Below are 72089 nucleotides of genomic sequence, written 5' to 3'. Positions count from 1 at the left end.
CACGGAGTTCTCGCATTCCGTCTGTGCGTTTGTGCTCCTTTGCGAGCCCCACCCTGCTCCGAGCCAGCGCTGGGCTGTGGGGTTGCACGCTCAGGGTCCACGCACAGTTGCTGTTGGGGCTGTGCATTAACTGTTTAACCCCTTGGATTGGGGCACAGATGCTCTCTGGAAGGCTGCGAGACTCCCTGCTACCTTGTGTTTTGTATCTGGCCGCTTCCCACAGCCAGTCTACCTGGTCCGGATTCTGAAAGCGCTGAGAGTGAGGACCCCGCTTTTTCTCACGTATTTCATGCTTCCGTCTGCCCGTGTCTTCGACAATGTCACCGTCAGGCTTTGTGTGACTGTAGCCCCGGCATCCAAGAACATTTGCCTGGCAGGCCTTACCAGAAATGTTCGCTTCGTCGGGCCGGGTAGCTGTTTTCTTATTCTTTATCAAAACTCACTTCTTTGAAATGTCGCTTAGACTCTGTTGGACGGACTAACTCTCTCCATTGAGAGGGGTGTCCAAGGGGGAAACTTGCAGAGGAGAGTCATTAACGTGGAGACAGACGCAGTTCTGTCACAGCAGGATGAGCCGCCCTCGGTCCCCCTGAATGCTTATGTGTCTCATTTAGATTATGGGTGCATGGACTGAGTGGGCCTGGACCCATTTACCCAATTCTGTGTGATGCCCACGTAGAACAAATCACCGTGAAGTACATTTTTCTCCAGTGATGGTAACCCTGTATGGAAACTGTTTGGAGAAGTTAGAGTGAACTCGTCCTTATGGCTTACAAATTTTTGAAAATTGAACCGTAAAATCAGAACAGACCCTGGCCCCTACTCTTAACCTTTGAATAAAAGAACCATGTGCCCGAAACCTAGACATTTGTGCAAAAGTACAGTTGTGCGGGCAAGGCAAACCCAAATATTGGTTTTGTTTTGAAATGAGAGCCCCTTCTGCATTTTGATGCTATGTGATGTTTCTCATTCCATTCTTCGTTCTGCACACATGGGTGACTTTAAGTCGGCCTTCGTGGAAACAGTTTAAAAAGGTCTTGAAACTGAGAAGTGGATTATGTCAAGGACTAAAATTACTTGAGAACTTTTTGATCATAGAGATTTTGGAGTGTGATCAATTTGACACATGTGTCCATAATGATATGAGTATGTTGGCATTCTGTAGTTCTGTGATAACACAAAAGATGTGGGCGGGATGAAGTTGCTTTTTCCAAATGCTTCCATAGAATGTTCTATTTAGTTTAGAACAGGTGTTGCAAATAGTGTCTCAAATATTGCTAGAAATGCTCTATCACGCTCACATTCTTAGCAAATCCTTTGCCTTCCTTCCAAAAGCTTATTGACAGCTGATTTTGCTCCTTGAATTTCTAAGAAAATACCTTTCCATCTCTATGTGAATGTATCATTTTTTATTTTCAAGAAAAAGTATCAGATAATGTGGCTCTATGTGACAAATGGGAGTTGGAACACAAGACTTACTGAAAAAGAAAAAAAGATGTACATAAATCTTTCCTCAGCCTTACTCCATTTCTTTGTCTATCTCTGGAATGAGCTCCAGAAAAAAATATTCCTGGAATTAAAATATCCCAGGGTGAGTTTGATTTCTGATGATTCCAAATCCTATTGTCTCTATGTCTCATTTCATTTCATGTCAAAGGTAAGTTTACAAAAATAATTAAGGGACATAATATTGAAGAAAAAGAACAGAGTTGGAAGACTGATGCTACCCAACTTTGAGAGTTACTATAAATTTACAGTAATGGAGGCAGTGTGGTAGTGGTGATGATGAAAACAGATTGATGGAACAGAATAGAGAGCCCAGAAATAGACCCACACAAATACATTCAGTCAGTCTTTGTCAAAGGAGCAAAGGCCGTGCATTGGAGCAAAGAGAGTCTTGCAACAAATGGTGCTGGAACAAGGGGACATCCACATACAAATAAGTGAATCTAGACACAGACAATATGCTCTTCACACAAATGAACTCAAAATGGGGGTGCCTGGGTGGCTCAGTCAGTTCAGCGTCCAACTTCGGCTCAGGTCACGATGTTGAGGTTCGTTGGTTCAAGCCCCGCGTCGGGCTCTGTGCTGACAGCTGGGAGCCTGGAGCCTGCTTCAGATTCTGTGTCTCCCTCTCTCTCTCTCTGTCCCTCCCCCACTCATGCTTTCTCAAAAATAAACATTAAAAAAAATCTTAATGAACTCAAAATGAATCATAGACCTAACTATAAAAGTCAAAACTATAAATATCCTAGAAGATCGCATAGGAGAAAACCTACATGATCCCTAAAAGACCGAATTCACATGTCGGACATCATTAAAATTACTTCTGCTCTGCAAAAGACATCAAGAGAATGAAAAGACAAACCATAGACTAGGAGAAAATATTGGCAAAAGACACATCTGACATAGGGCCATTATCCAAAATATACAAAGACCTCTAAAAAGTCAACGTGAAAACAAACCGGTTTTAAAAATGGGCCACAGACCCTTAACACATGCCTCACCAAAGGAGATATATAGATGGCAAGTAAGCACATGGAAAGATGCTCCACGTTATGTGTCATCAAGAAAATGTAAATCAAAACAACAATGAGATACCACTATATGCCAGTCAAAATAGCTAAAATCCAGGACACTGATGACACCAAATGCTGGTGAGGCTATGGAGCAACAGGAACTCTCATTAGTTGCTGTTGAGAGTGAAAAATGGGGCAGCCATGTTGGAAGACAGTTTGGCAGATTTGTACAAAACTCAACATATTCGTAACCGTATGAGCCAGCAATTGCACTCCTTGGTACTTACCCAAAGGACTGAAATCTCTCCCCACAGAACGCTCCACGTGACTTTCATAGGAGCTTTATTTATTATTGCCCAGAATTGGAAATGATTAAGGTTTCCTTTAGTAGCTGAATGCATGAATAAACTGTAGTACCTCCATATAATGGAGTATTACTCAACACTAATAAGAAATGAGCTATCAGGTCATGAAAAGACACAAAGGAATCTTAAATGCCTCTTACTGAATGAAAGAAGCTGATCTGAAAAGGCTACATACTGTATGATTTCAACCATATGCCATTCTGGAAAAGGCAAAACTATGGAGACAGTATAAAGATTAATGGTTGCCAGGGTTCAGCAGGGAGTGAAGAATGAATCGGTGAAGGAGAGAGGATTTTTATGGCAGGAAAAGTATTCTGCATGATACTATAATGATGGACACCTGTCATTATGCATTTGTCTAAACCCAGAGAATATTCAACACCAGGAATGAACCCTAAGTAGCCTTTGGAATTGGGTGATAATGTTATGTCAGTGTAGGTTCATCAGTTGTCACAAACGTACTCCCTTGGTGGGGACTATTGGGGTGGGATGGGGTATGTGTGTGAATAGAGGCTATGTGGGAAATCTCCGTACCTCTCCTCAATTTTGCTGTGAATCTAAAATTGCTCTAAAAGTTAAAACCTAAACAAAAAAAAGAAAGAAAAAAATTAGGGGCTAAATTTTAGGAGTTTTCTTTTAGAAATCTCCAGCTACCATAACATCTAGACTTTTATGTAGACTAAGGGTAAAGGCCTCAGGATGTGTGAATTGCTAAATTCATTTATAGTTAGAAAAATGCTGTTCGGGGAAGAAAGAAGAACCTCTCTTTACCCTTCCCCTTTCCCTTATTACTAAGAATAGGACGCCTAAGACCTCACACAGACTGGAGAAACCCGGGTGTGCAGAGAAATCCAAGGAGGCCGAAGAGAATCTTGTCCTGACTGGCGGATTGTCCTCTCCAACAGCTCTGGTTCACCTCGCAGGGCTATAGACGCCTTAGGAATCTTCTTTCTCCCTCCGAAAGTCTTCTCCTCCCTGCAACCAAAGCAACAGGCACAGCAGTCATGATGTTCTCAACACAGAAGAGAAGGCACTGGCAGAAATACGTCTTGTGCGGACAGGACACCGGCACCTCCTAGTTGAGGCTCGAGCCTGTGCGAGACCCCAAGGGACTCAGGGCAGCACAGAGCAAATGCGGAACGCTAAAGCCCGGAGCAGCCATAAGAACCAACAAAAGTTTATCGGAAGCCAATTGAAAGGAAGTTCACAGTGAATCATCGTGTTGTCCTTTCGGGAAAAATGGTTTCCTCCATTCATGGTGCTTGCTACCTTCATTCTGACCCACGTAGGCTGCACGTTGGTTCCATATTACACACTTTCCATGGATAACAGGGGTGAGCAAACTATAGCCCGCAAGCTCAGAGTGGTTTTTACATTTGTACGTATTGGGGGGAAAAAATCAAAAGAACGCTAATATCTAGTGATGTGGAGATGGCAAGAAATTCAAATCTCAGATTTATTGTCACACAGCCTTCCCCATTTGTTAGGTATCGTCCATGTTGGCTTTTGAGCTACAACGGCAGAGTCGAGCAATTGTGGTAGAGACCCACAAAGCCCAAATTATTTACCACCTGGCTCTTCACAGAAAACATCTAGCGACCCCAGATGTGAGACATCACCGATCCAATGACAAGAATTAGAGCAGAGCGTGCATCAGGGGTGTGCGAACTGGCCGGGTCAGAATTTAGGGGAGGCTCTTACGACACGGGACAGTCCTCTAAGGCACAGAGGTGCACACATATTAAACAAAACACACGGACAACCTGTCATGCTAATAAACACCTCTGCTAGCAAACGGCCATAGTTCAGGACCTGAGACAAATACCTCCAGCGTATGTAAACGAAAGTGAGACATTACCAAGGAACATGTAAATTCTGGGCTTTGGCGTCTTAAACTATCCTCCACAGCAAAAAGTTTGAAGTGCCTCGGTCAGTTACAGAACATTGGGCTATGCTGCAGAGACCCAGGAGGGAAATGTTCATGCGAAAATATTTTTGCGGCAATTATGAAAAAGATGCGGGTTTTCTTCTGCATTTCTCACTCGGAGGCCGCAGGATTTACACTTCTGCCATTGGCTAAGTCGTCGAAGACAAACATCATTTAACACGCACCCATCCAATCACGACCCTGTTAACTTGCTCGTTCGTTCATTCGCTCGGGGCGTCTTTACTAAGCGCGGGTGATACATAGCTAAACGAGTAAAGGCCTACCAGTAAGCAGCTTAGGGTCAGTTGAAGGAAACAGACATGGGAAGGAAACAAAAGAAAATGTGAATATTCCTCAAGAGAAATGATGGGCACGGTATGTAGCAGAAAACGGCAGAATCCACTCTTTGTCTGTCTAGAGTGACCTTTCTCCCTTCCCAAGGCCAGGAAACTCTTGTCAGCCAGTGTGAACCTGATCAGGCTGCTCGAGAATGGGACAGCTTCAAGAGTGATTCAGAACCAACAGGAAATGTATCAGCAGAAGTCTGGAGTGGAGAGGCCTCCCCTCCCCCCCGCCCCCCAAGTTCTTCTGCAACGCAGCGCAGGAAATAAACATTTTTTTTCGCCATCGCTGCTGTTAGCGTTCAGAATCCGCAGCCTCAACCAGGCCCCGGGAGAAAAGTCAGGCTGGATCTTTATTCATGGTATGTGGTTAAACATGTTTTCATGTTGTCAAAGATTAAATAATTAGGAGAACATGGTCAAGATCAAAAGGCAGCCCCATGTCACAAGCAATTAGGAGCCTACTCACAGCTGTGACATCTAGGGATCCCCGCTGCTATGGTACCTGCTTTAGCGAGCCATGTGGGCTCAACATGACGCCTGGGCCGGGCACGTCAGGATTTTTCATTTAAATCTCATTAAGACAGTTGCAATCCAATAAATGCAGGAATAACAGAGGTAAAATGGATACTAAATTGAGCACAAAACAAGAGGCACATCAGGGGGAAGAGCGAGTCTCTAGCTTATACGTTAGAGATCCTTGCTGGAAGAAGTTACACAGAGATGTTTTACATATCTTAAACAAGATCTCAACTCGATATATTTGTAAAATCGCTTTTTCATCATGTCTGTACATTTTCATTAAGAAAAAAAAAAACGGTATGTTGACGATTCAAATGGGTTTCCGAAGGGCCCCCTGAATTATTATAGCACAATTTAACATCTTTTTAGTGGTCCTACCTGTTGCCTGATTTTAGGGATCGGAATGTCAAAGAATAAACCAGAAAAATCTCACCTGAGAATCCTCTCTAACTAATATGCTTACAAAAGTTGAATTAAGCAGTTTGGAAACGACACGACTGAATCTCAAAGTAAGCACGGGAAAATGGCCTGAATCTCCAACCCTTAAGATTTAAGCGAGGAATCTGGTCTTCTACACAAGTGTCCCTCGGTGGTCCGGCCTGGCCACCAAGCGATTCAGTCCCACGAGCCTTCAGGAGACCCTTTCTCCTCCCAGGTGTTGGGGGTTCCAGGCTGTGCCGACAGCTTAGGTCCAGCGTCAGCCGAGAGCAGGTCGGTGAGCAAAACCACTGAGGGGTCCGCCCGCACGGACCATCCTGGACGCGACGGGGCTGGAAAAGTCACAGCCACAAATGGCTATCTGACTCTATTCTTTCTTGCCGCCAATCTTCCATTAAAACTAACGTCCGAATGGTGAGTTGAAAACATTTCGGTATAAGGAAGTGCCTCGGCCACCCCAGGCCTGATTGTCTCGTGCACCACGGCTGAAGTCGCACCTGCCGAGCCAACGGCTCTCATCTGCCATTTGCAGGACTCTGTGTGTGCCCGGTCTGAGGTCCCTTCATCCTTCAGGCGCCTTCCTGGAAGTCAGAGGCACTTCTATCCGCCTCTGACATCCCCGTGGACCGTTCCCTGCGCCCCCAACATCCACGTGTCCCAGGCTGATGCCGCGGGTCCTATCAGGCCACCATTCCTAACCCACCAAAGTGCTGGGCTCTGCCCGGGGCCCTGGGGACGGCCACCGCTGCCCCCACCCGTTGGGTCGCTGCTCTACACCTGCAACAGCCGCCTTCTGCAGACTTCTTCCCAAGCCCCCTCTACCTCTCCAGACAGCTGTTCTGTCGCTGCCACTCTACCCATACCCGCCTGTTCTGTGCCCCACTGTGGCTCAGCCGCAGCCCCACCACACCGAGTCCCGCAAACTACCGCCTTGCCCTGCAGGACAAGCCTGTGACCGCTGTGTTCTCTGTGTTTACAGTGCCTGCTGCAGGCACCCTGGAGTCCTGGATGTAGATCCCTTAGTCTTCTTTGTTAAGTTTGTTTCCTTACGTTTTGAGAGCGGCAGAGACAGCACAAGTGGGGGAGGAGCAGAGAGCAAGGGAGACGGAGAAGCCCAAGCAGGCCCCCCGCCGTCAGGGCAGAGCCTGAGGCGGGGCTTGAACCCACGAAGCCTCGAGATCACGGTCTGAGCTGAAACCAAGAGTCGGACACTTAACTGACTGGGCCACCCAGGCTCCCCGGAGCCCTTAGATTTCATCCAGCTCTTTCCTTCCCCAGAGCACACACCCAGCCAAAGGGGGGTCTGCGTCCGCAAGGGGTTTCATAACGCTGCAGCTGGAGGTCCACTTCCCTCCTCTTAGGGGACCCTCCTCCCTGCTGGTCCTCTCCCGGGGCCAAATCTTCGATGTTAGCTGCCCTGATTTTACCTGACACGCTGCACGTCTGGATCTCCGGCACAGACACAATGCGTGCTTTTTCTTTCCCCTCCGCAATCCTGACTCGCCCATCTGATGAGTGTGATATTCAAGCGGGGGTTGGAGACGACCACAAATTCGACATAAGTTCATAGTGTGACGTAACCACTAGAAATGCTAATGCCATCTTGAGCTGAAGACCCCCACGTATGGCGTCCAGATGGAGGGAAGGACTCGTGCTGTCACACAGTGCGTCGCCCGCACCCACTCCGGGGCACCAGGCACAGTCCGGGAAATGCCCTTGTAAAGAAAACGTTAACTACAGTTCCCCTAGAAGAAAGGAATTCGAACGGTGAGTGGCTGAAAGCCCTTAATGAATACTTGAAGACCTGAGGAGGTTTAGGGTAGAAAAACAAAAGGGAAGGTGAGAAGCCTACGAAGGTGCCAACTGGTTCTGTGCTGCTCAGATGGGAAAGCAGGTGAAAGATCTAAATATTACAGAAAGCTGAATTCAGCTAGTTATCAACGTTTTCTATCCTCCCCCCATTCCCTTCCCTTCTTTCCTTGACCCACTTTGACTCTTTCTTTTTCTTCTAACAATCGAGCTGCCCAATATGGGAATCTGCGGCCCGGGAAGGTAGTGATCTCCCCTTAACTGGGAGCATTCCAGCAGGGACTGAATGACCCTGTCCAGTGATTCACAGGAAAACACGTGCTTGGATTAGTTGGGATCCTGGACTGGAAAACCTGTAACATTTGCTCCAAGGCCAAGGTTCTGCTACCAGAGCCGTCCCGGCAGAGTGGACCCTCCAGGCTACCATGGGCCAATGCATTTTAATACGGCTTCTTTTCAAATGGTCAACATGTACTTTCCTCACGGAAGATTTAGAGAACCAGGAGAAAGCAGAGCACTAACAGACGTACTAAACAAGAGAAGCACCTGACGCCTGGGTGGCTCGGTGGGTTGAACATCTGACTCTTGATTTCGGCTCAGGTCATGATCTCACGGTTGGGGGCATTGAGCCCCGAACTGAGGCACTCGGGTTCCTCTCTCTCTCCCTCACTCTCTGCCCCTCCCCCTCCTTTCCTCAAAAGAAAGAAACTTGAAAAGAAAAGAAGAAACGCTTCTGATGCCCTTCCGTAGTTTTACACTCAGTGCAAATGTCACTGAGGGCTTTTTTCCGTGTGTCGATCTTCTTTTTACCTCGTGTGTGTTGTGAATTTGTTGAGCTGGGTGTTTTCTGCCGACGCAGGTGTCCCTTGGAAGTTTCCAAGGAGAAACTGGGGATCCCCTGGCAGGGAGGCGGCGCGGGGAATCTCTCGAGGGAAACGAGACTGGCAGGCTTCTTCCAGCTGTCATTTTCTGCACGGTACCACCGTGCAATCCGATCACGCAAAGGAGCCGCAGGACGCGCGCTGTCCGGCCCCCCACCTCCCTCGGTGTCTCTAGTGGGTGACAGTATTCAAGGGGACAGCTGTTTTCCCGTGAATCATAGATCTTAAACTTCGGTTGATGAACGCTGGTGGGGGGCGAGGGGGTGGGGTCAACACCAACAGGACAGAAAGAAAGAAACTACCTCTCAGGAGGTCGTGCGGAGGGCACAGGAAGTTCACTTGGCTTGACAAGTTCTGCCGTGGGCAGGCCCGACTTTGAAGTAGGTTTCCAGGTGTCTCAGGGAAGAGCCCTTTAATAGTCCATAATGGGAAGGCCACCTTGTCGAAGGCCCTGCCAGCACCTCCTGTCATCTCCTGCTCAGAGGAGTGTGACGTGAAGAGAAAGGAGTAAACAAAGCTCTAAGCCTTGGGGACAGCGAGAGAGGGGAGCCACCCTCTCCCTTCACCCTCTGTTGCTCCCTCCAGACCCCCCCAACCCCCCCCCCAAGGTCTTTCTGTTGACAGCAGTATCGGAGGTCAGCATCCTAAGGTCACAAAAAGGTACCAGGGGCCTCTCCGACCTCTAGAGATTTCTCTGGGGAAGAACGATACACATAAACTCCTTCCGAGGATCTTCGCTAAATCCTTAGACGCCACGATTCTTGGTGACACAAAGAAAGTTCAATGAGATTCAAAGGTTCAGTGGGAGAATCACAGAGGCCCTGGCTGACGGAGGGTTTTCTCTTTCAGGCGGGAGACAGGCCCGGCCCGCCCAGCCCCTGGGGAATTTTCTGGGGGCTTGCTCGGGCGCCGGCTTTCAACTCGGCTTCTGAAGTTAGTCTGAACAGTGGAAACAATTCCTTTCCATGATTAAAATCTTCCACCCTCTAAAATTAGTCCCAGGAAATTAGAACACCAGTAATTGTAGGAGGCCACACAATCCCAGCAATTTAAAGTGGAGTCATTTACGGAAATCAGCAAGGCAAAGTCCTTAGAAGGTATTTCCTCACTAGTTTTTGTCCTATAACTTGAGGCCACTGCAGGGTCATCAAATCTCAATGGCTCTCAGTCTCCCAGTTATTAAATCCATCCCGGCTAAGAGATAACGCGGAATTGTTAGCAAAGAGAACCTGTGACATTCTGGCCTTTCTTCATACCGGGCAAGGTGCATTGAAGTTTACCGTTTGTGTGCGTGTGTGTGCGTGCATGTGTTTAATTAGGGACTTGAGGATTCAAGACTCTGCCCTTTGTTTTCTTTGCCATTATTTTTTTTTTAAATCACAAATAGAAGAATCAGGATCACATCCTCTCCTTCTCACAGTGTCCGCGCCTAAAACCTAATAACATGAGAGCTTTATATAGCACCATGCGTACATATGATGGATTCTATTAAAAGAGTCTGACAATTTAGCTTTGCAAATGAGCCATCATAAAAGAAATGGCTCTACATTTTGCTTGTATGTGTTTTTCTTGAATGTGCTGCGCTTTTCTTGAAAAGCAGTAGCTTTTTCTTCTCTGGCTAAAAAAGAAAAAAAACAAAACAAAACAAAAAGCAAAAGAGACAGGGCTAGGGAGAAATGGCTGCGAGCTGGAAAGGGGCAGGTGACAGAATGCTGAGATGAGGCTGCCCATCCCTGGACCCGAGGAAGCTCCTGGCCAGTCACGGCCGAGGAGTTGAGGCCGGGAAAGAAGGGCCGGGCAGAGATTCTGCAGGGTTTCCACCTCAGCTTCCTGCCACGCAGTCTGAGTTATTCAAACTCCCCCCTATGCAGACCCCCTCCTGGATATTCAACACCCCCATTCAACCCCCACCCCCACCCCAGACACGTTACCCTGTTTCCAGGGTGCTCCCTCCTCTGCCCCTTGGTTCATTTTCACCCTGACTGATGGTCTCACCTTCTGTCTAGAGAATGGTTGGTTCTGAACCACGGCTATATGACTGAAAACCCTGAGCAGCTGCCCCCGCAGGGCCAGGCTACGTCCTCGCGTGTCCCGCTTCATTCCCCACGCTTCAACCGTGCAGGGCTCTCTCCTTCCGGGACTCACCCATGCTTTCCTCCAGCCGACACCTATTTACTGAAGCTTTACTAAAAGCATCCGTTTGTTAAGGATGGAGATACCAGAGTTAGCGGAGTCAGAGCCCTTCCCCTCACGGGGCTCACGGTCTAGTGGAGACATGCACACCAGCCATCAAATTACACAAGGAAATGGGAAGGCGCGCCTTGTTCTCGGTCCTGAGGAGGGAGTGACACGGTGTTGTGAAAATCCACGTAGCTGGGCGCCTTTAGGTCAGGGGAGCCCCCCGGGGAGGTGACTGGAAGGCGAGGCGTCAAGGACACATAGGCCGCCGAGGGAGGTGGGACAGCTCTGAACCCTGCTGGAATGTTCTGCCCCTTTCCCCTCCCCCTAGGGAAATCCCGCTTCTCCCTCAAGCCCCGCTCGCATGACACCGCTTAGGAAGTCCTTCCTGGATTCCCCCAGACCGATCTGGTCACTCCGCCTTCCTTAGCCCATCTTAAGAAGCCAGTGTGGAACACCCGGTCTGTGGCCAGCACGGCACGGGCACCAGTTACATGGTGGCTGAGATAAAGCCCTCTCTCGGTTTGCACCGCAGGTTTTATTATTATCCAGGCACAGTGTGGTCAACAGACCTACAGACGACTCTACCGCTGATAAGACAACGTCCCCCTCACAGGTCCCAGCAGAGGTGGCATGCCGTGGCACGCAGGGCCGTCCAGGGAGGCACTAGGTTTCGCTCAGGAGGCAGGGCATGTGGGGGAAACGGGGGCAAGAGACTTCATCGCTGTCTCTGTGGGAAGGAACAGGTAACCCGGCTAGGGGTGGTGGTTCTGCATCATTCCGGTGGATTCTGGGGCACAGGAGCTGTCCTGAGTTACCTGACCCGGGGTGATGAGGGCAGGAAAATAGTGGCCTGGAATGTGACGTCGCGATAACGGAGGTGCGGGGTTTTGATGGGCTAATCTGAGCGTGAAGGGTGTGCTCACGGGCCAGTCTTCTCCGTCGAGAGGAATTGGCCCACCCTGGGAAGGACAGGCCCTGCAGGGTCGGCAAGGTCCCGGATGTCAAGGCAGCAGGATAAAAAGACACGTTTAACGCGTCCCCCTCGAGGTTCAGCTGTTTGGCCGGGGAGACAAAACAACAGACACGACAACAACAAACACGAGACAGGGCTGAGCACTCAGGGCGCCTAGCCAGGCTCTGCTGGGTCAGGGGCTCCCCCGAGGGGGCAAAGTCCGGACGGAGCTCTGAAGGATGAACCAGGGCCAGTCGAGGAAGAGGCAGCAAGGACAGAGAGGCAGAGGGAGCACAACAGTCAGGTCCATGGACGTCTCCCCAACCGGCTGGGAACCCAAGAGGGAGAAAACGGCCGGGAAGACTGAAGGCCACTGAGCTCCGGCGGCGGAGGGCTGCATCTGCCACCGAAGCTGGCCGGATCCCCGAGGCAAGAGGAGCCTCGGAGGGTTTTTCAGGACATGAGTGACGCGCCTGGATTGGCATTCTACAAGATCATCGGGAAGGGAGTTGACAACAGTGGAGAAGCGGGGCGCCCCGGGGGGGCTCCATCGGTCAAGCCTCCGACTTGGGCTCAGGTCCTGATCTCAGGGTTCGTGGGTTCGAGCCCCGCGTCGGGCTCTGTGCTGACAGCCCGGAGCCTGGAGCCTGCTTCGGATCCTGTGTCTCCCTCTCTCTCTGCCCCATCCCCGCTCGCACTCTGCCTCCATCTCTCTCAAAAATAAATAAACATTAAGAGAATAGTGGAGAAGCCTGTCAACCTGGCGGTTGCGGTAACGGTCAAAGAGAGGGCGCACCGACCCCAGGAATAAGACTGGAGGGTAATCGTGCGGCCGGTGAAGCTTGCACAGGGGAGGCTGAGCCAAAGGGTCCGGTCCAGGATGGCCCCGGGGGTGCTGGGGTACAGTCAGGCACGTCGAAGCCGCCTGGCCAGGCAGACAGCACACGGAGTTTCAAGTCAGATCCTGGAATAGGAGCCTCATCTGTGCCGGGCTGCACTGTTTTGGACACTTTACAAAAGAATTAGGAGTATCCAGGTCACTGGGATCGTGTTCAGCACAGAGCATCGCCCTAAGGACTGCGATAAGGGCTGTGGAGATGGTTTTGCAAGATAGCAAAGCTCACGCGTTTTCCGAAGGGATTGCTACGGGGGCCGCTCTTGTGCGGCCCGGGCCCTGCACCCGGTGGCTCCTGGGGAGCCACGGGCACGTGCGCGCTGTGCCAGGGCCCGGAGCCTCCTTCCTCCCCATCCTCCTTAGCAACCGAGCTCTGAATGGATCCTGGAGGGCACTATGCCCGGCAAAGCAAATGCCCTCTCCAGGCTCCCAGCAAGCGAGCGGCACGTTCTGGCCGGTGACATTCCCCTGGAAACGGGTGGAATTTCCAGAAGTGCTCCTGAAAGGAGGGGAAGATTCATCTCTTCATTGATACTTCTGTCCGGAACTTAGACGCGATGGCTGGGGTCCTTGCAGCCACCTTAGACTCCAAGAGGGTTGTTTTTCGTTATTTTTCCTTGTTTATTTGTTTTTGTTTGTTTGTTTTAATCAGGGCAGAAACCTGGAAAAAGCCTGGGTTCCCTCTGGCTGGAGCAGCACCTCACAGTCCCGGACACCCTTTTTCTGGGCCGATGAACGTGAGGAAATGACAATTTTCCTACCCAGTTTTACCTACTTTATTTTTTCCAGGTTTTTGTTACTCAACCAAACCTAATCTGAAGTGATACATCCGGTATCCTAATAAGCTCTCAGTAGTTTTATGTATGAATATAAAGAGTATAGTGGGTTATATATGATAGATATTCATAAAGTCATAATAGGGTCAGAAAGTTTAAAGAGGGAAGAATTGGGGGGGAAACAAATCTCACCTTTAAAAACCTCTCTGCATTTACTTCCATCAAGAAGTCAATATTTTGCAAATTTCCTCAGAAAACTAGTTCTGAAACTATTTCACTTAGAGTAAAAAAAAAAAAATCAATATTTCCTTTTCTTTTTTTAACCTCTATTTACGGCAAGACTGGTTGTTGTAAAAATTTTCAACTCAGCTCCTCTGAAAAGCATTTTACAGCAAACTTGCTCCAGAGAATTCTTAGGGAAGCAGGAAAAACAATGTCATTTCTCTGGATGTACTTGAAAAAGAATGGGATGAATTCCACTTGCCTTCTCTTCCCACAAACTTCTTTTTGGACTAGGACAAAGTATGGAAAATGTCTATGAAGCCTTTGCTATTATATGTGGGAAAGAAAGAAAGGTGTAACTAAAGTGCAAAGGGACCAAACTATGGGACAAAACCATGATAAAACATTAAAAACAAAACGAAACAGAACAAGCACTCACCTGGAACCTACACGGAAAATTTTGATGATAGCAAGGAAAGCACTGCCACTTTCTGAAGAAAATTCATCTTTATCTACCTGTTATGGGCTGAATTGTGTTCCCGGGAGTCACACGTCAACGCCCTAGCCCCTAATGTGACCATATTTGGAGATCTGGCCTTTAGGGAGGTCATTAAGGTTAACTGAGGTCCTACAGGTGGGCCAAGATGGCAGGTGTCCTTCTGAGAAGAGGGAGAGAGCCCAGGGATGGGCACCCCAGTAGAAAGGCCATGCGAGGCCACGGCAACATGGTGTCCCGCTGCAAGGCAAGGAGGCGCTTCGCAAAACCCAGCCCTGCCCACATCTCGATCTTGGACCTCCAGCCTCCAGAACTGTGAGAGGTGAGTGCCTCTTGTATAAGCCACCCAGGCTGCTGAATGTTGTTATGGCCGCTCTAGCCAACGAACACAGGGCCTTCTCCTGTAGTCGCAAAGGAACGCTCGCTTTGTCTCAACACACACAGGATTCTGAAGCAGAGAGAAGAAGGGTCGGCCATCTTGAGCCGATTTTCTGCTCTGACGTTTGTCCGGTCAGTAGCCCCACCGTCCACTCTGCACGAGGGTCTTTCCATCCACCCACCTCTCCTCTGGCTCTTCCCTGCTTATTAGCAACAGCCACTCCTGCGTAACAGAGGAAACCTGGAGCCATCGCATGGGAACCCCCACTGTCTCCAGATGCCAAGCCGAGAATTCTATCTCCGTCTACACCCTGCTCCAGTCTGCTCTCCCTCCTGTCGCTCAAGAAAAGCCATTTCTCTCCCAGGCTGTCTATGCCCAGGCCCTCCTCTGTCTGAACCTCCTTCCACTGATCTACTCTGCCGAGTCTGGTCCCCGTTCCCCGCCCCCCCTCTCCCCCTCTCTCTCTCCCCTCTCCCCCCTCCCTCCTCTCTCTCTCTTCCCTTCACAGCCAACCTTCTTTAAAGATCTCCCTCTGTTTGTCACCTTTATTTCCTAACTTCCCCTCACTTCGCAGCACTCTGCTCGCCACCGTGCCCTTGTCGCTATAATGAGACAATTCTGGCTAAGGTCTCCCGTCAGCTTGGTGTCACTGAGCCCAGCTGACACGGCAGCCAGGTTCAGCAGCGGCCCACGCCCTTGACTTAGCAAGCTGGCGCTCTCTCCCCTGTGTGACGCAGTCACCTCTCACTTTCCTCCTGGCTCCCTGGCCCTTCCTTTATTGTGCTTCTTCCAAGGCCGTCATCTTCCACCTGGATGTCGAATCCTGAAGTCCCCAAGCGTGAGGTCCTAGGTCCTAGGCGCCTTTCTCTACCCGTGCCCCGGAGTCCACCTGCGGCCGGATAAGCATCGACTTCTACCTGCAGCCCGGCCTTCCCTGTGGCCACACCAGGGGAGCACCGGGTAGCTCCTGAGCGGGTGGGAAACGAGCACCCCGAACTCGTGATTCCCGCCTCCCACCCCAGCGACCGCCCACTCTTTCCCGGTGCCCGTTGCTGGTGGTGGTGACGCAGGCGGCCGGCAATGCTGTAGTCAGCCAGATAGAGGTCCAGGGGTCGGCCCTGCACCTCCTCCCCCCTCACCCCTGTATCCAAACCACCGTCAAGTCTGCCAATGTTTCTTCCTAAAGATTCGTGCATTCCGATAACTGTCTTTCAGTGCCACAACCTCCAGGCTTTTTCCAGCTACCGTTGTCTTTTTTTTTTTTTTCTAAGTTTATTCTTTATTTAGAAAGAGAGAGAGAGACCGTGTGCATGAGCAGGGGAGAGGCAGAGAGAGAGAGAGAGAGAATCCCAGGCGTGGCCCATGCAGTCAGTGCAGAGCCCGATGCAGGGCTCGATCTCACAAACCTCGTGAGCTGACATCAGGAGCTGATGCTTAACCGACTGGGCCACCCGGGTGCCCCCTACCACAGTCTTGCCTTGGGCCCTTCTGATGGTGCCGACACAGGCTGTGATCCCAGCCTCTCCCACCTGCTCTCTGGCCAGCAGGGGACTTTGGAAATGCAGCTACAACCCGTCCCATTCCCTCCACCCGCTCACTGAGCCTCTTTGCTGCACGAGACTGATGTCAGAACCCCAAACGCGCCCCACAGGATGCTGCACAAACAGTCCCCAGTGCCTCTTCCCCAACCCACGGGGCTCGGCAATGTGGGCCCCAGACACACCTTTATTTCGCTCTCAGCTGTATTTACATTTTCTCAATTTTAAGAGCATCCCTTGATGGGGTAACAGCATTAACTTTGTTTCACGTACACTGTAAATATTTCCCGGAGTTTGGCTTTTGGGACTGCCATAGCCACGTCTGCCGTGCCCTCCCGGAAGGTCACAAACGACGCCCACAAATGATTCCCGACGCCTCGTCAGCAAGGCGCGAGCACGCTGTCTGCTCTACCTGGTGAGCCCGCCTGGGTGGGTCGTGCCTCAGAGTGAAGGCTACAGGTTGCAGGACCAACCTCAAAGCCCGCAACCTACAAAGTGAAGTTTTAGAAATAACCCCCTTTGAGAGACAGGAAATAGCAGACATCCTTTTTGACGAAGGTACTGAAATTTCAGGAAAGCGGCACTACAGGGTTTCTTTCTGAACGTCTGTGAGTTTTATTCAAAGCAGACTACAGCAATATGGTTAGGACTGATTGATTGCCTCCAATCCTAATTTTAGCTCAGATGCATTCAATGCAGCTGAATAGGCACATTTCGCATTATTGTATTTCCCCCACGAGCATTTTTGTCCACACAGCCACGGCCATGTCATTTCTCTCTTTCCTACAGAGCGCGGGCCTGGAGGAACCAGCCATTGTTCTGCTGTGTCACATGCCCCCTGCCCCCTCCGTTACCTCCTTCCCAGGTGTCGCAAGTGGACAGGTAAGGGTCCAGGGGGAGAAGGAGTGAAGAAGAGAGAGAGAGATGAGCACACGGTCGCCCCCTCATCCCTGCAGGACCAGCTATGGGCTGATGGCAGGTGAGCTTAAGCGGCTTGCGATCTCAGCCTTTTCACTAGAGATGCCCCGGGAGCTGAGACCAGCCCCTGTCATCCATCCTCCTAGGCCCCCGCCACCAAGTGACAGGGGCTCAGTAGGCATCCCGAAACCTGAGACCAAAGGGGCGACTCCGGAGGATGCCAAAGCCTCCCACCAGGTGAATATCCACCTTCCGAGACAGCCATCTTCGTGCTTCGGACCGAATATTGTGGCTGTTTTGCAGCGCTGCGTCCCTTCTGCTCAGCCAGTGCCCTCGTCACCCACTGTTCAAGGCAATCTGGGGGCTGCGTTTTACTGCCCTGGGTCCCAAGCGCGTTGACTGCTGTGGGGCCCAGTGACGCATCTGTTCTCACAGCTCTCGCCAGGGAATAGGGAAGATGGGTAGAACTGGAGATCGGTCGGTTCTGCGCTTGAAGTGACATCACAGCTGAGGGAGGGCAGGGGAGCGGTCGGGATGCTCGTGCAGGATCGGGCCCGGCGCTTTTGGCCGTGCCCTGTACCGCACGTTCCCACGGGGGCATTTGCATCGCGTGGCCAAGAAGCAGCTTTCGAGTCAACCAGACCTGGGTCTAAAGGTGAGCTCTGCCCCTTCGTGGCGCTGTGACCTTCACAGGGCATGTGGCACTTCACGCGGAGCACGATGCACCTCCCCGTCCTCTCTGCGGAATGAGAAGAATCCCCACCTTGCGGAAGAGACTCTGTATGGAGCCCAAAAGAAGCAGAGGAGGAAAAGCAGCTTAAATACAGCCTGGGAAACGATAAGGGAAATCTGGTCATACGGTTAAGGAACTTCAAGGTAACATCCTGGATTTAGATACCTTGAGGATATTATTTGTTTTCCTGGAGTGACGTTTTCTTCCTTGACTCCCTCGACAAGCACTTACTGCCGGCCAGGTGCGGGCGAGCACCATTCCAGGTACGTGGGGTAGGTGAACAGGTGTGCTGGTGAACGTGGGGCAACAGGGACCCTCCGGCAGGGTGGGGGGAAGCCCCCGTGCATAGCGTTTGCCTCGTATCGCGACGTCCGGATCCGCACCGTGGCCAGTTTCAAACTACCAGTGACAGAGAACGGGGAGGAGACGCCCGTGGTCAGCACAGCACCTGCCGATCAACAAATCGACGGTCACCAGCCCATCCCTGCTCCCGTGGGCCTTCCTTTCCGACATTGTCCCTGGCGGACAAGACATGACCCACCGCCTTTCCCTGACCAAATCTCCCCGAAGGCAATTTTCAGAGACCCGGCAACTAAAAACAAGTGAGATGGACTTCAGTCTTCTGATTACCATTTACACTGCTTCGTTTCGTTTTCCTCCACGAAGTCTCGAGTAGAACTTTGGCTACCGCTCCGACTAGACGTACGTGTTTAACGGCCAACGCTCATTAAAAGCGAAGACAAACAGAAAAACCCCAGCTCCCCCCAAAGCCACACTTGTCCCAAATTATGGGCGACGTGCTGTCTTTACCGTGGGCGTTGCCTAAAGCAAAGAATGAGGGAGAACGTTCCCTGCTTTCTCTTTCGGGGGCGCAAGAGTGGCCTCAGCTGGCCCGGCTCAGGGCAGAAGGTGACCCGCAGAGAACTTTCCTTGGTTTTGCTGGTCCTTGAACCCTGGCAGTTAGCGTGCACATCCATGGCACGGCCGCACAGGTGCCACCCCGGGAACGATCTCCCCGGTTTCGGGGGTGATGATGCGAGAAAGCAGGAGGCCAAGGCTGGGGGAGTTTTATGGCTCCTGGGGCACAGCTCTATGACTGCACTAAATATTTCCTGGACTGTCTTTTTTAATACGGAGCAGTAAAACCAGGGGAGAAAATGAACAGGACAGAGGCCACACTCCACTTGCAAAACTGGGCCTGGTCCCCTGGGGATGAAGAGTCCAGGCGGCACCCGGGAGAGGGGGGGAGATGCCAAGCACCTGCCCTCGTGCGGCAGCAGAGCTCGCAGGCAGCCTCGTCCGGGGCCTTTCTCACCGAAGGGGCCCGGAGCACGTGTCAGGGTATGTCCCGAAGCGAACATAGCTGGCCCGCCCTTGACTCAAACTCCCTGGCTCCTTGAATTTGTGATAGACTGTTAGCTGGCTGCAATTCCTCGATGCCACTCACCCTGCCGTGAAGCTCTTTCGCCGCGGTTACCGCGAAGGGCATGCGAAGTCTATGGACGCGCAAATCACCCGGAGAAGAAATGGCTGTGCGGTTGCCCGTTTGATAAGCGAGTGAGCAAAGGGACGCTATGCACCGCGATGCACTCGTTTCTGCACCAAAGGTCCACAGAGAATCCGGGAGAGCCTCGGGTGCACTCATGTCCTCACCCCCACACGCTGGGCCGCGTAAATTCAAGAGGCTGGCTCATCCCCTGGACCACATCCAGCCTCGGGCAGGTCTGCACTCTCGGGAAGAGCCCGGGGCCGTGGCGGTGGCATTGGACAGCCGGGTCCAAGTCCTGGCCCCTTACTTACTTGCTCTGTAACTTTGGGCCCGTCTCTTGCTTTGTCTCCGCTTCTTCCACCGTAAAATGGGGTTGCTGAAAGGGCCTGCATCGCACAGCTGTCCCGAAGCCGTGACACGGTATTGCGCAAAGCCTCTAACCCACAACGGTGTCCTCACGTAGATGCCATGAACGTTGGCTGCTCTGGGGAGGGAATTTGAAGTGAGCCCGGGGGACCGTTGGTAGGCTTCAAGTGAGCGTCGCGACCACAAGGGTTGTTTGATGCCACGGGACACGCACGTGTGTCTTCCGGAGACAAGGCTATTTCGCAGCTCTGTGGAGATACAAGTTCATTTGTAGGAAAGTGACAGCTAGGCAACTACTTCTGCGTGGAAATGTGTACTGTGTCCCGTGGAAGGACAAATGATCGTCGCCCTCCGGGCCACTTTGGCCAGTTTCTGTCCATCAGGACGTTCGCTTCCGCATTCCCAGTCGGCTACAAACACCTGGCTTTTGAGGTCTCTTCCGAACCGGTCGTAACATCGTACTGCCTCCTTCATTAGTCAGTATATTAAGTACAACGTCGCCACGGGTTGATTTTATGTTTGTGTGAGAGTCACGATCTGACTCTTTTTTCTACAGTTCTTTCTTTAATGCCAGCTTCGTCTTCCTCCCCTCCCATCCACCCGCCCAGTTCATTCTGAAACTGTCGAGCGATCAGCGCGTACCAGGCACAGCACAAGGCTCCCGCCGCGTAGGAGCTGGAATCTGGTATTTTGAAACCACTAATTGTCTTCTAGTATTTGAGCCGTGACTGTTTTCCCAAGGGTTTGGTGCTGACCACATCGTTCAGATACCGGCATGGCCCCTTGGTGTTCTGACAATCAGAAGAGCCTCTTTGCTGTTTCATTTTCAAAAGCTACAAAGCGCTCAGAAGTGCAAAATGCGGTCCGTCATCATAACTTCGATTCTGTCCTCAACTCGCATTTCACAGCTGAACTGAAATTAGCCCAAACTTGCCCTTGCCACCCCAGATCACCAAAATGGGGAGACCGGGGAAGCCTGGGGAGGGGCACCGGCTTGAGGTGAGTCTTTCCACCTGTCACACGAAATAGCCCTGTTCTCAGGCCGCCTTTATGCTTGGCCGTCATCTAGGAGAAATCAGCTGGTGCGTCAGCTCCCAGACTGAAAGACCCCGGAGCACAGAGGAGGTCGGAGGGCCTCGGATGCAGGCAGCGCAGCCTGAGAGAGCCCGCTTTCAGACGTCACCCTGAACGCACCCTGACCTCTCGGGGGACTGTAATGCTCATGTTGGTGGGGTTACTTGAAATGCTCATGTTGGTGGGGTTAGTTGAAATCCAAGGCTGCCATCCCACAGCTGCACCAGTAAGGCACCGCCTAAGCAAATAAATACTGGTTCGAGGGCGGTTTAATGCAGTTAACTGCAGTGGGTGGGGGCTGGAGGGCAGTAGCTTTTAACAAGTTTTATTTGAAAGACTGACTCGGTGTGGTTGTCACGACAGTTGTGTTTGTGGCTGGGCATGTATTGCTAACAGATGGGCTCCTGGCACCCTTTTCTAATGCGTTCAGACGCCACCGGAGGGGTAACCAGGCTCAGGGATCCCCGCGTTAACCTTACACAAACCGTTGTCCCTCCGTGTCCATAAACAGAACATTTTAGGAAGCTACTGGTCAAGACAGAAGTATTCAGCCGCTCTTCCCTTTTCCACCTCTGTTCACCCTCTGAGAATTCATAAAAACAAACAAACAAACAAACAAAAAACCTTTTGCAGAGAATCACTGCCTTAAAAAAAAAAAAAAGACAAAAAAGAACAGGGAACATTTTTCAAAAAACCCCATCTGCAAATAGCCTCTCCAGCCGTCAAGTCACCTGCCGTATTAGGATCTCCATGAAAGGAAACTAAGGCGAGAGAACGCCTGCGGTCGCAGTGTGGCTTTTAGGGACACCGTGTCAGACGGGCGCTTAACAGCCTACCCTTGGTTGGGGGAGATCAGTTTTAGAAAACTGCTTTGTGCTTTCAAAGCCAAAGGAAACCGAAAGGCCCTACAGAAAGCAGCTCAGCATATCATCTCTAGGCACCAAGCTTGCCTTTAAGGAAGCAAAACCTCTTGAACTTTTGGGGTATTTTAAAAACAGAACATCATGACACATGCAGACATACACCCAAACAGCACCAGCCAGACAGCCTTGGAAATAGAGGAGGGAACACCCGGGAACGCAGTTCTGGGAACTCCGGGTACAAGCGCATGCAAATCATTTCACAGCAGCTCAGGCTGAGTTCCCAGAGCAAGTGATTTCCATTTCGGTGGCGCTACCTTCACAGGTAACTGACCACACGCCTCTCCGCCTGGACCATCGCCTCCGGGGCGGATCCTCCTTACTGCTCTGTGATCACAAAAGGAAAAACCTTTTCCTTTTCACGGAACACTGGGTGTACGTCTTCAACGAATCTCCCTGGGCTGATAATAATCACTCCTTTTTTTTTTTTTTGTCTTTTCCTTTTTAGAGAGTCTTGTGCAATTTGTAGAATGACAATACAAACCGTTGGAGCAAATGACTTTTCAAATGGTTCCCAAGGACTCCACGTACGTTTGCAGAGCCCAAATAGCTGCTCCCAAAGAATTCGATGAATTTAACCGTTTCTCAAGATGAAGCTTGTAACGTATTTCTCCTTCGGCACAGACAGATGACGTCCTGAGCCAGCTAACCTGCAAATAATGAGATTTCCTGAGAAATCTATCAGTGAGGGTTGTTTTTTACATCAATCACAAAAGAAAAATTATTCTAGCAAAAAGAGCAGGGGGAGAGGATCAATTACTCTAACGCCACATATGGTTTAAAGTATTTTTAAATATTCACCAACAACAATAAAGACTGGGTTACGGCAAATGAACATCTTACCAATGTCCTCTGTGCGTGGTAATTTACCTGCTCCCACATGCTACCTTTTCATGATGCTCCTGATTGTAGAACACGAGACACAGGACAAGGGCCAAGTGGAAGGTGACGGACCTGTCTCCCTCTAGGAAAGACAGGACAAATGTTGAGGCCTAAATCGATTTAGGTTTTTTAAGCCGGCTTAATATACAGCATCTCTGGGGAGCCCTGGCTGGGGATTAAGAGGAATGAGGTCAGGTACACATGCTCCTGGTTCCACTCCTATAAGGGTCACCCGTGGTGGCCCATTCCCAAGACTGAGTCACTCCTCTCCCTACACGCTGCTCCCCCACCTCCCTTTGTCTCTGCTGTTAATAATAGCCCTGCAGTTTCTGGAACCATGTACTTCTCAACCCGGCATGGTTCCCGACACCCTGCCTATGATTTGTAAAGATCATTTTATTAAACACCCTTGAAATCATCTTAACTTGAACGTTCCCCTACTTTCTGCAGGGACCCTGACTTAGGCACAACCGTATTTGACCCTGATTCTTGACCTGGGCCCCATAGACGCCCCTAGGGATCCATTGGTAGGAGTCTTTTTCAATATAATAGATGTCCTTGGTAATCCTCTGTAACTTATTTTATGTATTGAAAAGCGTTATTCTTTGAAAGGGTCCTTAGGCTTTACAGGATTGACAAAGAAGTCTATGGAATTAAAAAAAAGGGGGGAAGGGGCTACAAAGTGAAGGGACAACTATCTTGTTCTCTAAGCAGCTCTATACTGACAGCGGTTCGGAATGGAATTCACAGGAAACTACAGGGAGGGAACAGAAGATTCCTCTCCTTCACATTGCCGTCTTCTCAGTTTGTCTCTCAGTCACCCCCATCCCACCCCAAGATGAGGTTTCCAAGCAGGTTGAAGAGACGAAGACGCGAGGATTGTTCTCCCAGCTATCGTGAAAAGCAGAGAAGTCAGTTCTACTTCCCTTGAAAGAGGGCCTAGCCCTCTGTACTTAAATCTGTCTCTGTCTCCCTCCCCCCTCCCCCTCCTCCTTGTTTCCTACTCCTCCCTCCCCCCTCCTCCTTCCTTCCCCCCTCCTTCCTTCCTCCTCCTTCCTCCTTCCCCCTCTTCCCTCCCCCTCCTTCTTAACCCCCAATCTTTCTCCTCCTCCTCCTTCCTTCCCCCTCCCACCTCCCCCCTCCCACTCCTCCCTCCTCTCTCCCCTTCCTTCTTCCCCTCCATCCTTCTTCTTCTTCTTCTCCTTCTTCTTCTTCTTCCTTCTCTCTCTCTCTCTCTCTCTCTCTCTCTGTCTGTCTCTCTCTGTCTCAGGAATGGGCACACATGTGTATTTAGACAAAGATGAACAAAGCCTGGGCTGAACCTTTCCCACAAGGAAACAAGAAGCCTGGCTAGTCTTCAGTTAAAATCTGCACTTACTCATGACCTACTGGATTCTGTTCATCCAAGGAGCCTAGATACTTCAGGCGGTGTGGATCTCCTCCTTGGAGAGGCCCAGCCTCTCTCCCTGCTTTTTCAAAGTTCTCTTCCCTAATGTGGCTGAGGAGGGCGAGGAAGATAGGCCTGGGAAGCAATACCCTGGTTTCCCAAATCCCTCCTCAGCTAGGAAGGAAATTAATAAGTCTTCTAAGCCATTTGCATTTTTCCATGAAGGCCAAACTGTCATGCTCACTGCTCTCCTCTGGCTTTTCTCACGGGGAAGTCTACACTGGCCTTTCTATGCACTGACTTAGAAGAAGGGGAGATGAGGCTGGGTCCTGGGGTGGCTGCGGACAGATGAGCACTTGTTCACTGTTCTCGTTCATTCAGAATGACTGCTAAAGACAGCACTCCATGGAATTGTACCGGGTCGGCGAGGATTTACAGTGTTGCTGGGCAGCAGAAGCCGTTGCTAATATGAAAGATGGAATGTCTGTGCTTTCTTCTCTGTACAGGGACCTGGTCAGATGGGTGTCTGACTAAACGAAGTGTTCAGTGTCTCAGGCGCCTGGGTGGCTCCGTCACTTGAGCGTCCGACTTCGGCTCAGGTCATGATCTCACAGTTCATGAGTTCGAGCCCCGCGTCGGACTCTGTGCTGACAGCCCGGGAACCTGGGGCTGGCCTCAGATTCTGTGTCTCCTTCTCTCTCTGCCCCACGCCACTTGTGCTCTCTGTCTCTCAAAAATGAATAAATGATAAAAAAAAATTTTTAAAGGAAGTGTTCAGTATCTCAGCGCTTTCTTGTCAAATATCACTAACATTTTATACTCCTGATTTTCACCTTTATAAGCATCTAGTTCAGGATAGTTTCCTTCTATATGGTTAATAATTGATCATTAAATTGGTCAAGTAATTAACACCAGATAGGAAGATGAGCTAAAATTGATAGCACATAAATATAATTGGAAATCAGAGCAAGAGTTTTCACAGACAAGCCACCTTTGATGTGGAAACAAAGTAATACCTCAAATGTCAGAACAAGATCGATCCTGCAGAGCTGTGAGGAAAGTAAGGTCTTGTCTTTTTCCTGGAAACCAAAGAACAAGAGGAGAAATATACAAGGTGATGACCTGTCAACTACAGAGCAGTGAACGCCTAAAATCGGAATTTATGGCTACCGTGGGTTTTAAGGAAAAAAATATCCGAAAACTACAAAAGATCCAGGTGAATTGCATGCAATCTACAATTAACCCAAAGGCCATAGAAAGACTAAGCATACAACATACAGGACAGGATGAGGGAAAATTTGACAGTTGAAGACCAACCAGGAGGAGGAAGAGAAGATATCGAACTGTGTCAAAATATGAAACACCCCAGAGAGCACGGAAAGAATCCCACAACCCAATATTTTCAGACTTAGTCTGCACAAAGCAAGCAAGCAACTTTAATTTGCACACACACACACACACACACACACACACACAAACCCTATTCCTCCTCCTTATCTTTTGTTTACATAGTGCTAACGTGGTTGTTAAACGTTGAGGATTTTCTAACAACTCACTTACTGCCAATTATAAGAAGTTTTGTGGAAAATGTCCCCTCCTAGTTGGGAAGAAAAGACTCTAATTGAGCCCATATTTTACTACGGTTGTTATTAAAAGAAACAGGTTTCCAGCCTGATAAACGAGTGCTCCCATCATTGTGCCTTGGAGACTTCTTTTTGAAATAGGAGTTTGTGACTTTGAAATAGGAGTTGGTGAGGAAAGGACCCTATGGGAGTCTCTGTGTCTCCTTTCTGTGACCGGAAGACAGCACAAACCTGCACGGTTGGCATTTTCTTTGTGTTTCTATCACCCATCCACCCTATAAACGACAACGAGGCCACATAGTAACTATTTTAGCCTGGGTAACTAACTAACCTCTCAGTACAGCTCAAATCTATAAAAGCAAAGCAAAACCAATCCAAAACCCAAAACCAAAAAAACCTGCCTATTACAAAGTGTGTAATCCTAGATAAATTCTGACTTGACTGCTTTAGTTTGCTGGACACCTATGCCCTGGTGTCATTTAAGCTTGTTTGGGTTAGAAGCTAACAAAACCTCTTCAAGGGACACCTGGGTGGCTCCGTCAGTTGAGCATCTGACTTCAGCTCAGGTCATGATCTCACGGCTCGTGGGTTTGAGCCCCGTGTCAGGCTCTGTGCTGACGGCTCGGAGCCCAGAACCTGCTTCAGATTCTGTGTCTCCCTCTCTCTCTGCCCCTCCCCACTCGTGCTCTGTCTCTCTCTGTCTCTCTCAAAAATAAATAAACGTTCTCAAAAATTTTTTTAATAACAAAACAAAACAAAAACTCTTCAGGCTTCTTGCCTGAGGCATTCTTAGGCAATCATTAGAGCTGGGGCAACAACCAATTCCTTTAATCCTGGGTATGGGTTCTTACACCATTCTCTCCTCATTTGAGATACCCACCAATGAGATACCCATCCCTGGTCCTCTCTAATAATGTGGACTATATATATACATATATATATATATATATATATATATATATATATATATATATACATACATACACATAGTCCTTGGCAATGCCCCTCTCTCTGAAAAGCTGACTGCTGAATTGAAGAAACAAATTAAAACAAACAAACAAACAATAGGAATGCAAACTGGTGCAGCCACTCTGGAAAACAGTTGGAGGTTCCTTAAATAACTGAAAATAGAATTACCCTATGACCCAGCAATTGCACTACTAGGCATTTATCCACGGGATACAGATGTGCTGTTTGGAAGGGACACATGCACCCCATGTTTATAGCAGCACTATCCACAATAGCCAAAGCGTGGAAAGAGCCCAAATGTCCATCGATGGATGAATGGATAAAGAAGATGTGGTATATATATACAATGGAGTATTACTCAGCGATCAAAAAGAATGACATCTTGCCATTTGCAACTATGTGGATGGAACTGGAGGGTATTACGCTAAGTGAAATTAGTCAGAGAAAGACGAAAATCATAGGACTTCACTCATATGAGAACTTTAAGAGACAAAACAGATGAACATAAGGGAAGGGAACCAAAAATAGTATAAAAACAGGGAAGGGGACAAAACAGAAGAGACTCATAAATACAGAGAACAAACTGAGGGCTACGGGAGGGGTTGTGGGAGGGCGGATGGGCTAAACGGGTAAGGAGCATTAAGGAATCTACTCCTGAAATCATTGTTGCACTATATGCTAACTAATTTGGATGTAAATTTAAAAAAAATAAAAAATAAAACAAGTTAAAAAACAAAACAAAAGAACAAAAAAAAACCAAATGCAGTACAGTAATGGCTTTTAATCCCCTGACTGCATATTTGAATCTCCCAGGGGCACTTTGAAAAGCATGCAGTGAGCAAGTTCAACTTCAAATTTACAAATTTAGAATCTGTGGTCATAAGAGCTCTCCCAGTGCCGTCAATGTGCAGGCACATGGGGACTGACCACGAAGGTGTGTAATCCGCGCGGAAGACGGGTAATTAGGCCAATAAAAACTTTGCCTACTGGATGCCACTCAAAATACAGTTGCAAATTTGGGGAAGGTGTCTGAACTATTAAGAACCTGTTGTAAACTCCATTGTTTAATAACTCAAGTAGTTTCTTTTGTTAATGTTTACTTGAACAATCGTCGACGTGACCAGTGCCATTCAGTAGTTCAATTTATGTGGTTGATTCTGGTCCTTCTCAATCTGGCGTTTACTGAATATCTAATTCATGAAGAGGCCTTCTGTACAGAACCATGATTTGATGTCTACGATGCCAGCTTCCCACTGGACTGCAGAATCTGTACATCCAACGTCACTCACTGACAAGAAGCTAAGGTAAATGTTACACAATTACACTTACACAGAATTCTTCATAGACCTGTTTGGTATGTGTTGCAGATGTTGAAAGAATTTCTCTATTTGTATGTGTATATAAGATACTTTCCCCAAGCAAGGATTCGTTTTGTGTCAATTTTCTAAAGCCCTTTAAAACATCGTTTCCATCATATTTAATGAAAATAATTACATTTGCACAGAAGAGATTTCAAAAAACAACAGAGTGAAATATCCTACTAATAAAAAGCCTGAATCCGTATCTAAAATCAATCTGGAAAAAAAAAAAATACCAGCATCCTAGATTGTAAGACTTGTTATGCCAGCAGAAAATTTCAAATCTAATCTAACACAGAGGCACAACCACGTTGCAAATATCCCAGAGAAAGGTGAATGTGACCGCACTGATGGACTCCAGAACTCTCAGCGAAACTCATATTCCTAGAAGGAGTCGTGTTTCTCCAGCATATGGAACCCTGTCTATACACGTGGAGTGAGTAACCGTGTGATCCACAAAGCCATCCTGATCTCACGGTTTGGGTAAGAAACGTATTTTTTATGCACCTTGGGTTATATCTCCGTGACACGGAACTGGACCCTTTTTATTTGATTTCTATTGTGTTGAAAGCCAAAGTTACTGAAGATTTGAACCCACAACAAGCTTTACACCAGGGCAACGCAAACCACTTATGTATTTTCGTATCAGACATACTTATTCTTAGAAACGCACTTAGTTCTTTTACTTCTTGTTTCAACTTTCTAGAAGGCTTTCATGTCCCCTCTTTCTGTAGACTGTTCGGGAGCCTGATTAGTCTCTCCAAACGACTACATTAAGGTATTTTTCTTAAAAGACCACCTCTTTCAGGCACATGCATATATGAATATGAATATATAAATGCTTTTAGCATTATACATATGACTTTAGCTATGTATATGTAAAGTTCTTAGATTTATGGAATTTTTAAATATCTATATAGCACACAATTTTTAAATAAGCCATTGTCAGCCTAATTCTCCCCACTAATTATGGGCAGAGAAATGCTTGTACTCTCAGGAACATATCCAGAACATAATCCAGACCTGGGAATTATTGGGTTTTTTTTTCCATCTTCAAAGATATGAATTTTTATGAGCGTTCTCAGCAAAGAAAAATTAGAAATACAGTCTCAGCCAACCCTTCCATATTGTGGCTCCTGTAACATACAAGATCTAACTTAAACCAACAAAGATTTTACTCTGATAATGGAAATGCCTGCAGACCTTAATTCGTGGGTTCATTAATGCTCCCTGGTGGACATCAGCTTCAATTAGGTATTTGGCTGAAATGGGATAGGGAGGTGTCCGTACGAAACGCACAGGCACGGAGACTTTAGCAAGTCAGAAAAAGCTTTTAGAAAGAAAACGTACATTAAAACACCTTCATGGAAACTTCTTTTAATTTCAAACAACGAACAAAATAGGCATCTTGTATAAAAACATGTGAATAACCAATCAACTTGATAGAGACTAGATGAGTTCCCCTTAAAATCTATTCCTTTTGGTACCACTTACAGATCAAAGGTGATCCAAAAATGGGCTCTGTTTTATATGTATTTTTATTTAAAGTAAGTGTTTAAACTGTACCTTTCAGACCAACAGGCAGTAACCCAATATCTACTGCTCTTGGGAGAACAGAGATATTTTGATGCTTACAGCAGCTTTTACCCCTATTTTAAGAGACTACAGTGTGTCCAATAAATGTGTGCTCTATGTAATGCATTCCTTGACACATACTACATACTAGGAGGGTTAACAATGCAGTCTGTCAAGTAGGATAAAATAATTTTGCATGATTTTATCCAGAGAGAAATACAAATGTATCAAATTGCTTTTTAGAGAAATGAAAGAACAAAATCAAATAAGCATGGCGGTATGTCCTCAATATTCCCAAACGCCTTAAAAGAGCCTTCTTGGAAAACACGTCTCGAGCTCACAGGGTTAGGATTCAAGAGTTGCTGGACCCCTTAGCCCCCTTCAGGTAAGTAATTAGCCCATTTGAAAAAGCAAAGTGGCGGAAAGAAGGATCCCCTCCGCCTGGAGCTTGCTAGCGAACGGCTGAAATTTCCCCATCTCTGCAGACTCCTTTCTCTAAAGGTCAGTAATCAGACTGCTGGCTGTGAACGCAGACTGAGGAAGTGTCGAGCACTGAGGAACAAGCTAGAATTTGCAGACACATACTCCCACCCAGATCACTTTACCAAATACAGCTTCCAAACATCTCAGCTCTGCCCCTACTTTTTTCTAGCCCTTTACTTTTGGTTTGGCTTTTCGAGACAAAGGGCAACCAGCTATGTTCTTGGATTTTCTGGCGCTCTTTTGGACCGAATACCTGTAAGGAAATGAATAAGCATTTTATGCTTCTCTGAAGGTTTTCACTGGCACTCTTCGCGCCTCCCCTGATGGGCACATCTGCACACACACACACACACACACACACACAGGCTTTGCTTGTCTCTGCTCCCATGGAAGTAACTGGAATCAATATGCAGTCCTGGTCCATCTCCTGTGTTTGCTGTTCAGGCTCCGTGTTCCCGTGCACCACCGCTCCTGGCCATTTTCCTCGTCTCTTCCATTCCCTCCGACAGCTGGGCAGACGTCCAAGATCTCTGCCATTTTCGTGGCTCAAGGAGTCTACCAGATAGTGTTCAGACGAGAGGGATGACCTCACAAGGAATTTATTTTTCCTTCTGGGTCTAAATTTTGTGAGTTGGACACAGGGCTGGTGTATTTTCTGACTCAAGCCAATGGAAATCAAGCGACTGAACCAGAGGTGAAGGAGCTGACAGCTGTCTGTAGCTCCAGAGAACCTGTTCGAGGGAAAAGAAAAAGTTTAAAGTGGAATAGGTCTTCACCTGAAAATGTGACATGATTTCTACTCTGCATACCCCCACTGAACATGCTAACACAACACGTAAAACCTTAAACGCACCAAAGTCAATAAACTCAAAGTTATGGTTTTCACAGCAACCGTAACTCATGTGTCAGTAGCATTTTCCATTCCTGCAATAGGCGTTAAGGTGACCAGTCCAATGCAAATGCACAGCGTGGCCAACTTAGCTACTGAGTTCCCTGACTTTTCTTGACATCTAGCCGTCAGACCCATCATTAGACTCTGTGTAAACGGCACTTGTCAAGTTACTGGCCAAAAACCTCCTCCGTTCGCATTACTTTGACTGAAAAGAAGCACAAGCTCACAAGGTTAACCTCTCCTGGGTAATCCGGGGACTCGATGATTCTACATGCCCGTTAGCTCAGAATTCCCCAACTCGCATACCCACGTGGCTTCAAACCCCCGCGTGTGGTTTGAGTTTTATGTCTCAGTAAACATGTGGAAAAGCTGAAGTTCAAGTGGCATGTTAGGATATTTGAGGTAGTTAAGTTGACTTGTTTATAGATCTTTGAAGTTTTATGGACTTCCCAAGTATCATCTCAAGCACTGAATTGAGTTTCACCAGGAACATTGGATATCAGTATTAGGCAAGTTCACAGTTTGTAGCCTGATACTTTAACTGCTTAGTAAATATTATAGTCTTTTTTTTTTTATCAGTAGTGAGTTGGTAACTGATAACATTTTCAATGAGCTCTGACGTTTCTTTATAAAAGTACACAATCTCAGACCTAGATATTGAGTTCTGCCCGACGGCAGTAAAGAGGTAGCACGATTTCCACTGAATATCGCTTTTGTTTTTCCCTCATGAAGTAGCTACAAAGTTATAAACTAACTTTGGAATTCCTCCCTTCCAAGCCCTGGCTATATCCCAGGCCCATTTTACAGGTGGGTTGGCTAAGACGGCAAGAGGAATGATCCCAATGTGAGGGATCCTGGCAGGCGCACAGCCAGCCCATATGGCTTCTCTGAACGGAGCAGAAAAGGCACCCCTCCAACGAACCAAGTAGAAAAAAAAGTGTCCCTGTTGGGTATTCCTTTTTTTAAAAAAATTTTTTAACGTTTTTTTTATTTTTGAGAGAGAGACAGACAGAGTGCGGACGGGGGAGGGGCAGAGAGAGGTGGAGACACAGACTCCGAAGCAAGCTCCAGGCTCTGAGCCGTCCGCACAGAGCCCGACATGGGCCTCGAACTCGTGAACCGTGAGATCATGACCTGAGCCAGAGTCAGACACGTAACCACCCCATCCCCGTTGGATATTCCAATTTAAGACACTCCTCCCTGATGACGCTGCCTCTTGCCATGGTGCAAGGCTAGGTAAGTGCAGCCGGTAAACCTTGGACTGATTCCCAAAAGTCAGGCACAGGGCACAGGGCATTACCTGAACAGCCAAATACGGTGACACTGGTGATAGGAAATCTGCTCTGGCCAGGCTACACAGGTGTTATAACATAGTTCGACGTTGGGAACCAATCATGTCCGGGGATCAACTTGTTCTACAGCCTATATCACCTGGAGAACATCGCCTTATCTCTCCGGGACTCGGTCCCCTCGATTTGTAAAATTGACATCGGGATATCACCTCGCAGTTAGAAATGAATATGTGAAAAGCCCTTAATCCGTATTGTGTTCAATTCTCTGCAGTCTCCCGGCACGGTCCCGGTGTAGGAGTCAGGGAGCTGAGGTTCTAACTTTCACTGTAGTCCTAACAAATGTGTGACCTTAAAAATTGTCTTAATATACTTTAATTCCTTAACCTTTACCTCATGGGAATATTGAAATAAGTGTAAGTGACAATGCTTGCAAAATAATTTCTTCTATACGACCGCGCTGTCTTTGAAAGTAATTACGTATATCTGAAGTCCTAAGTTGAGAAAAACAATAAATAGGATTACAAAATGGGTTTACTCAAAGAAAGCGGGAAACAACCAGGGAAGATGATAATGGTAATTGCTCAAAAAGGAATAGTCTAGCTCATGTAGGCCAGGGTAGTGGTTTCTCAAGACAAAAATAACACTGCTCAGGCAATTCACTGCAGTTAGCTGGCTGCTTTTCACATCTATTCCACTACACTGGAGAGAAAGTTCTCACTAAAATAGCTGATAAGTATCGCTGACATCCTAGGTGTGTTTTCTGCTTGGCTCCGTAAGGATTTTCCCAGGAGTCTCTCGTGGATGCTATAAAGCATTCCCGATGAAAACGACAAGATCGCAGGGAGCCTGGGTGGCTCCGTCGGTTAAGCGTCCGACTTCAGCTCAGGTCATGATCTCCCAGTCCGTGAGTTTGAGCCCCGCGTTGGGCTCTGTGCTGACAGCTCAGAGCCTGGAGCCTGTTTCGGATTCTGTGTCTCCTCTTTCTGCCCCTCCCCTGCTTGTGCTCTGTCTCTTTTTCTCTCAAAAATAAATAAACGTTAAAAAAAAGATCAGATGCTTTGGGGCACCTGGGTGGCTCAGTCGGTTGAGCGTCCGACTTTGGCTCAGGTCATGACCTCATAGTTCGTGAGTTTGAGCCCCATGTCGGGCTCTGAGCTGACGGCTCAGAGCCTGGAGCCTGCTTCTGATTCTGTGTCTCCCTCTCTCTCTGCCCCTCCCCTGCTCATGCTCTGTCTCTCTCGGTCTCAAAAATAAATAAAAACATTAAAAAAAATAAAACAAAAAAGAAAACAAGATCATAAAGGGTCTCACATGCAGTGAAGAATGTTCTAGAAACATGGCTATGATCCTTGGTTGGGATACACATTTTACAGCTGGCGTCTTGATTTGAGAGTAGGAATAGTCAAGGGTCTCCAAAATTTCTGACTTACAAGAAAGCAGAATAAAAGAGGCCTAAAATTCTAAAATTCCCCTTCTTTTCTGATTTCATAGGAACTTCAAAAAAGAGAGAGAGATGGCTTTTGTTCGTGACCCCCTCCCCTGATCCATTCCACAGGCTGGAGACGGTGCTACTTATTTTAGGCCTCTCCAATCAATAACAATTATACAAAACACCTTCTCCTGTTTTCTCCTCCACCTTGAGATAGAAGAAGACAGATTGGAAATGGGAGAAGAGTGGCTGACTTCAGAGACAAGACAGGGTCCCCGAAGCAACCCAAGCACCTTATGCAATGTCAGCATGTTCACAAAGCAATATATACACCCCGTGCATATCTCTGGGGGCCCAGACGAGTGATAAAGTCCCAATGCCACCTTCTCTACCCCTCCCAGCCCTGAGGGGTTCAAAGGTCAGAAATCTGTAGCTGCCTTGCTGATAAAGTCGGCCAGCTTATTAATTTAAAATGTCACTAAAAATAAATGGGATTCTTTTCTATATGTCACCCTCCACATGAGGTTTATATCACTAAAATATTTCAGCATTTTACTGCCTGGCTTTGGAACATGTTTCATGTTTGGAACTTAATTTTTTTTTTTTTTTTTTTTTTTGCCTTCAACAAACTTTTGACTACTCAGGTATGACTGGCAGAGCACTAAGTATTAGGGAAGGAGACACTAATAGGATAATGATTGTTACACAGTCACGCTCTGAGGGCTACAGGTACAAAGAGAAAGAACTTCTAAAAAACAGCTCTGTTCTCAGATGTTCACAGCATTGCGACAGAACGTAAAACGTATAAACACAATCCACTATGCTAAGGCCTATAATAAAGGCAGAAAAGCAGAGTTTTGTGTGAGTCCCACAGTAGAAGGCAATAAACTCCCAAGGGGTTCAGGCAGGACGTTACATTAGAAGTGACATGTGACTATGTCCATTTGTAGGTAGAGAAAAGGAATTGTTGCGATATTCTCATGTATTACAAAAATATGTATTTGGTCTTTCAGATGATTCAGATGTATTTCTCACCTGTATTTGGTCTTCATGGTACCTGGCAAACAGCTCCCCAAACCCTTGGAAGTTTCTAAGGGTTGACAGTGACAAAGGTGTCTCTCGTTATAAGGTGACTTTTGTCCCCCATCTAAGGATGGAGGCAGATTGCCAGGAAGATCGACCGAGTGATTACGGGGTTGGAATTTTCAGTCCCATTCCCCTCAAGGAAGGGGAGAGGGCCGGTAGGTTGAATAAATCACCAATGGCCAATAGTTTAACCCATCGAGACTGTGTAATGAAGCCTCCATAAAAACCCAAGAGGTCAGGCTTCAGAGAACTTTCATGCTGGCGAACATGCAGGTCCTTTCCCCACACCGTGCTCTGCGCAGCTCTTCCATCAGGCTGTTCCTGAGTTATACCCTTTTATAAAAACAGGCAATGTGGTAAGTAAAATGTCTCTCTGAGTTCTGTGAGCTGCTCTTAGCAAATGAACCAAACCTGAGGAGGGGGTCATGGGAACTTCTGGTTCACAGCCAACAGGTAACAGCCCGGATTTGCCGCTGGTGTCTGAAGTCCACGGAGGGGCATCGTGGCTACCTCCAAAGGATAGCTGATTGATCAGAAGTGTAGACTGCCAACCTGAAACAAGAGGTAAACTGAGGAAAAGTCAAGTCACCAAAAGTTGACTTTCTTCAGGAATAGCAGTGGACTTGCAATAGGAGAACCATGTCCTGGGCAAGCCTCAGGCAGATCCTTTCAGGGTTTGGGGTGCGTTGTATTTATGGGCGAAGAGACCACAGAGGGAGACGGCCAGCCCAATTCCAAGCAGTAAGCTCATTGGCTGGAGGATGGGGGGAGATTCTTGGCAGATGTTCATTGGTCAAGAGATACGTCTTGATCTATCGTTCAGGCACTTAGGAAAAATCAGTCTCTCCCTTCTTAAGGTCGGTTCTTCTGAGGGTGCAGGCACAATACTCTCCATTCATGTCCTCTGGTTCCCTTTCAGATTGGCGGGCTTGTGAGTGGCATGTGAAGGAGGCATGGGGCTGTCTGATGGGACTCTGCCCCCAACGTGGGGAATCTGATGCTGTCTCCAGGTAGATAGTGTCAGAATTGAATTGAATTGTAGGACACCCCGCTGAGGTCACAGAGAATTGCTTCTTGTGGGGAAAAACTCACATGCATTTGGTGACCAGAGCGTGAGAAGTCAAAGCATTCTTCTGTGAGTCGCACGGGAGACTCACGGGTGAAAAACACAACAGGGAAGAACAGGGTTTTTTCCTACTCAGGAAAGAAAAGGCTGAGGTTTTTTCTGTACAATTACACACCGTGACCAAGTGGTTCCCCCCCCCCCCCCAGGTATTGGAAGGCTGGTTCAACATTCAAGAAACAAGAATTGATTCAACAATCAATTAACATAATGGACGACTAAAGAAGAAAAATCATGTGACTGTATAGATAGATGCAGAAAAATCATTTGATGAAATCAAACCTGAAGGTGATTCGTGACAAAATTTCTCAGCAAACTAGGAATAAAGAGTGACTTCCCCAACTTGCTCAAGAACAATTACAAAAGACTCAGCTGACCCAACATCATACTTAGTTGTGAAAAAATATGAATGTTTTGCCCTTCAAAACGGGAATAAGGCAAAGATGCCCCCTCTCTCCACTCTTATTCAACATAGTACTTGGCGCCTGGGTGGCTCAGTTGGTTAAGCGTCCGACTTCGGCTCGGGTCATGATCTCACCGGTTGGTGAGTTCGAGCCCTGCATCAGGTTCTGTGCTGCAGCTCGGAACCTGGAGCCCGCTTTGGATTCTGTGTCTCCCTCTCTCTCTGCACCCTCACTCCCCGCTTGCACTCTCTCTCTCTCAGAAACAAATAAACATTAAAAAATTTAAAAAAACAACAACATTGTACTGGAAATCCTAGCTGATGCAGTAACACAAACAAAAGGAAATAAGAGGTATACAGATTGAGAAAGAAGAAATAAATTTTCCTTTGGCCACAGAAGAGATGACTGTCTGTGTACAAATTCACAAAGATCTGACAAAAAATAAAGAAATAGCTCCTAGATTTTAGCAGGGTCATAAGATACATGGCTAACATACAAAAGCACATTGTTTTCCATACCCCAGCGATAAACAGTTGGAATTTGAAATTAAAAACACAGTATCATTTACATTAGCACCAAACAAACAAACAAACAAAAAACAACAACAACAAAAAAACACCCTGAAATGCTTAGCTATCCATCTAACAAAATACATCCAGGATCTAGATGCGGAAAACTACAGAAGTCTGATGCAAGAAATTAAAGAAGTTCTAAACAAAGAGATAGTCGACGTACGCATATAGGAAAACTCAATGTTGTGAAAGTGCCATTCTTCCCAACTCGAGCTATCAATCCAATGCAACCCCCCTCAAAATATCAGCAAGCTATTTTGTGGAAAGTAACAAAGGGACTCTAAGTTTTACAGGCAAGGCAAAAACCCAGGGTAGCAAACAAAATCCCGAAGACGAACAAAGTCGAGGATTGATGCTACCCTTAGTAGGACTACCGTAGTAGGACTACCCTTATCAAGACTTAGTAGAAAGCTATCATAAGCAAGACCAAGTGGCACTGGCGATAGAACAGATATAGGTCCCTTCACAAAGGAGCAAAGACAGGTCAGTGGCAAAAGATGGTCTTCTCAGTAAACAGTGTTGAAACAATTGGACATTCACACGTGACAAAATGTATATCTACGCACAGACCGGTTCCTTGAACAAAAACTAGCTCAAGATGGATCATACACTTAAAGGTAAAATGCAAAACTACAAGACTGCTAGAAGATCGCATAAGGAGAAAAATCTAGGTGATCTGGGATCTAGCAGTGAGCTTTTAGAGACTCTAAAAGCACGACACATGATAGGAAAACATAGACAACCTAGACTATTAAAATTAAAGCCTTCTCGGGGCACCCGGGTGGCTCAGTTGGTTGAATGTCTGACTTGTGTTCAGGTCATGATCTCACAGTTCATGGGTCTGAGCCCCGCATCGGGCTCTGGGCTGACAGCTCCGAGCCTGGAGCCTGCCTCAGATTCTGTGTCTCCTTCTCTCTCTGCCCCTTCCCTGCTCGTGTTCTGTCTCTCTCTTTCTCTCTCAAAAATGAATAAACATTAAAAAAAAATTAAAGACTTCTCTGCAAGAGACACCGCTAAGAGAATACAATGAAAAGCCACAGACTGGGGGAAGATATTTGAAAAACATGTACCTGTAAAAGATTTGTGTCCAAAACACAATCTTAAGATCTGACTAGAAGAAAACAAACAAACCCATTAAAGATTGGGCAAAAGGTTGGACCCGCCACCTCAACAGAAAAGACAGGTGAATGTCAAATAGGCACATGGGAAGATGCTCCACATCATTTGCCAGTAGAGAACTGTGAACTGAAACAATAATGAAATAGCACTACGCACCCACCAGAATGGCTAAGATGCCAAAAAATTGACACTCTCGGATGCTGGCGAGGGAGCAGGGCCACAGGAGCTCCTACTCACTGTGGGTGGGAATGTGCCTCCCACCCCTTTGGAAGACAACCTTTCCGTCACTTACAAAGCTTAACCTAGTCATAGTATACCATGAAGCATCTGTTTGGACAAACAAATGGTAGTACATTTGTACGATGGACCATTATTCACCGATAAGAGGAAAAGGGCTATCAAGCCACGAGAAGACATGAAGGAACCTTCCCTGCATTTGCGTGTGAAAGAAGGAAGGCTTGAAGGATCGTCTGTAGTGTGTGGTTCCAGTTATATAACGTCCTGAGAGGAGGCAGGACGGTAGAAAGAGTGAAGAGGTCAGGGAGTATAAAGAGAGTGGGGAGGGAGGAATAAGCGAAGGGCAGGGTGTTTTTAGGAAAGTGAACTGTTCTGTGCGATGCCATCATGGTGGACATACTACGACATTAGGCAGCTGTCCGAACCTGCAGAACTTCACAACACAAGGAGTGAACCTTAATGTAGGCAAGTCTAAAAGTCGCCCAGGAGGTTGGGGGATTCAGGGAAAGACTGGAGACTGACAAGAGAACCTAACTATATTGCAGATGTAGGAAATAATCTCGGGGAAGGCAACAGGAAATGGCGCCGATCCAAATGACTCTGGAAACAAATGGTAGAACTGAGGGCGGAAGGAGCTGCATGTATTAACATAAATACATGCATTTCTTCGCTCTGTCTGCTGAGACTGCCGAAAAGAAACGCCACCCTAGTAGCGACAAGCATACCTAGCACCCAAATCCCGGTTTCTATGATCATTTTTTACTGAAAAAAAAAATATATATATATATGGGTCCTCAGAGAAATGGCTGATTCCAGGACTGGGGCACGAAGTACACAAAGTAAGCCTGAGGCATCTTAGAGTGCCAGAAAGTAAGTGCTCCAAAACATAAAAAAAAAAAGAATCCGCAGCGATGGGGGTATATCAAAAGGGCATAGGAGCCATGGTAAGCGTTCCTAATGACCAAAGCTAGAACAATTTAACACAAAAAATAAGGAAGTTAGTATTGAATCACAACCCAAAGAATAACATAAATGTCCTTCCGTCCAGAGTGATATAAGTAAATAAATGAAAGAATTAATCAATGAGGATGAGACACATCTCCGGGGCAGAAGGACTCCAAATAAATTATGTATCTCCTCCACTCAAAAAGAGGGTAAGTCTAACCTCCTACCCTCCGCCAGGGTATGCGGTGCATAGCCACTTCTTTCCAAAGAGTACAGTACAGGAAGGGGAAATAAAAGAGTAACTTTTATTTATTGTACATAACAGTGGAGAAGCCCGACAAACACTACTGCAACCAGATGGTCAAGGTCAATATTAACTCTCCTACATCGTTCTGACAGTACGGACTCTTGATACGATATGATGGCAATGGCTCCTTATCCCTCTGATCTTCCTCCTAAAAACACAGAGCCGTAGTCTAAACATGAGAAAAATATCAAACAAATTCCAGTAGGGGGGATATCCTATAATATACTGACCATTACTTCTCCAAACTGTCAAGGTCCTTAAAAACAAAGAAAGTCTGAGGAACGCGACAAATAAGCGGAGCTTAAGGAAACATCATAACTAAATGCTTTGTAGTATTCTGGTGAGATCGTGAAACAGAAAAAGGATATGAGATAAAATCTGAAATCCAAATAAACCTCGGACTTCAATTAATAAGAATACACGTCATCATGGTATATTATACAAATATTGCTTTTTTAATCATAATAAGTGTACCATACTAATGTAAGATGTTAAGTAATAGAATAAACCGCATATGGCTGGTGAGTGTACGGGAATATTTGAGTATATCTGAAATATTTGTTCAATTTTTTGGTAAACCTAAAACTGTTCCCAAAATAAAGCCTATTAATAAAAAGGCACTACTATTAACAATAATGTCAAAATACTTTTACGATGTTCTATTTACATAAAAATATCTGTACAGAAAATATGAAATGCTCAGGAAAAAATTTGACACAAGATGTGTAAGACTTGCTCACTGAAAACTACACAACAGTGATGAGAGAAATTAAAGACCTAAAGAAAGAAAGAAATACCATTGTCAAGGGTTGTAAGACCCAATTACTAAAACCCAAGCTCCCATAAATTAACCCACAGGGGCAAGCCTTCTCCAATCAAAATTTCGGTAGGATTTTGTAGAAATAGAATCAACCTGATTCTAAAACTTATATGGAAATGCAACAATCTACATTAGTCAAAACTACTTTGAAAAGAACAAAGTTGGAGCACTTACACTACATGATATGAAGATTTATTTTATATCTACGCATTATCAAGTCAACATGGTCCTGCCATACAGGTAGACACAGGTAGGACAGATATATAAATGGCAAAGCATTCAGAGCCCAGAAGTAGACCCCCATATATATGATCAATTGATTTTCCATAAAGGTCTCAAAGCAATCCAATAAGGAAAGAATAATCTTTTCCACAAATTGTGCTAGAAAGTGGACAGCCATATGCAAAATAAAACAACTTACTGTTTACCTCACATATATCTGTGAATGAATATATAAAAGAATCCTAGACCCTCTGTAAGCGCTAAAACAACAAATCCTCTAGAAGAAAATGTAGGAGAAAAATCTTAATGTCCTTGGGCTTAAGATTTCCTAAATAGGACCAAAAAAATCACAAACCATAAAATAAAAATCCATAAATTGGACTTCATCCAAATTACATACTTTTCTTCTTGCAAAGACATTGTTAAGAATATGAAGAAACAAACCACAGACTGGGTGAAATGTTTGCAAACACATATCTGACAAAGGACTTGTAAAAAGAACATTTCTAAAAGACTCATACTTAAGAAGAAGAAAACAACTCAATAAAAACATGGCAAAAAAGTGTCTGGACACTTCACAAAAAAGATATATTGTTAGAAAAAAAGCATATGAAAAAATGCTCCACATCTTTAGGCACTAGGGAAATACTAAATTAAGCCATGAGATGTCATTGCGCACCAACTAGAAAGGATGAAATCAAAGATTGTCCATACCAAGTGTTAGTGAGGATATAGGGCGCCTGGAACTCTCATACGCTGCTGGCGGGAAGGTAAAATGGTCCAACCCATTCTGACTTTGAAAGCCAATTTGATAGTTTCTTATTAAGTGAATCATTCACCTACCATATGACTCAGCAATTCAATTCCTTGGTGTTTACCCGAGAGAAATGAAAGCATATGTCCACGCAAAGACTTGTACGTAGACATTTACAGCAACTTTATTTGTAATCACCAAAAACTGGAACAATCCTCATGTCTATCAAACGATATTCACCTGGGGGAACCAGGGTGGCTCAATCGGTTCAGCATCCAACTTCGGCTCAGGTCACCATCTCATGGTTTGTGAGTTGAAGCCCCGTGTCGGGCTCTGTGCCGTGTTGACAGCTGGGAGCCTGGAGCCTGCTTCGGATTCTGTGTCTCCCCTCCCCTGCTCACGTTCTCTTTCTCTCTCTCAAAAATAAATAAACATTAAAAAAATTTTTAAAGATATTCATCTATTATTCACCTGATAAAACACTGAGGTATGACCATGCAACGGAATACTATCCCGCAATAAAAGTGAATTAACACTGACCCTTGCAAAAACATCAATAATGTTTACAATAATTATGCTGAGTGAAAGAAACCAAACAACAACACCAACAACAGAGTACACATTGTGGGGCGCCTGGGTGGCTCAGTCAGTTGAGCATAGCACTTAGGCTCAGGTCACGATCTCACACTTCATGAGTTCGAGCCCTGCACCGGGTTCCCTACTGTGAGCGTGGAGCCTGCTTCAATTCCTCTGTCCCCTTCTCTCTCTGCCCCTCCCTCGCTGGCTCTCTCTCTCTCTCTCTCTCTCTCGCTTTCAAAAATAAAAATAAACATTGAGAAAAAGGATACATGTCGTATGATTCCATTTATGTAAAACTCTAGGAACATACGAATTAATCTGTAGTGACAGAAGCAGGTCAGTGGTTGCTTGGGAAGGGGGTGGGCAGAATGGAGTGGCAAGGAGCGAGGGATTAGAAAGAAGCATGGAGAAACTCTTGAGGGTGACGAACATGCTCATTACCTTGATTGTGGTGATGGCTCCATGAGGGTATGCTAAGTCAAAAGCTATCCAATTTCACGCTTTAATATTTGCATTGTATCCTACATCGATTACATCTCAATAAAGCTAAAAAACTAAGTGATCACCCCATCTAACACGCTCAGCTGACTGTAGCTACAACTGTCTGCCTCCATTTCACCTCAGCAACCCCTCCAATGCCTACATCCCGGACGAGGCCATTACTTCGAGTTCGTGCTATTCTGCAATCTCAAACTTAATTCCTCACTTTACTCACATAGCCTGTCCTTCCAACTCACTTCCTTATTCTCGCTTCAACGCCTGTACCCCACGATCTAGACATTTTGCAATTTTTCTAAATTTCTTCACCACCCTTAACAGCTCCCTCCACAACCCCATGTGAGGACACAGATACTCTACCAAAACACCCAGCCTGGACCTCCTGTGTATCTGGTGACACTACTCTCTTCCTTGAGGTTTAACGTTCTTTTCTTTGAAAATTGGAATCCATGACCCATTATTCCCATCGCTTGTATTGCTTCCAAATTTCTTGAATCTTATTTTACTCCAGAATCTCTTACCCCTAGCCCTTCCTTTACATTTGCTTTGTAAATCCCTAATATCTGATCTGTCAGTCTCCCCCATTGCACTCTCCCGTCTATAAGGGATGCCAAACACCGAGGGAGAAAACTTCCTCGATTGGAAACATCTTCACACCTGATCCTCCCCTGAACATACGCCTTCTTCCCCATTTCAGTTACGCCAACTCCGTTTATAATTACGTAAGCCAAAACCCGTAGGAATTATCTTTATATTTGCTCCTTTACTTTTTCTTTTCTTTTTAAAAAAATTTTTTTAATGTTTACTTATTTTTGAGAGAGAGAAAGAGACAGTATGAGCAGGGGAGGGGCAGAGAGAGAGGGAGACACAGAATCCGAAGCAGGCTCCAGGCTCTGAGCTGTCAGCACAGAGCCCGACACGGGGCTCTAACTCACGGACCGTGAGATCATGACCTGAGCTCATCGGACGCTTAACTGACGGAGCCACCCGGGTGCTCCCCTCTCTCCTTTTCTACACTCTTCCTCCAGAACATCAGGAAATTTTGTGGGTTCCCCTCTTAAATGTATCCAGAATCCAACCACGTCTGACTATTTCTAATACCATTATTTCGGTCCCAGCTACTATCTCCAATCACCTTCATGGCAGCCAAAGTCTCCCTTCTGGTCTCCGTGCTTCTTTATTCACCCTCTGTCTATTCACAACACATCAGCCTTTTTAATCCCTAAGAATGATATGTCATTTCTCTTCTCAAAACCCTGCAATACTCCCCATTTTAATCAGAGTAAAACCCAAAGCTCCCACGTGATCTGAACTTCCTCATAGCATCTTCTTTGACCTCACCTCCTACTCCTCCCCGCCCCTACCTTTCTTAAGAAACACCAGCCAAGGCATCCTCCTGATTCCTTGAGTATGTCAACCACAGTAGTGCCTGGGGCACTGGAATGCTCTCTCCACTTTCTACATGGCTAACCCCTCCCCTCCTCCAAGTCTTTGCTCAAATGTTATCATCTCAAATGAGTTCTTTATACCCCTAATGACATTCACAACCTACCTCTCCAGCCCCTCAACCTGTTCTATGTTTTTTTTCTTTTTTTTCTATACTACTTATCATCTACTACAAACTACAGTTTTGCTGTTTTGTTTCTTGCTAGTCTCCCATCATTAAATATGAACATGAGCATCTTGACTATTTTGTTTATCAGCACATCTGATGTGACTCAAACACGTGCTTAGGAAGCATTTGCTTAACATTTGATGAATGAATGAATGAAATATTAGTTCTGTTTATATAGACTAGTGCATAAAAAGATGGTCTATGGAGTCAAAATGTTGAGTTCAAGTCCTCCTCTGTCAAGATAATCCCTCTGTGCCTCAGTTTTCTCATTTCTAAAGTAGAGATTATTATTGTGAGAATCAAAAAAGTGAATGTGTTTACAACAATTAAAATTCTAGGGATGCCTGGGTAGCTCAGTCATTTAAGCGTCCAACTTTGGCTCAGATCATGATCTCACAGTTTGTGAGTTCAAGCCCCACGTCGGACTCGGTGCTGACAGCTCAGAGAACGGAGCCTGCTTCAGATTCTGTGTCTCTCTTTCTCTCTCTGTCCCTCCCCTGCTCGTGCTTTGTCTTTCTCTGTCTCTCAAAAATAATAAAAAAAGTTAAAAAAATTTTAATCAATTAAAATTCTAACCAGAACACAGTAAACATTCAACAAATATTAGCTATTTCCTAATTCCATCCCACCCCAATGCTATTTAAAGTGCTATACGTAACCTCAAGCCCACCTCCTCTATATTCTCAATGGATGAACTTGCCCCTGATTAACAGAAACAAAGTGTATCAAGCAAGGATTCTTTCCTTCTTCTGTTAAAATGAATCTAAGCATACACTGGTCTTTCTTCATTTTCTTTTGTTCTCAGTTGAGAACGTAACCCTTCTTTCCAGAGTCTGTGGCATCAGTCATGCTCTGCAACCCATTCCTTCCCACCCTCTCAACGGCAGTGCTCTAACATTTATTCTTTCTCTATCTTCTATATTTCTATTTCTATTGGCTTTCCTTCTCAACACACACACACACACACACACACACACACACACACACAGACACACACACAGAATGTTCTTCCACATTTGCTCCAAAAACAAACAAAAACCCACTTTCTTCAAATTCAAATCCCTTTCTAAATTCCATTCTCTCTCCTTTTCCCTTTTTTTATCATAAAGCTTCCTGACTCAGTAGAGCTCTACCCTTTCTCACTGCCCACATGCTTTTCAACTCACTGTATTGTGACATCATTCCTCAACTCCAATGAGATTGTTCTCCCCAAGTTCACTAATGGCCTCCATGTTTCCCAAACCAGTGGTCAGTTTCCTCTTCCCTAACTTGATATATTTGTGTCTGTGACTCTATGAATCACTCCTTGTCCACCTTCTGTGATGCTCACCTTTCCTGATTCTCTTCTGAGCTCCATGACTTGTCTCTCTAGACTATGTCACCGATTTGTCATTGTCCTTCCTAAATGTCCATTATTCCCCCTGTGGCTCTTTTCACTTGACACCCAATTCTTCATCTGAACACACTGTACTGCTTATCATCCTCTGGATTTAGGGTCCTCACATCTGCAAGAAAAGCCCAGACTTCCATTAGACATCAGTCTTTAATCTATAGAGAAATCGTTACATCCCAAACTAGACCCAACAGCAAAACATTTTCCTCTTTCAATCTTCTCATACCTCATTGAATGACACTACCATCCACCTACTTGCCCACAGCAAATATTTGGCAGGCATCCCAGATTCTTTTTTTCTCATTTAGCCTTCACAGCGAGATACCAAGTCCTACAGATTCTACCTCCTTAATAGCCACTCAACTCTCTGCCATTTTGTCTATCCCCAAAGCCATTACCTTAATCCAGGCCCTCATCACTTCTCGCCTGGATTACCGCAACTGCCTCATAACCAGTCTCCTTGCCTCAAGCCTGGCACGGCTCCAATCCCTACTTCACACAGTTGCCAATGCGTTCTTTCTGAAATGCAGATCCGATCACGTCGTTCTCCCGTTGTAATTCCTTCAGTGGCTCTCCATCGCTTCCAGGAGCAAGTTGAGATTCTTTAGCTTAACACGCAAGATGCTCCACGATTAGCTGCCTGCATACATTCTACCTTCAACTCTCCTCCTCGATCCCCCCAAACTCCCTGTTCTTGGTACTGTACTGCTTGAGGTTCAACAAACGTCACATGCTATCTCACTCCTCATGCCTTCGCAAATGGGGGAACGGAGCACCCTTCCCTACTCCCACCTGGCCGACTGTTTGTCATCTTTGACGGATGATCTCAACCCCTCCATCACTATGAAGCCATCCCGGACCCACTAAAGAGTCGTTAGCTGCCCCTCTACTTCTTTTCCACAATCTCTTTCCTAACCACTAATATTTACTGACCTCAGCTACGTACCACACATTGCTTACGTACCTTCAAACATTATCGCATTCAATTCTTGCAATGACACCTCAAGACGGTAAAGTGGTTATCCCCTTTGTGTAAAGAATAAGTTCCTCGAGGTCTTGAGAAATTCTGCCACTTGTTGAAGTTCATATGCTTTAAAAGTGACAAAACCCAGCCTTTCCTCTCCCGAGCCCATGCTCCCCAAAATGATGGTGAAGTGGCTTTATCACTGGCTGGCTTAGCTACTCATTTCCAGCACAGGGTCTGGCATATACCAGCTTTTTAATAAGCAAATCATTGACTATGTATGACTTGGGAGGTATTGGTGTAGGGGGTCCCCACAAGGCAGCCAGGTTGGCATGTTGTATATCAGGCCTTGGAGCTCCAGCAGAAAATCTCAGCAAAAGGGAGAGGACTGAGACCCTCCAGCGGGAGCTGAGACTAAGGCCGGGAGGAGGACATCGCCACAGAGCACAGGACTGAGGGAGAAGCAGCCAGAGCCGGGGCCTGAGAGAACGGGGTCGGAGAAGAACGACACGAAGGGAATTCTACAAAGGAAGAAGCTGAAGCAGAGACCCATATGGGGATGGGGTGAGAAGCTCAAGAGAGACACCCCTAAGAATGTTTCTATTGTCGAGAGTGTGAAACTGCTGTAGGAAGGCTCAACAGGAAGGGGGAGCAGCTTCATTTCTACTCAGTCCGTGGCTCTTGACCGCCTGACCCCAGTTACCTCACTTAGACTGAATGTCCTCAGTCAGTGACAGGTTGATCCAGCCTCCTCCCCCAGGAGAAGCCCTCACCACGCCCCGGTGAGAGTGGGCACCCAACACCCTCTGCAGTAGACGGAGGAGAGCTGTGACCCTCGCTTCTTGATCGTCTCAGGGCCCCCTGAGGTGGAAAGAGAAGTCATGAGATTGTTTACACATAAATACGAAGAAAATAAAACCTAAAAGATTCAGGCCAGATCCTCAGGATCGTATGAAAAAATCAGGATTCCAGCTTCTGGCCCACGTTTTTGTTAACTTTATTTCTTGAGAGGGGAAAGGCCCATTTGGCTTACCCTAATAAAGGTCCACATTAACCCTTTTGCTTCAGGTAGGGTCACCACAGAGGACTTTGGCCACACTCTGAGAACTAGATGGGCCTCTTCAGCCCTCTCGGCAGCCTCCTCCGAGTCGCTCTCCTTCTTCAGACGTGTGAGTTGTTTATGCCCAAATGTTCGGCCCTCCCGTGTGCTCTCTGGCAGGAAGCTGTACTTTTGTGGAAAATTCTCCCCCTTCTCGCACGTCCTTTCTTTTGACACACCAAATGTTGCTCTCTCTGAAGTGCTTGGGAGTGGTAATCCTGAGGGTGTGAGTCACCCGCCAGGGGAACATCTTACAAGCTTTGGAAGTCCAACGTGCCCAAGAGGAAAGTGACTTGCTTCTTCTGTGTTATGGCCTTCTCACAAGCTGTTCTTATTTTAATTAGGTAACGGGAGGCCAGTAAGAAAGGGATCTTTCCAGCCTTTAAACTCATGAAAAAGCATCCACGTTTTAGAAAACGAGAGTAAGAGATCAGAAAGCCTTTCCCTGGACCATGTGGCGCTCTGCCAGGGCTCCATCGGTTGTCCTTGAGGGCTGTGTGGACAGATCCTGCCCAGCCACAGACCCAGCCAGCCGCAGGATGGCAAGATTTCGTGCTAAATTTAGCACCAGGTTCCCTGCACCGCTTCGGGTTGTCCTGAATCACCTCCCTGTGTCTTTGCCAGACTGAGCATGGCAGCAGAGCCACGGGCACCCGAGGCTTTCGGGGAGGCAGCACTGCGGACAATGCAGTCTTGTTCCAAATGTGAATGCATGTGACTTTCGCTTTTTTTTTTTTGCAGACAGAGAGAGAGAGAGAGAGAGAAGGAGAGAGGGGGGCCCGCGGTGTGGCCTATTTTCTTTCTCGGCTCTGGCTACTGCGTCTTGGTTTGATGTGAGTGTTTGTTTCTTTTTTTCCTTTTCAAGCCCAAGACTCATCAAACGTGACAGCCTGACAGTCCCAGAGACAAGGATCCTGCATTCACGTGCGGCTGCAGGCTTCTGCAGGAATGCACACACACACACGGACACACGGCAGTTTGGAAAGAGCCACCCTAGGGATTAGAGCGACCACTCGCAGAGCCCCCAGCTAGCTGAGGTCACAGCAGGGAAGGGCGTGCCAGCAAAGACTGGTTCAGGTGCATTTCTTGTTCTTGCAAGGACGCCTGTTTTAACCCTCTTCTCGCTGGTCAGTTTTTGTCTATTCCTCTTATCTGGCTTTATTGCACTATTCTTCCAACTCTAGGATCCAAAGCGTTGTTTACCAAAGCTCCGGACTGCTATGGTGTATCTGAGCTTCTGTGCAACAGCCACATGGGTCACGTTATTGTCAGTTCCTGACCAACCAACCCCTTCCCACCAGGACTTCATCTGGAAGCCCCCCTCCTGCATTCCAGTTGCTGCTTTATGACAAAAGACAACCACAAGACTCTATTGTTCTGTTATGTGCCTCAGACCCACACGCCTATTGGCTCTGCTGACCTGAGCATCTTGTTAATGGGACTAAGGTCACACATCCAATCCAGGTATCCCCGAACAATGCAGTGAGGTCCACAAGCCCAAAAGATCTCTTGGTGTAAGGTTCTTTTTCTTCGATTTTTAATGTTTATTTATTTTTGAGAGACAGAGAGAGAGAGAGAGAGAGCACACACACAAGTGGGGGAGAGTCAGAGAGAGAGGGAGACACGGAATCCAAAGCAGGCTCCAGGCTCCGACCTGTCAGCACAGAGCCTGACGCAGGGCTCGAACCCACAAGCTGTGAGAGCATGACCTGCGCTGAAGGTGGATGCTCAACCGACTGAGCCACCCAGGCACCCCATTTATTTCTTTATTTTTAATGTTTATTTATTTTTGAGACAGAAAGACAGAGCATGAGTGGGGGAGGGGCAGAGAGAGAGAGGGAGACCCAGAATCCGAAGCAGGCTCCAGGCTCCGAGCTGTCGGCACAGAGCCCAACGCGGGGCTTGAACTCACGAACCGCGATTTCATGACCTGAGCCGAAGTCGCTCAATCAACTGAGCCACCCAGGCGCCCCTAAGATTCTTACTCATCATAGTATTCCTCTAAATTTCTCAGGAAATATTTGTTGACTTGAACACAACCAACCGAGAGCAAGGATGACTCATCATAGACACATCTTCAGTTCTGGAAAAAATAACTCAAACCCCACTCCCTACTGAAAATGGATCAAGACACCGTTTGGGCAGCAGGCACCACAGTGGCTCCTTTGCCTTTCCCTTCTTTCCATTGTCACTACTAAAGCAACAATTTGGAGTCGATGTTCCTAGGACCATGGCAAATGCTACAAAAGGGATCATAACTAGTGTTACCGTGCTTTCCCTGGATAAAACAACTTTTAAGGGCCTCTGTAAGCAGTTCACCCTGGTAACATTATACATGAATCTGGGCGTGTGTTTCATCTGGTAAATTGCCTACCAAAGGGCTTATGCTTTTATCAGGGCGGTCACAAGATTGGGGTTATTTTCTTGTAGCAAGAGAAAAAGGAATGGGTGGGCAGGAGGACAAAAAATGAAATGAAATCACGCAAGTTCAAAGGAATGAATAAACTCTCTCCAATCTGGTCTCAAAACTACCAAACAAGTTCGGGGAAGGCACTTGCAATGAACTTGTAATAGATGGTAAACACGGATCGGGGCTCCACCATGAAAATCAACCAGTGATCTTACACGCCAACTGGTCTGGAAACCTGTCAACAGGCTGAAAACATCTGTGAGACAGAAAACTGAATTTTTTTTTGAGAGAGAGAGAGATAAAGAGAGAGCACGAGGGGGCGAGGGAGGGAAACCCTCAGCCGGCTTCACGCTCAGAGCAGAGCTTGACGTGGGACTCAATCCCACGGCCGTGGGATCATGACCTGAGCTAAAATCAAGAGTTGGATGCTCTACTGACTGAGCCCCCCCTGGCGCCCCCAAACTAACTTTTCTTAGGTAAAGGCGGCAGGCATCGCGAAGAGAAAGTTTCCAGAAAACAAAAGTGAATGACAATCAGGTACTGTAAATTTCCCTCCTGGAGGTCACAGCTGAACATTTCTCGTGTATTCAGTTATCAGGTCCTTAGAGCTTGTGGTGCAGCGGGAGACTAGAAGGGGAAATTCTCACTGCAGCTGAGAAGTAAGGCAAGTGTAATTGTGTGCAAAGCCGCCTCTGGCCTTTTCCCTTTATCACCTTTCTCGCTGTTGGCGCTTCTTTCCCTTCTGGGCTTTCTCTGCCCCCCAGATCAGGCAAATCTGGGCTGTTTCGCTCCCGTCGGGTGGACCATTGTGGTGATACATCGGGAGAGGTGCTTCAAAAATTCTGAAGGCAGTGAGTGCCGTGGGAAAGGAATCTTGCAACACTGGAAAAATATAACACTTAAAAAAGGCTTATAAAACTTAGAAAAGCTTTCCAGTGCCTGAAGTGTCTCAGCTCCCTCCTAGAGACACACGATGATGAGTTCTGGAAACTTTAAAAAACTAAGTCTGATATCAATATACCCGAGCATTTTTAAACTCACTGGGGCAACATTCATCTAGCGAATATTTTGGGGAAACGCTGTGCTCAGCACTGTGCCAAGACACTGATGATAAAGCCACGAACCGGAGACATGTCCCGCCCTCGAGTCTTGTAGGAAAGACAGACGGTGAACAAATAGCTCTCAAATGGAGGGAAGAGCCCTGGAAAAGAGGAGAGTGCATGGCTCCACGCAGGCTGTCCACAGGGGAGTGAACCTGGTGAGTCAAGCCATCCCTGGGAGAGAGGCATCGGCACGGAGATGTATACAGTTCGCTGAGGAAGGGTGAAAGGAGAGGATTCTAGGCTGAAGGACAAGCCTGCGTGACGACTCGGAGCCGAAAAGAAAAGCCTAGAAGAAGCAGGACGGCAGCCCATTGGAAAGCGAGGAGGAGCGTTTGACCGCACGAGGGTAGAGACTGTCAGAGGTGGTGTCTCCGGGGTCCTTGGAGGCCACGTTTCAGTCTGGATGTCAGGACATCTGCAAGCGTGCTCTTGTGACCGATTGTCAACAGAGCTGACCGACTCTATGTGAGGTGGAGTTTTCACATCCGAGCATCACGGAATCTTAGAAGTGGAAGCTACCTTCAAAGATGCCTGATCCAAGAGTCCGTGGATTAATTGGGGCAGAAATTCCTTCCGTGGACACCACCCTGCGGTGTTTTAGGACTCATCACTTGGCTTGTAACACTCCGACTGTTAGAAATTCCTCGTCGACCCCAACGTGCTTCCTTGAAACTTCCACGTCCTTATGCCCTCTGGAGTTTTCACGGAACCAGCGTAATCCTTTCCCATTTGACAGCTTCTCAAATGTTTAAAGACAATGATCTTGTCCCCATTACGACTTCTCTTCCCCAGGCTAAAAACTGCCTAATTCTTCTAATTGGTCTTCGTATTACGTGATTCTAGGCCGGCTTGCCACGCTGCCGATGCTTCTCGGGACAGGCCCAAGTTTGTCAAGAGAAAATAAATCCGAGCGCAGAAACTGAGTTATTAGCCGATTTTGATTACATACAGTGCCTCTGCCCTAGAATACTAAATCTGGCATGCCTCGCTCTGAGGAGCCGTAATTTAATTAATTCTCTCTGTCAGTATATAGGGAATCATCAGGGGCGTGGTACAGACCTGCCAAATAAGCATTTGATAAATACCCTTAGTGATCTGGATGGTCTTTCTATATTATTCCTGAGTAAACGGCGTGGATTAGTAGAGTTTACAAAATCTGCCCACGTGTGTGCAATGACACACAAGTTTCAGGAGACCTGCTGTGGGTACACCTGCTGACCTCGGAAACCAGCAGAAGACAGCGGAGTCAAAATACACCCTCGCAGAAATAATCAGTGTAGTCCATTCGCCTTCATCACACAGTTTCACGCTCCCTCTTCAACCCTGCCAACCCCACCTGCCAGGAACCACCCAAGGGCTGAGATTGTCTGGTCATCTGTAGAACCCTGGGATCATGGTGCTTCGTTATGAGGTGGGAATCAGGAAGGCTTTGGAGACGGTTCCGTTTCGTCTTGTCATGAAAGTATCCATTTGACTTCAAAATTTAGCTTAAAATTGCGACCGGGCAACATATTTATCATATTAAAAAGAGGATGTGCTCTTCATTTTTCAGTCTTACGGAAAAGACGTGTAATGTCATTGCAATAGTTGTGATATGCCATAATGACGCTCACCCACGACAAGGTGATGCAGCTGAAAAATGAGTCCAAAATACTTTTATGTCCCTGTGATAAACAACACTGAGAACATGCAAAAATAACTAAGTTGCTTGCTCCAGGAAATTAAGACAAGAGCCAAGTAAAGTGGGTTATTTACCAAGACTAATAGCTTGCCCACGAAGATTTGCTTCAGAACTCTCGCCTCCCGGTAGCATCATGCCGAGGCTCTACACTGGTCAGTTCCTCACCTTGGATGACCTTCTGCAAAGTCCCCAGCCCAGGCCTGGACACCCCTCTTCTGAAGCACTCTCAGAGTGGCGAGCCGGTGAGTGCTCTGACTGCAGGGTGGACAAGAGGCTGTACGGATTCCCCAACACTGATTTCTCCTTAAGCCCAGATCCTGGCTCTGGGCTTCCTTTGCATTCACGAAACTACTTCATAAATACTATTGTCACTCAGTTCATAAAAATTACCAGATTCTCTGATGAAGTAGAAAACATTACTCTTCTTTAAGCATCATGTTGGCATCTTCCTCTCAGTCACATCACATCAGAATCTTTGGTTAATTTCTTAAAGCAATAAATACATCCATGTGACACAAATGCTTCGGGGAGGGGGTCAGAGGACCCAGAGATGAGAAAAACAGGCTACATTATAAATCGTGAGAGAAGAAAAGAGAGCCAAGAGAAGAAAGAAAAAGAAAGAAAAAGACAGAGGGACAGGAAGGAAGGAAGGAAGGAAGGAAGGAAGGAAGGAAGGGTTAAACAAGTTAAAAAAAAAAAAATGAGGGGCGCCTGGGTGGTGCAGTCGGTTAAGCGTCGGACTTCAGCCAGGTCACGATCTCACGGTCTGTGAGTTCAAGCCCCGCGTCAGGCTCTGGGCTGATGGCTCAGAGCCTGGGCCTGTTTCCGATTCTGTGTCTTTCTCTCTCTCTGCCCCTCCCCCGTTCATGCTCTGTCTCTCTCTGTCTCAAAAATAAATAAAACGTTGAAAAAAAATTAAAAAAAAAAAAAACGAGACAAAGGAGAGAAAGAAACAGCTAGAGAAAGGCAGAAAGGCAGATTTTCTTCCGTCCATTCCTTCACCACTTGTCCTGAGTCCTTGTTGAGGTTTGACTCTCTAGTGAAACTCACTTATCACTTCATAAAGGGTTCTAAGAAGAGACCTCTAGAGCTCATTTAAGATCTTCAGTTTGCCAGCAAAATTGCTCCACGGTGAACCCAGGAAGCTCTGAAGAAAATACGTTCCACAAAGTACCTAAGTAATCTTTTGGCCCCTCACAGTGCACATAAATTGAAACTTCATCCGTAAGTCATGTTAAAGCAAGGGGAAAAGTCACACCACGGTGTGTTTACAAAGAAACCATTTGACGATAAGAAAGAAAGTTCACCTGGTTTAAACTGGATTAACCAGGGGCGCCCGGGTGGCTCAGTCCGTAAAGCGTCCAACCTCGGCCCAGGTCATGATCTCACGGTCCGTGAGTTCGGGCCCGAGTCTGACTCCCTGCTGACAGCTCAGGACCTGGGACCCACTTCGGATTCTGTGTCTCCCTCTCTCTCCCCTTCCCCCACTCCCACTCTGTCTCTCAAAAGCGAATACATGTGAAAAAGAATTTTAAAAATAAATAAAATAAATAATAATACTTCCCCTCCCCCTGTAACTTTTCATTAAAGTGGCCGTGGTCCCGGATGGGGATATTTCATGTGTTCATTGTATCACACAGCTGAGCAGCTGCAAAGTCCCCTCCGTGTCGCTGCCCAGGCTCCCGCAGCTGTGCAAATTCCTGAGCACGGATTCCACTGGGGCTGCTGGGACCAGCCACGGGCTGCCATCTTGGACACCCATCGCAGGAAAGGGGACATGCACGTAGACTTTTTAAGAAATTGCAAACCAAAGAGAGCAAAGGGTTTCCAAGATGATAAAGCTGAGAATCATAGTCTCCGGTGAAATGATTCTTCCTTCTCAGTTAACACCATCAGGAACAATTCAGCACGTAGCAGATGTTCATGCCACACTGCCTGGCGAAATCTTTAAAGAGATGTCAAAAACCATGATTTTCTTTAAGTGAAGTTTATATTTTCCCCCATACCGTGAACGAGAAATTTAAAATATCGCCGTGCATGTGTGCATACACGTACATGCTCTATACGTTTATACGTATATGTACGCATCTCTATGACTCTATCTTCGTAACATTTTATAAACATGCCAAATAGCACACAACTAAGTAGACAACTCTTTATACACACCTGGAATGAGTTTTTATGTTATAATATTTTTAATTATCTGTAATCAATATAATCCTTGTCAAATTGCATGAGACGTTTCAAACCATGGGATTCATTAAGACACACATGTGAGATGCAGAAGTGCCTCGGAAACATTCCTCCTTATGCGAAACATTTGCTTCTCAAAAGAGTTAATGAACACAGAAGCTAACAGTTATCTAATGTGGCTTTTGTCAAAATGTCTTCCCTCTAAAACGCTGACTGGGTCATGAAATTTTAACAAAATTGTCAGGTTGTTTGTACACAGTGAGACCCAATGTTGTGTCACGTATCTCGAAAACTGACCTCTCTTTTTCTATGCTTATTACTGTTCCGACTTTCAAATTACAATCTACCACATGAGGGAATTTTTAAGATCTAAATGTATATAATTGGTTGAGAAGAAGGAACTATTTAGGAACTCTTTATACAAATTTTATGGAAAACACATGATTTGGATATGTTAAAATGTACAATATACTTTGCAATTCAAATCAGAGTCACCTAGGAAGCGATTGTTGTTCCTACTTAACAAAACACAAAACTGGATTCTTGCTCAATTAGGTCTCATAAAATGAGAGAGTTTGACTCAGTTATCTATAAACTCTGCTCTCTGATGAGACTTTTAAAACTCATTTTCTGTTAGACCTAGATCAGGCACCGATCTCTTTAAGACCTACGAGTAATCAGAAAAAATCAAACAGTTTACCTCATGAAGAGTTATTAGCACGACACAGAAAAAATGTATATTTTGTTAATGTTTCCTTTCCTGAAGACTTAGGAAAAACTGGTGAATAGCCATCTTTTGTAGTTATTTCCAGACAGTTGGAAGTTCCAAGAAGTAGGTGTGTTTTCCTAACGTCAATTATAATTTCATTTGTGTGATATTATCTCCTCCTCTGAAGAAGCTTACTGACTTGGACGTGTGTCCCAGAAAAGAACAGTATTGCTTTGGAAAAGAAAAGCCTCGTACTAGTCGTGTACTTTCCCAAGCTTCTAAGACACCTTGGTCAAGCGGTTCTAAGAGATGTTTCATAATGGCCTACAGCTCATGCTGTAAATTTATCCCAAACCTATTACTCATGGATATGAGGTTGTTTCCCACAATAATAATTGTTTTAAATTTTCCTCTCTTTGCACAATATGTAATGCTTTTTAAATAAGGATGTTTTCCTCTGGAATTTAATATAACTAATTATAAAAACAAACACACTGCTCACAGTAGCCTTCAACAACACCATAGTTCTCTACTGTCCCCAAGAGATTCCAGAATGCAAAGGACTGGTTTATCCACATTGGCTGTTTGAAAATCCTGATGTACTTTCCAGATGCCCACTTATGATTCTATGGTTCATAGCAACAAAGCAGGAAAATTAGCGAATGAGTCATTCCTACCAAGACTTTACACAGTGATTTGGGTTCAGTTGCCTAAAGATTGCTGAGTGCTTTATCAAGAGAAGAACAAAATAACAGAGGAGGAGTTACATATCACACACACACACACACACACACACACACACACACACACAAAATGGCTGAATAGGAAGCGCCAGGAATCGATCCTTCCACCAAAAAAATGATTGAGCTAGCAAGAACTATCTGAAACAACCATTGTGGAACTCTGGAGTCTAGACAGACACTTGTAACACCCCAGGGGAAAGCCTGAGGTATAAAGAGGCCAACAGATTTCATTGGAGTGTGTGTGTGTGTGTGTGTGTGTGTGTGTGTGTGTGTGTTTCACTCAGTGACAACATCGCCCATCGCCAAACCCCAGGCAGCTGTGTGGACGGCATCCATGATCCTGGTGTGGTTCTCTAGTGCCAGTTTTGGCAAAAAGGACTTTGTCTTCCAAAAGTAGAGATTTTCCATTCTGACCATTGCTCTTTGATAGCTGAGGGGCCAGCACACAGGCTGGCCGTTATATCAACCCCTGCTGACTAAGGTGGCTTCTCCAACCACATTAGATAGAGGAAATTTAAAAAGGGAGATACGTTTTTAAATTTTTCTTTTCTTATTGGATCGAGACACTTAAGGAAACCTCTGCAGAGACAATTGTCTGTGATTAGACAATCACTAACTGCAGAGAAAACACAACAGACGTCCAGTGACCACATCTGACAAGGAATACGTCTTTGTAAAGATAGATCGGAAAAGTCACTAAGAAAAGAGACCGCTCCAGGTTTCATCAAAAACAACAGCAACCCCTGCAGAGGGGACGGAATCTGATTTCTAGAGTTACCACATTATAACATTCAAACATCCACTTCTCAACAACAACAAAAAATTACAAAGCATACACAAAAGCAGGCAATCGTGGCCCATTCACAGGAAGAGAGGATAAATTAGCAAAAGCATCCCAAACACGGGACTTACTAGACAAAGACTTGAAATCAATTGTCTTAACTCTGCTTGAAGACCTAAAAGAAACTCTGAAAAAAGAACTAAAGGGAGTCAGGAGAACAGTATATGAATGAGTTGGTAAAACGCAAAAGATTTGTACAATCTGAAGACAGACAATGAATGAATGAGTCAGTAATACCCATACAAAGATCGAAATTACAAAACAGAACAAACAAAAATTCTGGAGCTGAAAACAAAACAGCTGAAATGTTTTAATTAAAACAAAAAATTTAGAGGTGTGCAACAGAAAACTCAAACAGGCGGAGGAAAGAGTCAGTGAACTTAAAGGTAGTTCAATTGGTATTACCCAGTCTGAGGAGCAGGAAAAAAAAAAGGTGCTAGGGTTCCATGACATGCTATCAAGTACACAAACATATGTGTGATGGGGGTCCCAGAAGGAAAGGAGAGACAGAAATATCAGACAAAATATTTGAAGAAATAGTGGCCAAAAACTTGCCAAAGTTACCCCAGGAATGCAAAGGTGGATCATCTCAACAGAGATGGAACAAGTGTTGGACAATATTCAGCATCCTCTCATGACAAAAACACTCAGCACACTAGGAATAGAAAAGAACTCCTTAACATGATATAGGACGTTTAGGAAAAAAAAAATCAGCTAACATCATACTCACAGCAAAAGACCTAAAATTTCCACCCTAAATCAAGAACAAGACAAGGATGTCTGCTTTGACCACTGGTATTCATAATTATACTGGAAGTCCTGGCCGGAGTAATTAGGCAAGAAAATCATGAAAGACATCTACATTGGAAAGAATGGAATAAAACTCACTCTATTCACAGATGACACAAGCTTGTATACAGAAAACTCCAGAGTCCACAAAAAAAGGCTAAAAATCATAGATGAATTTAGCAACACTGCAGGTTACAAGATAAACACATAAACAAGTCCATGTTTCTACTCACCAGGAGCAAACAATCCAAAACAGAAATGAATAAGACAATTCCATTAATAATAGCATGCTAAGAATAAATTTAACCAAGTAGACGAAAAACTTGTTTACTGAAAACTAGAACATACTGCTGCAAGAAATTAAAGAAAACTGAAACATATGGAAAGACTTCACAGACTGGAAGACTTAATATTGCCGATATGGTGGTAGTTACTTACCGTTAAAATGGTTCTAGTGTCCAAGAAAATCTACAGATTCAGTGCAATCCTTATCAAAATTCCAATGGCCTTCTTTGCAGAAATGGAAAACCTAATTCCCAAATTCATATAGAATCACAGAAGGCCCCAAATAACCAAAACAATGCTGAAAAGGAAAATAAAGTAATACAATTCATACTCCCCAATCTCAAAGCTTACCATAAAGTTACAGTAATCAGAACAGTGTGGTACCAGTATAAGGACAGACACAGGAAGAATAAATAAAACTGAAAGTTCAAAAAAAATGCACACATCCATGGCCAACTGCTTTTCAACAATGGTGCCAAGACCGTGTAATGGATAAAGAATAGTCCCTTCAACAGATGGTGTGAGGACAGTCGAATAAACACATGCAGAAAAATGAAGTGAGACCCCTACCTTATACAAAATGCCAGATACAAAATTTAACTCAAAATGGACCAATGACCTAAATATAAGAGCTAAAGATATAAAACTCATAGAGGAAACCACAAGAGTAAATCTTTATGACCTCAGATTTGGCAATGGATTCTTAGCATGACTCCAAAAGTATGAACAACTGAAGGAAATAGAGATTTCATCAGATTAAGATTTCATCAGATTTCATCAGATTAAGAAGTCTGTGTTACAAATGATGTCATTAAGAAAATGAAAAGCAGATCTAAAGAAACGGGGGAAAGAGTGAGGAATAACATATCTGCTAAGGGTCTAGCATGCAGAATAGTAAAGAATAGTTACAGCTCTTACGTGAATCCTGAGAAACTCAACAGAAGACCATGGGGGAGGGGGAGGAAAAAAAAAAGTTAGAGAGGGAGGGAGGGAGCCAAACCATAAGAGACTTAAAAACTGAGAATAGGGGAGCCTGGGCGGCTCAGTTGGTTAAGCCTCCGACTTCGGCTCAGGTCATGATCTCGCGGTTTGTGAGTTCAAGCCCCGCGTCGGGCTCTGTGCTGACAGCTCAGAGCCTGGAGCCTGCTTCGGTTTCTGTGCCTCCCTCTCTCTCTGCCCCTCCCCTGCTCATGCTCTGTCTCTGTCTCAAAAATAAATAAGCATTAAAAGAAATTAAAAAAAAAACTGAGAATAAACTGAGGGTTTCTGGGGGAGGGGGTGAAGGGAAGGGAGGGTGGGTGATGGGCATTGAGGAGGGTACCTGTTGGGATGAGCCCCGGGTGTTGTATGGAAACCGATTTGACAATAAATTTCATATGAAAAAAACTTTAAAAAAAAGAATACTTACACTCAATAACAAATAAACAACACAGTTTAAAAATGGAGCAAAGGAATTGAATAAACAAACATATCTTCAATAAATATATACAGATGACCAACAATCACACGAAGAGGGATTCACCATCATTGCTTGTTTAGGAAAAAGAAATCAGACCCACAACGAGATACCACTTTATATCCACGAGGCTGGCTGTAATGAAGAAAATGAAAAATCACAAATAGGAACCCTCCTCATACATTGCTGGTGACAATGTAACATTGTGCAGCCACTGTGGAAAACACTGTAATAATTCTTCAAACATTTACACATAAAATTTGCACATGACTTAGCAATTCCACTCGTAGGTATATACCCAAGGGAAATTATTCTTTAATTTTTTTTTTTAATTTGAGAGAGAGAGAGGGCATGCAAACAGGAGAGAGGGGTAAAAGGAGAGAACGAGAATCTTAAGCAGGGTCCATGCTGACCATGGAGCCCAACACGGGGATCAACCCTCCAACCCTGGGATCATGACCTGGGCCAAAATCAAGAGTCAAACACTCAGTTGACTGAGCCACCCAGACCCCTGCCCAAGGGAAATGGAAACAGATGCCCACAGATAAAATTGCACACAAAAATAAGCAGCATTATTCGTAACAGACAGACGTATAAAACAACCCAAATGTTCATCAGTGGATGAACGGACAAATAAATTGAGGTAAATAAATACAATGAAATAATATTCTGCTGTGAAAAGGAATCAAATAACTGATACATGTTACCCTTAGGTGAACTCAGATACATCATGCTAAGTAAAAGAAGCCAGACTCAAAAGGCCACATTAGTGGCCTGATACATTAGTCAGCGTTCTCCAGAGAAACAGTACCGACAGGAGATATATACAGAAGATGAGATTTATTATTTAAAAATTGGCTTATGAGATTTTGGAGGTTGGCAAGGTCTGTAGGTGAATCAGCAAGCTGGAAACCCAGGAGAGCTGAGTTTAATTTCAGTCCAAAGTCTGTTAGGCTCAAGACCAAGAAAAGCTAATGTTTCAGCTTAAGTCCAACAATAGGAAAAACGTCAGGGTCCCAGTTTGAAGTCCATCAGATAGGAAGAAGTCAGAGTTTGGTCTCTTCAAGCCTTCAGCTAGTCAGATGAGGCCAACCCACGTTAGGGAGAGCAATCTGCTTTATACATTCTACTAATTTAAATGTTAAGCTCATCCAAAAATACTCTCACAGAAACATCCAGAATGATGTTCGAGTAAATATCTGGGCACCCTGTGGCCCAGTGAAGTCGACATATAAAATTAACTATTGCGTATCACATACATCCGGAACTAGGCAAATCTGTAGAGACATTAGCCAAAGGGCTGGGGGGAGGGAAGAATTAGGTTATTACTCAGTGGGCACAGGGTGTTTTTATAGGGTAATGAGAAGGTTCTGAAATTAGAGAAAGCCAGTGCTTGCACATCGTGAATACACTAAATGCCACTGAATTCTGCACTAAAACAATAATGAATTGTACACTTTAAAATGATCAATTGCACGTTATGTGAATTTTATCTCTAAGGTAAGAAATAATTTTTAAGTGATAAGGATTGCGAATCTGAGAGCAAGAACTTAGAGGCAATCCTTAGAGCTCCCATTACATTAAATATTTATGTATTTCAGCCGCAACAACGGTGCTGGAAATCCAACTAAAGGAATTGGAAAGACCTAACGTAAAGATTTCTCTCCTCATACGTTGAAGTAACATTGATTCTCCTCGGAACACTTGGGAGAAAAGCTATATCCCTCATCCTCAAAGCGCCTATGCAGGAAGTGTAAGTCAGGGAACACTTTAAAGGGCAGAAAACTTAGCAGCCCGTCATTGATTTAATCGAACTCCCTCATCAGTGAAGTCCAGACGATAGTTGTGCACACGGACTCTGTAAGCACCTGGAAAAATGATGCAATGGATGCGCGTTGGTGTGCGTGTGTGCGTGTTTTTAAAAGAAAGATTGCATATTCACTGTAAGGTCAAAATAAGAATCAGAGAAATAGGTTAGTCCAGCCTCTTGCCAAGGCAAGCGTATCCCCCAGGCTGGGACTGTGAGTGTTTTGTCTAGGGCAGTTTCAAGTGGCTCAGATGAGAAGGGCCCACGTCATTCTGTGGAAATTGAGGCCACAGCCCAGAACACTAAAGAAATATGTCCTTACACCTTCAACTTTCACTTTATTTGGCTTGGATTTCTCCAGGCTATTCTATGCCATGCTGTATAAAGAGGTCCTTAAATGCACACACACACACACACACACACACTCCTCATAATCATCACTCATGAGACTGTATCACCTGCCCCTAAGATGACCAGGGTCTACTTACACATAAATGCTAAAAACTAGTAGATTACTAGATGGAATGAGACTGAATAAAATCAGCCTTCAGCTTTATTCCCCTTGGCTTAGGCAGAGCTCTGTGGCAGGAAGAGACTGCTGGTCTTCTAGAATCTTCAGGTGCCATCCTTTTGCCAAGTTATCTTTATCAACTCAGTTCACAGTCCCCCAGCTTAAGATGGTTCGGCTTACCTTTTTTTTTTTTTTTTTTTTTTTACTGTATGATGTGAAAGCAATACTCATTCAGTCGAAACCATACTTGGAATGTCGAATTTGGATCTTTCCCCAGGTTCCATGCTCTCTTGAGACGCGGGGTGGTGGCGGCAACTTCCGGTCAGCCACATGCCCATGAAGTCAACAACCGGCATGGTGACAACCATTCTGGTCCCAGCCAGCCATTCTGTTTGCCACTTTCAGTGCAGTAGTCAGTACATTACATGGATTATTCAGCACTTTATTATTCAACAGGCTTGGTGTTCAATGATTTTTCCCAACTGTAGACTAATGTAAGTGCTCTGAGCCAGCTTAAGGTAGGCTGACTAGGGGCGCCTGGGTGGCTCGGTTGGTTAAGTGTCCAACTTCGGCTCAGGTCACAATCTCGCAGTCCATGAGTTCGAGCCCCATGTCGGGCCCTGTGCCAACAGCTCAGAGCCTGGAGCCTGCTTCCGATTCTGTGTCTCCCTCTCTCTCTCTTTGCCCCTCCCCTGCTCATGCTCTGTCTCTCTCTGTCTCAAAAATAAATAAAACATTAAAAAAATTTTTTTTAAAAAGTATGCTGACTAAACCAAGGCATTCAGTAGGTTAGGTATTCTATGCCTTTTTGCCTTACAATATTTTCATTTTACGATGAGTTTTTTGGGATATAACCCCCACTGTAGGAGCTGTACTTGAATCTTAGATCTCTTGTGTAGATCATGAAAACTATACCCTCTACGCCTTTTAGGTTTTTTAAAAAATCAAATAAGATAACCAGTGTCAAAATACTATGGGCAAACAAATTCATTACTATTTGTATTGTATGTCTATGTCTCTTTAAAAACTCTTTTGACGTTGTTTTTGGTTTTGTTTTCTCTTAGATGACAACTTCGTGGAGTATCTCATGAAAGAGGGGTAAAGGCCTGGAAAGGATTGGAATCGAGACCTTTCCGCTCTTTTCCTCAATTCTATTTGCCAATTACACAAAGTCATTCTTATTTCTCATACAAACATCTTCAAAGGTCAAATTTCACTTTATGTGAAAAAGGATCATATGTAGAATAAGTATCATATATATTAATAGCCACCATTCTTCTTTGATCTGTGACAAAATGCGCATGTTTATGTAGTCGCAAGTCATGTTGTTACTGTTGCTTAAAATCAGAGACATCCCAGGTATTTAATCCTTTATCGTATTGGTATTTTTCAGCCATCTGTTTAATATCTATCTTGATTAATAGTAGTCTTCTCTCCTGTCACAGCAGTATTTCCAAGTGTAGACACACACCGAGAGGAAATTATTAAAATGTGGGTAACCTTGCATCGTGGATTGCCCAGGTTATATTCAATATCTTGAAGGTGCAGCGTGCCAATAAACATTATACCAAATGTCGTAACTATAAACAAATAAATTGGCTCCCCCGTTTTTTAAATTGAATTTAAAGATACTTTAAAATTTAGCATTCATCAGTAAATCATCACATGATAAGCTAAAAATGTCTTTGAAGGATATGCTCATCTACAGCAACGTTTCTCGCATTCTTTGACGTTTATTTATTTTTTAGAAACAGCAAGCGGGAAGGGACAGAGAGAGGGGGCACAAAATTTCCAAAGCGGGCTCTGCACTGGCAGCAGAGAGGCTGATGCGAGGCTTGAACCCAGGAACCGTGAGCTCATGAGCTGAGCCAAAGTCAGCCGCTTAAGAGACTGAGCCACCCAGGCGCCCCTCTCCCCTTTTAAATACCCTCCTTTGTCAGCATCTATTGACTGTTGGGTCACGAAATATACTCTAGTTCAGTTCCCTCTTTATAATTTGTTTATTCAAACTGAGTATAACAAATGGTCTGTCAAAATGTGTCAGTTTTTGCTTTTTACTTTTCATTTTCCATGAATCGAGACACTTGGGAGGTTGTATTTTACTGACCTTTCAAAAAAAAATGATTCTGAATTAAATTATCCCATTTGAAACTTTTTGTTGCGCATTTTTTATTTTGTTAAAGTCAACTTTGACTTTCATTCATTCTCTCCTAGTTTCTTTTCTTTTGCTTTAGTTCCCCTATTGTTAGTACTTATCCATTAATCACAAAATGATTTAAGCTATAATGTTCTGAGGTCAGCTGTGCCTGCCCTATCACATTTGGTATTAAGTTTTATTCTTACTGCTTTCCAGATAGTTCGTGATTTCCCTTTTTACTCTGTTTTTGATCCAAAGATTTTATGGGAGTGTGCTTTTTTGGAATTCAAGTAGTAAAAGATGTTTTTAGTGACTTCTTAACAGACTCTGGGGCCTGAAAATTTCTATTTATTAAGTTTTTCTTCATGGCTAAATAATGAAGCCCTTTCTGAGTGAAAGTCATACCAAAAATCTATAGCTTCCGTTTGGGAGATGTAAGCTTATATTCACAGCTATTTTTTGTTTGCTGATTGTGTTATTCAGTTTCTCCAAGACTTAACTTATTGTTTGTCTGCTGGATCTGCCCATTTCTGAAAAACGTCTATCAAAGTTTCTTGTCATAAATATGCTCTTACCAAATACAGCATTCTGCCTGGTTTTTGTTTCATATACTTATATGCTGTATTTTTTACCATAGAGGTATGAAACTGCAATGGTTTCCTCTTATGATCACTTAATAGTCCTCTAGTCTCATTAATGCCTAATCTGAAATGCAAAATTATTATTTGAATATAGAATGCTATTAATTACATATTTGTACGTTGCTTTTCTCATTTTCTACTTTTTAGGGTGTTTTGGTAGGTGTTTTATTAGTTTTATTTTGTTTTATATTACTTTTTAAATTATTCTATTCTTACCCTTATTTTTAAGCTTTCTGTATTCATTTAAGTGTGATTATTATAGTGATGAGTAGGGGCGCCTGGGTGGCTCCGTCGGGTAAGCATCCAACTTCGGTTCAGATCACGATCTCACTGTTCCTGAGTTCGTGCCCCACGTCGGGCTCTGTGCTGACAGCTCAGAGCCTGGAGCCTGCTTCGGATTCTGTGTCTCCCTCTCTCTCTGTCCCTACCCCGTTCACACTCTGTCTCTCTGTCTCAAAAATAAATAAACATTAAAAAAATAAAAATAAATAAAAATAAGTAGTGAAGAGTGGGTATATATTGCAACACAAGATAGTCATCTTTAATAAGCCTATCCAGTTCATTTGCATATACAATAATGGCTAATATAGTTATATATAAATTATGTATAATATATGTAAATGTATAGACATTTCTAATTGCAGTTTTTTAAAGAAAATTTCCTTGGTTTTGTTAGTTTGATCATTTCTATTCTTTTTCTCTAATTAGTCAATTCTATCTTAACTTTTTTATTCCATTAATAGTTATCTCATAATTTTCTACTGTTTTTTGAAAACAAGCGACCCAATATTTCCCCCACAAAGATGTAGTGTTTCATCTTTAAAGGTGGATCGTTTTCCCCATCAAAAAGCTTTTTTTCCTCATTATTTCCAAAGGACTTTTGTTTCTGCACCAGGACAAAGTGTCATCACGAGCGTTTTGATGTTAGAGGGGGGCTTTTTGTTTACAGAGACCATGATTTGTAGTCACTAGATTTTTAAAGCTAATATGCAAATTATTAAAATTATAAGGGCAAAAAACCACAATTTTCCATAAGCTTTAACTTCAGCTTACAAATATTTATTTAAGTTTATTTTTTTGTGTGTTAGTTTTTATTAATCTCTACACCCAACGTAGGACTTAAAACTTGAGATCAAGAGTGGCACGCTCCTCCAACTGAGCCAGCCCGGTGCCTCTCAACATACAAATCTTGTAAACAATTTATAACCTGTACTTTAGAACTCAGTCAAATTCTTTCACACATTTCAATATCTCTAGTCTAGAATCAATTGCTTAAGCACGCATTGAAAATTTTCAACATGGGATACATTGGTCAAAAGCTCTGAATATCGACTTCTCTTAAGTATTACATATACTTTGGACACCAGAAACATGTAGATTTTCTCAATGATGACAAATTGCCCTTACACTCAAGGTAAACATATCCATTTCTGATTCAATTCTTAAAAACCAGAACCTTTCAGGTTTTGGAAATCTACTCACCTATATCAAGAGAAGAGTTTTGCTATCCAAGCTACGATGGGCATCTTCTACAGATGAGGTGTAAAACACAGAACTGAGAGCCACATATGCACCCCAAATGATTTCACCAGGACTACAGACCTGCATGCCAAGCGCTCTTTACAAAGAAAACAGTAGATTATTTCTAGACCCTTACAAACAAATCCATTGATTTCAGTCTCTAATTCTATCTTGGTCCCAGCCAACTTCCTTCAGCTAATCTCTGTTACTGCCTGAAGGAAATTATATTCTTTTTACATGTTTACTGTCTGGCAAGGCCACACCTTGACTAAGGGCACGGTACTAAATCACGCTGACAAAAATAACAAACGTGTGTTGCAGAGAGTTGAGCCTGAGGAGCATGTAGGGGAATCCTACGCTCGACTTTAGGACTCTAAACCCTAGCCTCTCTAGGAGAAAAGATTCCCAAAAGCAGCCAACTTAAAACAAGTCCTGTGACAGTGTGACCCATCTTATTCTTCTATTCTAAGAGGTGAAGTTAATGCCATACCCAATAAACCAATTTGCATGAAAAACTATACTATCGTAAGAAAGTATTTTGAATAACACTAGTTATGGAACTCATATTAAGAGAATATTTAGTCCCAAGGGATGTCTGAGGTAGAAAAGTTAAGGGAAAAAAAAGTTACAAAATTAGCTTTCCCACTTAGATAAGCTATCAAAGGACTACACTGCCTTCCTTGAAATTTGAAATTTAGGTTTTTGCAACATCAATGATGAGACGTTAGCTTTGCGCATGAAAGATATTTTTCCAGGAGATCTAAATGAATTCAACATTCACTTCTCAAAAAGGAATTGATGCAGCTGTGGGGCTGAAGATAAAGAAAAAAAGAAAAAGCAGTCAAATTTATCTCTTTTAAAAGGTTCATGGAGGGGCACCTGGGTGGCTCAGTTGGTTGAGCATCCGACTTTGGCTCAGGTCATGATCTCACGGTTCGTGGGTTTGAGCCCCGCATCGGGCTCTGTGCTGACAGCTCAGTGCCTGGAGGCTGCTTTCTGATTCTATGTCTCCCCCTCTCTCTGCCCCTCCCCTGCTCGCTCTCTCTCTCTCTCAAAAATAGTTACACATTAAAAAAAAAAAAGATTTAAAAGGTTCATAGAAAATACCAGTTAGAAATCTCTTCAATGGGTGCCTGGGTGGCTGAGTCAGTTAAGTGACAGACTCTTGGTTTCAGCTCAGGCCATGATCTCATAGGTCATGAGATGGAACCCCCATCGGACTCTGTGCTGACAGCATGGAGCCTGCTTGGGATTCTCTCTCTCTCTCTCTCTCTCTGTCTCTCTCTCTCTCTCTCTCTCTCCTCCCCTCTCTTTCCCCTCTGACTCTCCCTGCTCGTCGTGCTCTCTCTCTGTCTCTCTCTCAATAAATAAATAAACAAACATTAAAAAAAAAGAAATGTCTTCCGATCTTGTATTAGTTATTATGTAAGACTGCACAAAGTTTCAAATTATTGTCATGCCATAAGATAACAAGTATCGGAGAAGCAAAGGTGATGATGTATGTGTGTGTGTGTGTGTGTGTGTGTGTGTGTGTGTGCTTAGAAAATAAATAATCTCTCCAGGGCTGAATGTAATAATAGCTAAACATCATTAGAGACCTTCCCACTGAGGCAAACTTCTCCAACCTCATAGATAGGTAGGGTATTAACCAGTCTGGGCAATGGAATTGGATTTTAACAACTATAAACTAAAGCGAGTTTATGCGTAATAAAGTAATGCTACATTGAAATACCAACACAAGACTTTGGAGGTTTTTTCTATGGTTATGGGCTTATTGAGTTTTCGTTTTGTTTCCTTTTCTGTTCTATTTTGTTTCTCGTACAGTCACTGAAGTCTTAGTGGGAGCTCTCCTTCTTTGAGTCAACTGACCTAATATATTTTTAGTGATAGAACTCCAAAGTCATGAGTTTTAATAATGAGGATCCTTATTGTAATATTCAAAGTGTCTAAACAGGAATATCTTTAGAGTGGTAATAATAATTACGGTGTTGGTAATTTGAAAAATAACTCCACTTGCCAGAATTAGGGAATTCTTTTTTTTTTAATTTTTTAAATGTTTATTTATTTTTGAAGGAAAGAGAGAGAGAGAGAGACAGAGCATGAGCAGGGGAGGGGGAGAGAGAGAGGGAGACACAGAATCCAAAGCAGGCTCCAGGCTCTAAGCTGTCAGCACAGAGCCTGACGCAGGGCTCAAACCCATGAGCCGTGAGATCATGACCTGAGCCGAAGTCAGATGCCCCACCGACTGAGCCACCCAGGCTCAGGGAATTCTTTGTATATTGACCACCACCTGGGGGAGGGGAAGGGGAATAGTTTTCTTTGGCAACTAGAAATAAGTATCAAATGGAAAGAGGTAGAAAATAAACAGAACCTCTAATGATCTGAGGAAAATAATGAGAATGTACCTTTTCAATTCGCCTGAAAAAGAGATTTTAATCCACGCCATTTCCTGCTATCACTCACTGGATGAAAGTGGTGCCAACCAGAACCAGGATTCTCTATTTTCATTGTGCACATTCTTATCCTTTCAAATAGGATAGCCTCCCCTGATTTCCTCACCTCACATAACCTGAAGCCAATGAATTTCCTTTCTTATCTATTGGAAAAGAACCCATATTTATTTAAAAAGAAAGAAGAGTTTTGTGACCTAGTGAAAATTCTCTCTGGGGCCATTTTACATTTAGCAAAGAGAAAAGTTACATCGACATGTAGCTTGCTGCATAGAACTGTGTCATCAAATACCCGTTCAAACACTTCCCTTTATCTGAGTGCCTGATGACAAATGCCGTAAAATTACTTCAGTCGATTCTATGTTGATGGCCACAAAACAGAGATTGGAAGATCACAATCTTCTAGGAGCATTTATTGAGGTACTGTTAGCTCCATCGCCCTATACAGTAAGTGCTAAGTTGTTGTGTATAATTTGCGATAGATTGTCTCTACATCTAGAGTCCCAGGAACCCAGAGTGAGGCAAAATGGATGGGTAAGTATTAGCACTGACAGAGGCAGTCTATCTATAGAAGCCCATTTCCATTTCTTGCCAGCTCCTCATTTTTATACACATAAACACACATTAGTAGGAGAAACACGTTTGCCACATGAGAGATAAGACCACAGAGACCAAAACTGCGTAGTCAGGGAACGTTTCCAGGATGTGAAGTGAGTTGTGGATGGTGTTTCACAGGACAAAAATGTTTGGCGGGAGGGAGGATGTTCATGGCACCAGAGATGGTCTCTATCCAGTCAGCTGCTGTTATCTAGCAGATATTTACTGTTGAAAGTTCAAATTCTTTTTACATCATTAGCCCCAAAGAGTTCAAAGTACACAGCAAGTGCCCTGGACAAATGATGCGAGGGTTGACAGGTGGACAATCGGCAAGAAGCGTAATGACATTATTTCAGTTCTCTGCATCTGTCAACATCTTTTACAAACCTGTTACTTACCAAATATGTACGACATAAAAAATATGGGTTAGGACTAATGGTCAGTGGTCCAAGCTACCTAAGAAGACATCGTGGCTGTTGTTCATGACACAGACCCAGAAAGAGTGCACAGTCTCTGTCAATGTCCCTGAACTCACAGTCATTTGTCACCAACCCAGACTTCATCGCTTTCACCCCTTCTTGGGCTTTTTCACATTTTCATCTTGTATCACTTCTTGGCATGATGCCTTTTAGAAGCTGACTAACCTTCCTGTAAAATATCCATTTCTCCAAATGTCCAGAAGCTTCTTCTTTCAAGTTTCTATAGCGTCCCCTACTTAAGGGACTTATGGCACCCACTCATAGCCACGATGACAGGCACACTGGTCATGAGCACTGGCTTTGGCTTTCAATGGGTTCAAATCTCACTCCTATACTAACATCTCGGGAACCTCTACGAGCCTCAGTATCCCATGTCACAGGGCTCTAAAAGAAGTTACGTGCTCAGTGCTTGTTAGGGAGCTTAGCACATGTAGGTTTCAAGAAATGATACCATTTAATGCACTGCTATTATTACAAAGCTATCCTATCCTAAGTTGGGAGACCACATATCCTGGTTTGTCCTCGACAGACCTAATGTCCCAACATAATTATTAATAATGCCCCCAAACTTTTACTCTCAACATATCCAGGTTTGAATGACATACACACTCTAAATGTTGTGGGCTTGGGAGACTTTCTTCTGTTGCATTGGCCCTATGTAGAAGGTAAGTTTCCTCAGGGCAGAGCTTCTGTCTGTTTGTTCTCTACTGGAGGCCCAATGCCCTGAACATGCTCTTACATTGCCATTTCATAGGTTAAAAAAAAAATTATATTTCAGCAATTTTATGTGGGTTCGTGCAATAAATGAGAAAAGTGCCCCTTGGTCAGGAGCACGCAAGACAGTGAGTTGTGGGTGTAGGTGATCATGTGTGCAGAGGAAGTACAATGTTTTATTGTTCTTATTTTTAATTAAGATAATTTATTATTTTCTACCTTAGCAGATTAAATAGTTCATTTGCAACATCTGTCTCAATCTTGCCCATTGGCCTTCTTGACCATTGAATATTCGGGATCAAGAAAGAAAAAAATATAGTTCCTGGATTTTCTTCTTATTGTGATCATAACTAATCATCTGAAGGCATCATCTTCGGGGTCTGGTGTTATTAATTTTCAATGACTCTCACCCTTGTTCCTAGCTTCCACCTTATTACCTCTCACAGAGATTTTAGATCGTGAAATTTAGAAGAATTGTGGAAAACACAAGTAAAAGAAAGACGGGATGAACAAATGTTGCCATGCTCAAAAAGGGAGATAAAATCGGTAATACAAACTATAGAGGCTGGTAAGTTTGATGTTAAACTGAGAAAATATTTTCAACAGATTAGTTAATAAAGAGTGTGAATAATTTTAAAGTAAAGAGACAGTCTTCAGAAGTCAGGAAGGATTCACAATAACCATGTCCTGGAAGTTCTCCTCACCTTTCTTTCCATCTTCCTTTTCTTCCTCCTCTTTTTTTTTTCTTTTTTGAAAATTGCCTGTAACATAAAAGAGAATGCTGTAGACAGCATAAATCTGTATTTAAGCATCATTTGACAGAAATACCGATGATGTCTTTACTGTGACATAAAAACTATTGCCTGAGGTTTAAACCTTTACAGTCTAAACCTTTACAGTCAAGATGGAATACCTGCTCTAGGGATTACCAATTAATGGATCAGTTTAACAGAGGGAGATCTTTGAAGTCTTATGACTTCGGGATTCAGTCCACTTCAACATTGTTACCCACGACTTGAATGTAAACATGATTACAAGCTGATCAAATGTGTTCCTGTTATTTCTATTTTCTGGGGGGGGAAACATATTTAGAGCTATAAATCTCCTTCTAAGAACTGCATTCGCTGTGTCATAGCTATGTTGTTTGTTCTTTTTTGAAGTTTTCCTTATGATTTCTTCTTCAAGTATTCAGATTTCTTGAACTTTCCAAACATATGAGACTTCTCAGCTATTTTTAATATTGATTTCTTATTCACTGCACATAGTCAGAGTATATACTATGTGTGATTTTGGTTCTCTAAAAGTTGTTGAGGATTAAGAAGGTATGTTCTCTATTTGGTGAAAGTAGTTTATATCAATTAGTTATTCAACTCTGCTACTTGTTTATTTTTTCTGGTGGACATATCCAATCCCAATTGCTGATTCATCTATTTATCTCCATAGGTTTTCCAGTCGTGTATTTCTTTACTGTAGTTTTTAATGCATATATATTCATGTTTAATGCACTCTGTAAATATTATTGCTTTTTATTAATATATAACATATTTCTTTTTAGCTTGCATTGATCTGATCATCTTTTTCTACCCCCTTTAACCTTATTGAATATTTTTTGTATAAGTATTACATTTTGTTTTTTATCCAATCTGTATATCCTTACCTTTCAATCCCTAGCCATGTTAGTTCTTGTTTCATTA

General features: G+C 44.8%; 1 long non-coding RNA gene across 2 annotated transcripts; it reads right to left on the bottom strand.

The window, feature by feature from the left end:
• Positions 1-30340: 30340 nt before the first annotated feature.
• LOC113600848 (uncharacterized) lies at positions 30341-47942 on the bottom strand. Of its 2 annotated transcripts, XR_003421936.2 has the most exons (5): positions 47263-47942; positions 46933-47090; positions 41421-41596; positions 35089-35229; positions 30341-30709 (listed from the first exon to the last, which is right to left on the bottom strand). It is a non-coding gene; the product is annotated as an uncharacterized LOC113600848 (long non-coding RNA). The 2 variants fall into 2 exon arrangements; XR_008292117.1 differs by lacking the exon at positions 35089-35229 and having other exon boundaries at positions 47263-47940.
• Positions 47943-72089: the final 24147 nt, after the last annotated feature.

Source organism: Acinonyx jubatus, chromosome A1 (genome assembly GCF_027475565.1).
Source record: "Acinonyx jubatus isolate Ajub_Pintada_27869175 chromosome A1, VMU_Ajub_asm_v1.0, whole genome shotgun sequence".
NCBI classification, from domain to species: Eukaryota; Metazoa; Chordata; class Mammalia; order Carnivora; family Felidae; genus Acinonyx; species Acinonyx jubatus.
The sequence above is the reverse complement of the archived record's forward strand: the minus strand, read 5'-3'. Positions and strand labels throughout refer to the sequence as shown.